The 67,397-nt window shown below is 36.1% G+C and overlaps 5 protein-coding genes across 10 annotated transcripts; 3 read left to right on the forward strand and 2 right to left on the reverse strand.

Moving 5' to 3' along the window:
* Positions 1-1,139: 1,139 nt before the first annotated feature.
* LOC132178659 (cyclin-D2-1-like) lies at positions 1,140-3,160 on the forward strand. 2 transcript variants are annotated; one of them, XR_009439850.1, is made up of 6 exons: positions 1,140-1,576; positions 1,674-1,760; positions 1,855-2,170; positions 2,284-2,414; positions 2,588-2,892; positions 2,972-3,160. XR_009439850.1 is itself a non-coding variant. In XM_059591141.1 (5 exons), the coding sequence occupies exons 1-5, from the start codon at positions 1,304-1,306 to the stop codon at positions 2,828-2,830; spliced, it is 1,050 nt and encodes a 349-aa protein (XP_059447124.1). In that variant the 5' UTR covers positions 1,140-1,303; the 3' UTR covers positions 2,831-3,160. The 2 variants fall into 2 exon arrangements, 1 of the variants encoding a protein (XP_059447124.1); XM_059591141.1 differs by having other exon boundaries at positions 2,588-3,160.
* A 19,860-nt stretch (positions 3,161-23,020) lies between these two features.
* On the forward strand, positions 23,021-26,348 carry LOC132178660 (mediator of RNA polymerase II transcription subunit 20a-like). 5 transcript variants are annotated; one of them, XM_059591143.1, is made up of 7 exons: positions 23,023-23,323; positions 23,800-23,871; positions 24,100-24,253; positions 24,353-24,495; positions 24,626-24,804; positions 24,917-25,006; positions 25,877-26,348. In XM_059591143.1, the coding sequence occupies exons 3-7, from the start codon at positions 24,240-24,242 to the stop codon at positions 26,117-26,119; spliced, it is 669 nt and encodes a 222-aa protein (XP_059447126.1). In that variant the 5' UTR covers positions 23,023-23,323; positions 23,800-23,871; positions 24,100-24,239; the 3' UTR covers positions 26,120-26,348. The 5 variants fall into 5 exon arrangements, with proteins under 5 accessions (XP_059447128.1, XP_059447126.1, XP_059447125.1 ...); XM_059591145.1 differs by lacking the exon at positions 23,800-23,871 and having other exon boundaries at positions 23,021-23,323; positions 24,926-25,006; XM_059591142.1 differs by lacking the exon at positions 23,800-23,871.
* A 7,812-nt stretch (positions 26,349-34,160) lies between these two features.
* On the forward strand, positions 34,161-35,899 carry LOC132179218 (protein SOB FIVE-LIKE 5-like). The gene is made up of 4 exons (XM_059591887.1): positions 34,161-34,927; positions 35,013-35,096; positions 35,197-35,270; positions 35,459-35,899. Exons 1-4 carry the CDS (start codon positions 34,523-34,525, stop codon positions 35,490-35,492), a joined length of 597 nt encoding a protein of 198 aa, XP_059447870.1. The 5' UTR covers positions 34,161-34,522; the 3' UTR covers positions 35,493-35,899.
* A 5,605-nt stretch (positions 35,900-41,504) lies between these two features.
* LOC132179575 (uncharacterized) lies at positions 41,505-42,444 on the reverse strand. The gene is made up of 3 exons (XM_059592316.1): positions 42,118-42,444; positions 41,951-41,997; positions 41,505-41,820 (listed from the first exon to the last, which is right to left on the reverse strand). Exons 1-3 carry the CDS (start codon positions 42,338-42,340, stop codon positions 41,689-41,691), a joined length of 402 nt encoding a protein of 133 aa, XP_059448299.1. The 5' UTR covers positions 42,341-42,444; the 3' UTR covers positions 41,505-41,688.
* A 2,796-nt stretch (positions 42,445-45,240) lies between these two features.
* On the reverse strand, positions 45,241-60,516 carry LOC132177567 (magnesium transporter MRS2-3-like). Its single transcript, XM_059589940.1, has 6 exons — positions 60,053-60,516; positions 55,804-56,046; positions 55,107-55,235; positions 54,860-55,026; positions 54,603-54,771; positions 45,241-45,554 (listed from the first exon to the last, which is right to left on the reverse strand). The coding sequence occupies exons 1-6, from the start codon at positions 60,488-60,490 to the stop codon at positions 45,270-45,272; spliced, it is 1,431 nt and encodes a 476-aa protein (XP_059445923.1). The 5' UTR covers positions 60,491-60,516; the 3' UTR covers positions 45,241-45,269.
* Between the last annotated feature and the right edge of the window lie 6,881 nt (positions 60,517-67,397).

Here is a 67,397-nt window from a genome sequence, read left to right on the forward strand (position 1 = left end):
TCTGCCACATTTGTTGAAACTCAGCCTTAACGGGCTGGGGATGTTACATGTTGAGTCCCTGCATATAAATTCGTTCAAATTTGTGGTAAAAGTTGACAATTTTGGAATTCTAGGTTTTTGGAATTCTTTTTCTTTGGTGGGAAAAAAAGCAAAATCTTCCATCAATATTACATTCTACATATTAACACCCATAAATAATTGACCACTATTCAATTTATTAAGCTGCCAACAAGATTCCTACTCTTAAATGCATATCCCCCATGAGGGAATTTTTTTTTTCAAAAACATTTATATTTAACTAAAATACTAAAATAATATGACAGTATTCATCTGTTATTAAATTAGTTTCAATTTTTTTTTTTGACATGTTCACACAAAAGTGCACAAGAGTGGGGAGAAGAATTTGAACTAGTTATCTCTGCTTCATTAGACGTAGTCCCAATCGATTGAATTACCTCTTAAAAATAAATCAATCTCAGTTTAATTTAATAAAATGAGAGTAAAATAAGACGTAGCATTACTGTTTCATGTAAACCAGCGAGAAATATACCACTATTACAAACTTATTTTTTTTCCTTACTAATTATTTAAAAGAAAAAAGAAAAAGATGACCACCTCGAATGGACATTAAAAGCTCACAGCTGCACAAGCATATAATACCTCTGTTCCACGCGACATCTCCTCGTTTGTCAATACCACCACCAATAGATTATCACCTTTCATATAAACAGAGGATTTTGTGAGGGGAAGATTTATTTTATCATTTATATTATATTTTTATATATTGTTATACGGTAAAGTATATAGTTAAATGCAATAAAATAAAATGTAAACCGGGAAATGAATTATTACCATTTTAAAGATTTATGTATAAAAAAACTTAATTATATAATTTTTAAAAAATAACAATAAGAAATTATATATATAAACTATGAGCTCATTTGGGTGAGTAATTATTTTATATATATATATATTTTTTACTGTATTTAAAATTATGAGCCATATTTACTTAGCAGTTAAAACGACACAAAGAGAAGACAGTTAAAACGACACAAAGAACAAAGTAAAATGATCCAAAAATTAAAAAAAAAAAAATAATAATAGTAATAATAAAATAAAAAGAGAAAATTTTTGAGGGTGAGAGAGAGAGGCAATAAAGACTATGCTATACCCAAACACAAGCGAGCCATGAGCAAACCCACCATCACTCCAACCAGTGAGAGCCGTCTCCGTCACACCGCCGTAACCAATGCCGTCGCCTCAGTCAACTCTCCGCTAGTCTCTTACTCTCTCCGTGGTGGAAATGTCTCTTTCACCGGACTACTCCGCTGCCGGTGCTAGCCTATATTGCGGCGAAGACGCCGGCGAAGTGGCCTCCTGGGTAGCCGACACGTGGATCTCCCACTATCCTCCGACGTCGCTCTCCGCCGATTCTCCGCCGTACGATGAGTCCACCGTTTCCTTGCTCATCGACTCGGAGCCCCACCACGCGCCCCACCCGGACTACCTCAGACGCTGCCGTGACCGCTCGATCGACATCACCGCTCGCCAAGACTCCATCAACTGGATCTTAAAGGTACGCACTTTATCACCCACATACCAAAATACGTACATGTATACGTATACGTATTTTCGTTTTGATTTTTCCGGATTGGTTTTTGTACGTGTGACAGGTGCACGCGTACTATCGCTTCAGACCAGTAACGGCGTTGCTCTCGGTGAACTACTTGGACCGTTTTCTCTCCTCGCATTCTCTGCTGGTATGATAATTTTCCAGGAAAAAAGTTTCAGATTTTCCGAGAAAATATCTAAAAGTGTCAGCTTTGCTCGTTTTTGTTCTCTTTTCCTTTTCAGCTACCAAATGGGTGGCCGTTTCAGCTGCTATCGGTGGCGTGCTTGTCTTTGGCGGCGAAAATGGAGGAGCCCCAGGTCCCACTGCTTCTGGACCTCCAAGTATCCGACCCGGAATTCGTGTTCGCCCCGAGTACAGTCCAGCGAATGGAGCTCTCGGTCATGACCATTCTCAATTGGAGATTACGCTCCGTCACGCCCTTCGATTTCCTCGATTATTTCATCTCCAAGCTCCCATCTTCTTCTTCTACTCCTTCACCGGAGCTCTTCAACCGGGTCTTCTACGCTTCTTCGGATCTCATTCTCAGCACCACCCGTGGTAATCCAAACCCGAACCCGCACCCAAGTCCATTTTCTATTGGTATTCTTTTTTCGTTCAAAACATATTTTATAATATTGCTAATAGTTTAAATTTTATTGATTATATTTCAGCGATCGATTTCTTGGGTTTCGCGCCATCGACAGTAGCGGCAGCGGCCGTGCTTTGTGCCACTGCTGAAGGTTCTGATTCGCCGGTGGTCGATAGCAAAATGCCAGTGGTTTTCCACGAGAGAGTAAACAAAGTATTTTTCTGTGGTCTGAGTATAGTTTTATTATTTTACTTGGGTCGTTTTGTGAATAAATGTTTGTTTTTTTCTTGTGAGAAATTCGAAGAGTGAGCATAGAAAGCTGTGTAATTTTTTTTTTTGGGGGCTTTTTTTTTTTTTTTTTACGCCTTTTTTGTTTTTTGGTACAGGAAATGGTGAGAAGCTGTCTCCAACTAATGCAGGAGTATCTGATCGACACGTGTCCCGCCGCCGTCCATAAAGACCAGAGAATCGAGCCGGCGCCGCCTCCCAGCCCCATAGGCGTGCTCGACGCCGCTGCCTGTGGGAGCTGCGACACGCGTTCCGAGAACCCCGGCTCCACTGGCTTAGCCGAAGCCGAGCCGCCCTTCAAGCGGCTACGATCCTCTGCCCCGGATGTACAGCAGCGGTAGATAAGTCCCCCTATCCAGCCGTATTTCTCTCTCTTTTCACTCCTTTTGTCAGAGAAAGAGAGGTCTCTTTTTTTTTTTTTTTTTTTTTTTAATTTAATCGTCATTAAAGTTCTCTTTTTTTTTTGTCGTTTCTATTATAAGAGATGGACGGTCAGGATTGCAGGGAGGTTGTTTTAGCCAGGGAAGAGGGATTTTTCTAAATTTTTATTTCATATTTATTTATCGATCATATATTATAAAAATACATGAATTGAGGAGGAAGTCCAGGCTGGGGGCATTTTGCTACTTTGTTATGGGCATTTTGGTCAATGAAAAAAAGATGTACGCACACTCTTGTCTCTATTGTGACGGTCTAATGAATCAATGATGTCTCAATTATTCCCAATCCGCTTTTATTCAATCATCTCTCTGCATGCAAGAAACTAGAGGGGTCCGAACTGTTTATCAGTGTTTATTATCAATCTCAAGCTGTCCAAAAATACCCTTGTATTTGTAAATAATTTGTAGTTGATGTGTGCGGGTAATTTCGGGATAGGAATTGGTTAGTGCTTGATTTTTTATTAATGGCCCAGTGGGTCTGTGCCACGTGCCCGACAGGAAGTACAGTGTGAGTGGGTTGCAGTACATGTAGTCTCAAATCCGTAGATGTCGAACGAGGATCTAAAATCTATTTAAACAACACATTTGTTTGTCTTTTTATTACAGTTTGTATCAGATGGAATTGATAGTAAATTAAAAAAATAAAAATAATAAAAATACAAAATGGGATCGTGAAATAATATTTGTTTAGAAGGAGCTAATTATAAAATTGGACAAATTACTATTTTTCATTTTCCCTAGGTTGTCCTTGGGAGTTCATGAAATTACACCGATGAAGTAGAGTAATATGTTGGGAGGGAGGGACCCACGTGTCGATTAGACAATGCGTATTGGGGAGTGAGAAGTCTGAGGAGCGTGACGTGGGGATGACGGGTAGATGCCACGTAAGACTTAAGAGGAAGTGAAAAGGCAAGAGAGATGGGATTTGGAGGGAAAGGATGTGAGTGGAGGGGGTGATGGGAGACAGAGAGGTAGAATCAATCGGGGCCGTCCAGCTGTAAAGAGGCCGAGCAGTGGTACTAGTTGGACTGAGGCAAAGATTTGATTTGATGGGTGTGGGTGGGGTGCCACTAGACGTCACATCACCTTGGAGCTTGTACGGGAATAAGAAACCAAAAATATCTCTGCCTTAGAACCCCTTGCTTGATAATTTTGTAGTTCAGTCTTCTTGTGGCCGTTGGATCACTTCACATGATGCCACCCTTTTTTAGCCTTGCTCCTAGAAAGGCTAGAAGAATCACCTAAACAAAAAGAGCTATATTGCCTTGTAGAAGTGTCCAAATTCATTTTCATTTGTCATGGTGGATTAATAAGGAGCTAGGGTTGGGAGTTTGATAACTCAGGGTTGAGAAAGGAATTTTCGCTTACTGCTGTGTCCATAGGTGGGGGAGTCAATAGTTTTATCGACTTTTTCCGACAAATAGCATTACTATAATTAATCATCACCGCCAAGATGGTGACTTGGTGGTAACGGAGATTGGTAACGGAGATGGGCAATACGTGGAATGGGTTAACGGTTAATGATTGAAGACTAAGAGAATGTGATGTCTTGAGGAGGGTTGTTTAAATTGTTTCCAAGTGGAAGTGTGAAATGGTGAAAGTGATTTAGGGTTGAGAATGCGATGCATTATATATGCATCTAAAATAGCGTTGTTTCGTTTCTTGGTCGATAAAAACGACACCGTTTAATTAAGCAATCAATAAAAAAAAAAAATACAATGTTGGGTCGAGGCGGAACCTCGAATTCTCAAAAACTATTATATCTACTGACCCGACGTAGTTAGAAATAAAACTTTTGAACTGCCATGCAATTTTTGATAGAATGTGAATAGATAGGCATAGATTACTGTTTTTGCATGTGAAATAGATGCTACTAATCCCATAATTGGAAAGATTTGGTAAAACATATTGTAATAGTGCTTTTATTGTTTGGACTTTATGGTGCATATGCTCCATGGTGTACTTCATCCTTCGAAAATACGATGATTTTTTTATTAATGTGCATGAAAGCAAACACCTTTTTTGAAAATCGACTGAACACACCCTAAACTTGGCCTTGGCACTTATTGAGCGTCATTTTCTCATTGTTTTACCTTTTATTTTTTTGTTCCTTTTGATGAGCCATTCACCATTCACCATTCTTCAGGTGCTCTCTCCTATGCACCTTTTCATCTGTCTAGTTACATCAGGATTTTTCTCTTTTTTCTCCTTTACTAATCTTACCTACCCAAACCCTTTGATATGGTGGTTTTTTCTTGGATAGGGTTGCACAATGGTGAATTGGATTATCATCTACTACAATTTTAAATTATAGAATTTAGATCGTTTTTAGCATCGAAACGCTTAAAAAATCATCCTATATAAAAAAATGTGGCATGTTACTGTAGAAAATTAAGTATATTTTAATCTAGTTTTTGTTCTCAATGTTGTAAAAAAATTTTGAACCAAAAATTATTTTTTAATTTTCTAAAGAATAAACGTCTCTGCAAAAGTGAATAAAAAGTATTTTGGGAGGATTTTATTTTTATTTTTATTTTTTATTTTTATGTCCGCACAAGAAGGGAGAATTCGAACTAGTGACCTCCGCTTTATTAGGCGTGGTTCCAGCCGATTGAGCTACTTCTTGGAGATAGGAAATTTTTTTTTTTCTTCTAATCTTGATAAATTGTCATCTTTTTTGATATGTGACATTTTCGAAGTATTTCGATGCCTAAAAACAACCTAAATTTCATAATTTGAGATTTTATATATATTTTTTAAAAATTGTAGGGGATTCTAATCCTAGTTAGTTGGCTGGATTGCTAGCAATTTGAGTAGTTATTGTGAGAAAAATTATGTGGAATCTATGAAATCTCGAATCTTCTCTAGTTCAAATAAACTGAAAATGAGCTAGTTCCTTAATTTTTATTTTAAAATAATTTTGCCCTTAAAAATTAAGGAACCAACTACTCTTCAGTTCAAATAAACAGAAGATAATTCGATTATGTAATTTACCTGTTAGAATAGATGACCAAACAGTTTAAAATTTATTTGAATAACTGGATTCCACGTAAATTCTCTCACTATAACTGCTCGAATTGCTGGAGACCCTCCTTTTTTCCTCTCTTTTGTTTGTGAGCCAATGCATGCAAATTTTCTTCATATACGCCCCGAGGAGCTTTGTATTATTGTAGCACTTATGGCTTCAAGCAGGGTAAAATGGGGCCACAAAGATGTGGCTGCCATTTTGTACAAGATTGGTCAAGGTCGGGCCCCATTTCCAGGCTGTGTATATATATATATATATATATATATATATATATATGAGAAGAACTACGTTTTCATCAAATTTCCTGCACAGCCTGCACTGCAGGAACAGAGTATACAATACATAAACTAGTATTATCATTATTTTTTTTAAAGAAAAACTTCACACTAAATCCTTGAACTACGGTTTGTTTTGAGAAGATTCTTATAAAATTTAAAAACTCTCAATTTACACCATTAAATTTTCAATTTCAATCAATTTACTCCATCCATAAGATTTCAAACGTTTTTATTCCTTGACTTTTTTTTACAAAATTCTAAATTTACTCTTAATTTTTTTTGTTTAAAAAAAAGAAGAGAAAATCGAAGGGTAATTGAGTCTTTTTAGGCATTTTCATTAGAAGTTAACGGCTAAAACTAATGAAGGGGGTAAATTGATTGAATTGAAAGTTTATGAGGTGTAAATTGAGAGTTTTTGAATTTTGTGGGTCTTCTCAAAATGCGCAGTAATTTATGAGTTTAAAGTGAATTTTTTATTTTTTTATTATATATATATATTCCTGAGCTAATTCATTTATTTGTTGTAAGCATTTTCTTTTTCATGGTACCAGTTTAAATAAATGGCCGAACAATCTAAAATTTATTTGAACCGACGAGTCTTGGTTGCATAGTATGTACATGTGAAGAGTGAGGAGAGACGAGAAATGGACCCCTCCATTGGAGGAAGGGGACAGGTTCACAAACAGCCTTTTAGCGATGGTACTAAAAGTCCCCCACGGGTTTTATAGAGTGAGAAAAAGGGTGGTCTGACCGTCTAGCTAGGACAGGACTCTAATAGAAAGAAGCCAATGCATGAGACAAACCAGCATTAACAACCTTTACGAGCACCACCAACCCACCTCTCTCTCTCAAAGTACTTCCCCTGCATCTGCATGTATTATGCCCAATCCCCATCTGTTTGTCCTTTGATCCACTGCATATATACCCATCAACGTGGCTTCCAGGTTTTCTTTCAAGTTTGTTTCGGTCAATTTAGTTTTTCTCCCTTTGCCAGTTTTGCTTGTGTCCATTGCTTTGGTCTTTTAAGGAAGAAAATTAACCACATGCAACATTTTGACCCTTTTGTTTTGTTCTTTTTTTCTTTGTTCTCCAGTGCCTAGAGAATCGCTCTTGGAGTGGTATTGTTAATCTCAGATACGATTGTTATGAGCTTCAGTCATTTTGATCTCGTTATTAGAGTCATCAATACATCACCAAATCCCATATGATAGATTGTGCATTATAGTATTGACATGGTAGTCAATTGGAGGGCCCGGCTACCCGTGGATTCGAGAAAAAATCTATTAACGAGCGTAGAGCATGCATTTATTTCAAATTCTCATTAATGATTAGCATACCAATTGACCAAGGAAAGTTGGAGGAGAGCTCTTGTAGGGCTTAGATTCCGATGAGTCTTGGGAGGGCTCTGCTACTAGTGGGTTCGGAAAAAATCTACTAATGAGATCAGAACATGAAGTCATTTCAAATTCTCATGGTTTGATTAACACACCAATTGACCAAAGAAAGTTGGGGAGAGCTATTGTAAGGCTTAGATTATGATGGGTCTTGGGAGGCCCAGTTGACCTCCAACATTACGAAGGAATGCAGGTCATTGATGGCATGACGTCATATAAGTCTAACTAGCCACCAGGATTCGAGTGCACTTAAGGGATGCTAGCTTAGCTAACCGAATGCCCACTCTATTCTACCCCTCCTAATAGGCTGTGTTGAAGTTCAATAATGTCGTTTTGCTTACTTGGACGGCTTTAAAAACATGTCTTGCATGGTACGATTTCGAATGCCATAAAAGGATTTGGCTTCTCTCACTGGACACCAATTGATTTTAAGATGAGATGGTCAAAGACCCGATCCAATAGATTGAGAAAGAAAATCTCCACGTTAGGTAACAAAACTCTTGGCGAAAGTCTCTCAAACCATAAGAGGGTGTCAGTCAATATAAAGAACCTAAGTGAACTTTACATGTATGCAATCTAATCCTTAACTACGCTTTGCCAAAATACTCATAACCCACTAACTTGAACATCGGAGTGGCTCCACCAAATCTCACTGGTGAACCATTCTAACTTTTCTTTAACTTGATCGGATACTGTGGAAGAGTCTCAGCTTGGTTTCAAGGGAGTGAAATTTAGGTAGTTTAGAAGAGTGAATGCAGAGACAGATAGTATTGGATTGGTTTATGGGATTGAAGTTTAGGTAACTGATTACCACCTCTTTGTCTCTCTGTGCCAAAATAAGTAAGGTTTTTGTAGCATTTGAAGCCTGGCAAGAGGTAAAGAATACCTATCCCAATTAGAAAAACGCCAAGTAGGAACAAAAATAGACAAAAGAAGTTGGACAAATTGTAATTAACGGGACTAGAAAACGATGGATCCCACTAAGACTAGAAAAACCAATAACAAAAAAAAGAAGCAAATAAATTAGATTTTCTACACTTAACACTTAAAGTAGAAAAATCCAAAAGTCCAACCACAAAAGATCTTTAGCTTTCATTCGTACTTGACATTTGATTTATATCAGCATCTTAATTAAATCTCTCTCTCTCTCTCATTATTTCTACAGTATATATGCATGCTTGACTCAAACAACATCCTAAAAAACCAAAATGACCTCTATCATCATCTTTATGTAATCTTGTAAATTCTCATGCAGAACTTTTTTGTTTTTTTATTATTATTTTTTTCATTTTCTTTGTCTAAAAAATGGCAAAACAAAGAAAAACACTAGTAGATGCAATTATAAGAGTACAGCTATAATAACAGCTTCAAATAGTATGATATTGTCCGTTTTAGATTGTTCATGTGATTTTATTTTTGAATTTACCTCAAAAAATCTTGTGCTATTTAAAAAGAGCATTATCTGCATATTTCTTTTTCACGCCCAAACAATGTGAGACGCCACAACACTATTTTTGGGTAAATTGCAAATATCTATCCTACCTTTACCGGTTGAAATTTTGAGGTTTTCTTGTTTTCTAATTTTTTTTTTTAAAAAAAAAGAAAAAAAGAAAAGAAAAAAAAAAGACACAGGGTCCGCCACGTTTGTAGGATATATAGTGAAAATGGGTCGACTCAATTGGTTGAGAACATTTATTTTTGATTCGTCACAACAGTTGGGGCAGTTAGGAGTCGTGTAAGAAAATAATACTCTTCACACCATTATTCAGAAATAATTTTTTTAAAAAAAGCCATCTGCAAACTTTAATTCATATATATCTCGGATCAGTCATTTTGATCTCCTTATTAGAGTCATCAATACATCACAAAATCCCATATGATAGATTGTGCATTATAGTACTGCTGTGGTTTAGGAAAAATCTACTAACGAGCGTAGAGTTTGCACTCATTTCAAATTTTCATGATTTGATTAACACACTAATGACTAATTGACCAAGAAAAGTTAGGGGAGAGCTATTGTAGGGCTTAAATTCCGATGAGTCTTTGGGAGGGCCCAGCTAACCTCCAACAATACGAAAGATTGTAGGCCATATTGATGTCATATAAGTCCAACTAGTCACGAGGATTTGAGTGTACTTAAGGAATGCTAGCTTAGCTAATGCACGCCCACTCCATGCTACCCCTCCTAATAGATTGAGGGAGGTAATCTCCACATTAGGTAACCAAATTCTTGGTGAAAGTCTTCAAACCATAAGAGGGTGTCGGTCTATATAAAAAACCTGAGTGAAACCCCACATGTATGTAATTTAATCCTTAGCTATGCTTTTGCCAAAATTTTTTTTTTTAAAATTTTTATGCCCAAATTTTCTACTAGCTCATGTAAAACAAACCCAAATTTCATATCTTTGACACTTTTAGCCCTATAAAACTCAGTCTAGCTCAAATTTCAGCCCAAAAATCAGAGTAAACTGAAGGAAATATAGAAGGTGTTTACACTACTTTTTACCTACTAGGCTACAACATTTTTTTTTTTTTTTTGCTTGTTCAGTTGGCTGCTATTACGCCATGATTCTGTTCTGTAATGCTTGTGATGAAAGTTCTCGTGTCTGGGCAGTGAGTTGTCTTCCGCATGCTGCAACTTTATTATATTTTATTATTTTATTTCTGTCCATACTAAAATAAATTCTTAGATTCGTCACTGGCCAAAACACTCATATGCCATATACCTACTAACTTGAACGTCGGAGTGGCTCCGCCAAATCTCACGGGTGAACCGTTCTCTAACCTTCCTTTAACTTGATCGGGTACTGTGGAAGAGCCTCAGCTTGGTTTCAAGGGAGTGAAATCTAGGTAGCTTAGAAGAGTGAATGCATAGACACAATCTTGGATTGGTTCATGGGATTGAAGTTTAGGTAACTGATTACCACCTCTTTGTCCCTCTGTGTCAAAATAAGTAGGGTTTTTGTAGCATTTGAAGCCCGGCAGGAAATAAAGAATACCTATCCCAATTAAAAAAACGCCAAGTAGGAACAAAAATAGACAAAAGAAGTTGGACAAATTGTATCAAAATTAACGGGACTAGAAAAACTATGGATCCCACAAAGACTAGAAATTAAAACCAATAACAAAATAAATTAGATTTTCTACACTTACACTTAAAGTAGAAAAATCCAAAAGTCCAACCACAAAAGATCTTTAGCTTTCATTCCTACTAGACATCTTGACATTTGATTTATATCAGCATCTAATTAAATCTCTCTCTCTCTCTCTCTCATTATTTCTACAGTATATATGCATGCTTGACTCTGACAACATCCTGAAAAATCAAAATGACCTCTATCATCATCTTTATGTAATTTTGTAAATTCTCATGCATTATTTATTATTTATTATTATTATTTTTTCGTCTAAAACAGGCTAAACAAAGAAAAACAGTAGTAAATGCAATTATAAGAATACACATGTAACAGCCAGCTCCAAGTGATATGATATTATTTATTTTAAATTATCTATATAATTTTAATTTTGAATTTACCTTAAAAAGTCTTGTACCATTTAAACAGAACATTCCATTTTTTACACCCAAATAATGTGAGACGCTACAACATAATTTTTGGACAAATTGCAAATATCTACACTAAAAAAAGTAAAAAAAACAGGGTCCGCCACGTATAGTGAAAATGGATCGACTCAACCATTTGAGAACATTTATATGATTCGTCACAACAGTTGGGGCAGTTAGCGGTGATGAAAGAAATAATACTCTTTCACTATTATTCAGAAATAATTTTTTTTTAAAAAGCCATCTGCAAACTTTAATTCATATATATCTCGGACCAATGGATATGGGAGTGCCACACGTCGCTCATCTGTGGCTCTAACATTCATTTGGTAGTTAAGATTTGACTCAACAAAGTCTTTTTTGAATACTAGGATGTCTATTCTCATTAATTGCTTTAGTTATTAATTTGGTGAGTTGTTTTTGCCTAGTGGGTTGCTTAGTTGGGGGCACCTTCGGCCATTTGGTGGTTATAGCCCATGTTGTGCGATATGGGTCGGTTGTTTATTCTTAGTTAAACTTACTCGACTAGTTGTCTTAGGTTATGATACTCAAGTGGTCTTTAGAGAGTCTTTGTGGTTATTTTCGTTTAGACACTTTTTGAACAGTTTTCAGCAGGCAGGTCAAATAGAGTATCAAGAGTTGGTCGTCCTCTTTCTAAATTTTGACTAGAACTCACTACAAAAAATTGTATTTTTTCTGACGAACTTTTTTTGATGTGTCAAGTAGTCTGACACGTCAGAAAACGTTCATGACGAAGCTTTTTTGACGTGTTTCACGCGTGAACATTATAAGTGTCAAAAATAAAAAATTTCTGACGTGTCAAGTTTCAACCCATCAGAAATTTCTGACGTGTTAAATTGTGACATGCCAGAAATTATTTTCTGACGTTTCAAATTTGACACGTCAGAATTTTTTGACGTGTGAGAACTTCTGACGCGCGTCAGAAAATTAAAAAATTAATTTTTTTTCTGGAATTTTTTTTTTGAATTAAAAATTTATTAATTTAAATTATTATTTTTTTTTTGGGAATTCCTCTACACGGCAGCTCCCTCACGCTGCGGTGCAGATCTGTGTTTCTCAACACAGATCAAAAAATAGCTATGTTGAGAAACACAGCTATTTTCTGCAGCCGTGCGCTGCACCATGGTGCAGCGATCGCACCATCTCTGCACCATCTTCTTCCTCGATCTTCTTCTTCTCTTCTTCTTCTTTTTTTTTTTTTTTTCTTCTTCTTCTTCTCTTCTCCCTTTCTTTTCTTCTGTAGCTTCTCTTCTCAATTTCTTTGTCTTCTGCAGCTTCTCTTCTTCTTCTCTTCTCCCTTTCTTTTTCTTCTTCTCTTCTTTTTTTTTTTTTTTTCTTCTTCTTCTTCTCTTCTCCCTTTCTTTTCTTCTGTAGCTTCTCTTCTCAATTTCTTTGTCTTATGCAGCTTCTCTTCTCCCTTTCTTTTTCTTCCTCTCTTCTCCTTTTCTTTTTGTTCTCCTTCTTCTGCCTAATTTCTTCAATATGCCGTGGGAAATTAGGAGGGAAGAATAAATGAATGAGGAGGGAGAGAGAGTGTGGGAAAAATAAATGAGGAGGGAAGAATAAAAAGAGGAAAAAAGTGGAGGGAAAATAAGAAGAGAGAAAATTTTCAAAATTTCGGACTTTTTTTTTTTTTTTTTTTCCTGACGCACTAATTTGGTGCGTCAAAATTTTTTAACGCACCAATTTTGGAGTGTCAGAAAATTCTGACGCGCCAATTTGGGGCGTCAAAAATTTCTGACGCGCCACTTTGGTGCGTCAGAAAATTCTGACGTATCATACTAGTGCGTCAGATTTTCTGACACTCCAAAATTGGTGCGTTAAAAAATTCTGACGCACCACTTTGGTGCGTCAGAAAATTCTGACGTATCATACTAGTGCGTCAGAAATTTTTGACGCCTCAATTTGGCGCGTCAGAATTTTCTGACGTGCTAAAAATAGCACGTTAGAAAATAGTAGTTTTTTTGTAGTGACTAGAACTGGTTGGTTACATAGAGCTCACCAATTCTTTGTCTACTACCAAACACCAGAACAACATAAGTTGCAAATTGCATTTTTTTTTTTTAACATGGAAGACAAGGATTTGTCCTAGTACCAATGGTTGTTAGACTTGGGCACTATTGGTAATTGGGAGGAATTTACCTTCGCCCAAGGTAAGATTTGCTTCTTCAGCCTATGAATAAGTAAACGAGAATCGAAGCGGTTTTAGGTTTGTTTCCCTAAGTGTGCATTCAATTGAAATCGTTGTAGTGTCTGATCTTTGCCCTTCAATATAATCATATATTCCAAGATTAAATTTAAGCTATTGGATTACTTACAAAATATCAATCTCATTAAGAATTAAAACATTACATTATTTCCTCTCCTCCTTGAAGTGCTTTACAACTTTATCCCCATATTCTCAAATCAATGGTTGCGATTAGTATAAAAATTATAAATCAAAATCGGACGGTGGAGATTTGCTTAAGGAGGAATTGATTTGGCGGATTGGGAATGGTTCAACTGCTCGGATATGGAAGGATATATGGCTCCCTAATGCATATCGCGTTTGTTCTCCTATTTCGGTCCTTAGTTCGGAAGCCACTGTATGTGAAAGAGCTTTTTGATGAGGATTTGCATGTGTGGAATGTTCACTTGCTGGAAAGGATCTTTTCTATGGAAGAGGTGCAATTGATACAAACAATCCCCATTAGTCCCACTAAATCAAGCTGATACCATGATCTGGAGGGGAACCCCGAATGGGATTTTTTCTGTTGAAAGCGCTTATCACATTGAAAAGGAGATTACAGGTTGGGCCGCTGCCGAGAATTCCTCAGTTTGTAAAAGTGATGAGGTTTGGAAAAAAGTGTGGGCTTTGCCAGTCTCGAATGCTGAGAAAAATTTTCTCTGGAGAGCATGCCAGAATATTCTTCCCACACGTGAGAATCTGCTCAAAAGGAAAATCATTAAAAACCCAGTGTGCCTGCTTTGTGGCTTCATGGTGGAGACCGGTTTTCATACATTATGGCAGTGTCCTACAGCAATGGACGTATGGGGCATGGGTTCTGTAAAACTTCAGAAGTGCCATTTTACTGGCCCGAGGTTCATGCAGGTTGTAGAAGGAATGCTTCATAAATGTGACCAAGAGGAGATGGCCCTTTTTGCTGGGTTGGCCAGGCGTATATGGATGAGAAGGAACGGAGTCTTGCATGGTGGAACTGTCTCTCATCCAAAAGTTCTTCTACAATTGGCTTTATAGAGATTTATGTTTTTGATGTATTTATTGCCTACCAAATACGTAGTGCAGTTGCTGTATTTATAAACTCATAGGATATACAATTTGTTTAGATATCTACATCTAATTCAAATATATAATCTAATCTTAGTGTTCTATTGCTACAAGAGGATTATGATAAGATTTTTTGATTATCTTGATCTGTAGCTTTATCTTCATTTGAAATTCTAACTGCATGCTTATCTTCATGTGATCCAATACGCCCTCTCAAGCTCAACGTGGATGGTTGAACATTAAGCTTGGTTTTGAGAAGAGTGAACCGTAGAGTTGCAAGATGCTAGGTGAGAATGTCTGCTATTTGGTCTTTGCTGGATAAGAACTGGACTTCCAACTGTTTTGTTGCGACTCTATCCCTAACAAAATGATAATCAATCGCTATGTGCTTCGTTCTAGCATGAAATATAGGATTGGATGTGAGATATGTGGCACCAATGTTATCACAATGGAGGATAGGAGCATGTGAAAGGGGTATTCTAAGTTCACCAAAGAGAGACTGCAACCAAATTAGTTCAGTGGCTGTGTTTGCAGCCTTGTACTCGGATTCAGTGCTTGAACGAGATACAGTGGGCTGTTTCTTGGAGCTCCATGTCAATAAGTTTCTGCCAAGGAAGATGCAATACCCTGAGGTTGAGCGTCTGTCGTCTGGACATCCTGCCCAGTCAGAGTCGGAGAATGCAACAAAGGCTGATTTAGATTTCTTGTGAATATAAAGACCATGGTCAAAAGAGCCCTTTAGGTACCGTAGTATTCTTTTTACAGCAGACTAGTGAACATCTCTAGGATTCTGCATGAACTAGGAGACTTTATTTACAGCAAAGCCCTGGCCGTGTCAAAGAGAGGTACTGGAGGGATCCTACAGTGGTCCTGTATAGAGATGGATCAGTCATGGTGGTGCCCATGAATTTGCTCAATACTGCAAACGGCGACATTGGAGAGCCAATTGGTTTGGCTTGTGACACATTGATTTTGTTGAGCAAGTCACTGATGTAACCTTGTTGAGATAGTCGAAGACCTCCATGTTCCCATGTAGCTTCAACACCTAAAAAGAAATGAAAAGGCCCAAAATCTTTTAGAGCAAATTCAAAGTTAAGATCCTGTATTAGCTAAGATATAGCACCACGGTTAGGACTAGTAATTATAATGTCATCAACGTAGATTAAGACATAAATAACTAGTGTAGAGTTGCGAAGCATAAACAGAGATGAATCTGACTTCGACCCGTGAAATCCCAGCTCATGTAACCTTGTGCTTAGACGAGAGAACCAGGCTGGAGGTGCCTGTTTAAGGCCATATAAAGCTTTGCGTAACTTGCAAATAGCATTGGGAAATTTTGGATGAGCAAACCTAGGTGGCTGTGACATGTAAACATCTTCTTGAAGAACCCCATGTAAAAATGTATTGCTTACATCAATTTGATGTATAGGCCAGCCAGCAGTCACGACAATGGTTAACACTGTGCGTATGGTTATTGGTTTGACAATCGGGCTATACGTTTCATCAAAGTCTATTCCAGGTTGTTGATGAAACCCCTTGGCAACTAACCTGGCTTTGTATCGCTCAATACTACCATCAGCTTTCCGTTTTATGCGAAACAACCATTTGCACCCAACAATGTTCATAGAGGGAGAAGCGGGAACAAGTGTCCAGGTTCCATTTTGAAGAAGGGCATCAAACTCCTTATTCATGGTTGTTCTCCATTCAGGATATTTTACTGCACTTGAGAAGCAGGTGGGCTCAACTTCAGACTTAGAGAGGGATGCAGTTAAGGCCGTTGGGGCTGGATACTGCACAGTTGCATCAAAAAATAATTTGGGCTTGTAAATCTGATTTTGTGAGCGTGTGGTCATTGGGTGAACACGTGGCTGAGCCACCGGCAGTGATGGAGAGTCCGAGGAAGCAACAGATGGGGGAGATGGAAGTGGGGAGGGTATATCTTGATTGGAGTTGACGACAGGCTCAGACATGGCAGATGTGGAATCTGCAGAAATGCTACTTGAAGGTATAGGAGGAATGATAACAGTTGGAGAAGGAGCTGATTTTGATGGAGTGAAAGTGGCAAAAGGGAAGGAGGATTCGTTAAATATGATATGTCGAGCAATGTAAACACGTCTAGATTTAACGTTGAGACACTTATAACCATGATGATTTTTGTTGTATCCAATAAACACACATGACTGAGATCGAAAGGAGAACTTGTTGCTGTTATAAGGGTTAAGAAATTGCCAACACTTACAGCCAAATATTTTCAAAAATTGATAGTCAGGAGGACTTTGAAAGAGGATATCAAATGGTGTTTTGTTTTTGGTGACAGGGGATGGGAGACGATTTATGAAGTAGCAGGATGTTTGAAATGCATCATCCCATAGAGAAATACGTGCCGATGCATGAGCCAATAGAGCTAGGCCCGTGTCAACGATATGGCGATGCTTACGTTCTACGGATCCCATTTGATGATGAGTGTGAGGACAACTAAAACGATAGGAAACTCCAATGGAGGTGAGTTTGTTGTGAAGTGGGAGAAATTCTCCACCATTGTCACTTTGAACCGATGCAATGTTATATGAGAAAAAATTTTCAACCATAGTTTTGAACCTTAGAAATACATGAGTAACATCAAATTTCATATTGATAGGAAAAAGCCAAGTGTATTTGCTGTAGTCTTCCACAATGTAGAGATAATATCGATTATTATTGATTGAAGGCATTGGAGAAGGACCCATACATCAAGGAATAATAATTGTAATGGACGACTAGACCTAGACAACGAATTTGAAAAATACAGACAATGACTTTTGCCCATTTGACAGGAGGAGCACACAGCTGTGGCTTTGGAGGAGTAAACGGGCAGCTTATTTTAAGCAAGAACTTGATGAACAATGGATAAAGCAGGATGATCCAGACGGTTGTGCCATTGATCTACCGAGGCTCTCTCACCAACGAATGCAGCAAGTTCAGACGTAGGAGAGGAGTGTTTGGAAGGCCAAGGGTACAACCCTTCTTTACTCGGGCCGCGAAGTAGTAGACGGCGGGTGGGGATATCCTTAACACAGAAAAAACGAGGATGAAACTCAAGAAACACATTGTTATCAGTTGTAAATTGATTGACAGAGATGAAATTTTTCTGTATAGCAGGAACATGTAATAATGAAGGTAAATAAAAAGTATTATGAAGAGATTTAAGAGATGCAAGGCCAGTATGGTGAATACGCAAACCTTGGCCATTACCAACTCGGATCTGTTCACTGCCAAGGTACTCATCTGCTCTTATGTTGAGATTGTGCAAGTCATTTGTGATGTGGCTTGTGGAACCAGTATTGGGATACCATTGATGATCAGATGGCTATTGTGTAGATGCCATAAAAGCACCAAGTTGGGATGTGTCACATTGGTACGCATGATCAAATCGGTGCCAACATGTGGCAGCTGAGTGTCCTGGACATTGACACACCTGGCAGATGAGGCGCTGAGATCCATTTTGATTAGATCCTGATGACTAAGATGAGTGTCCGCCACGGCCATGCCCCCTGCCTCTGCTGCGATTTGAGTTTCGCGAAAAATAGCCCCCGGTTGAATTTGTTGAGCCTCGGCCAGATCTGTAAGAGCTAGATTGATTGCGCTGAGCAACATTTGCTGTTTAAATAGACAAATCAACTGTAGTATGGTGCTGTTCCAAATGCAGTTCATGGGATAGTAAGTGCCCATAGAGATTACCTAGAGAGATGGAGTCATTCTGAGTGGTGAGGGATGTTACAAGTGGATCATATTCCACGCTCAATCCAGTAAGGATGTATGCAACAAGATCTTCATTTTTAATGGGGTGACCGGTAGCAAACATAGATTGAGAGAGGCTTTGAGCCCACTGAAAATAATTAGCTATTATGGAAGAACCTTTCTTGAGGTTTGCTAACTGGATTCGAGTCTGAAGCAGACGTGTAACAATCTCATCTCATATAGCGGAAAACTGTAATTATCAATACAAAAAAATACTGTTAAAATACTTTTCTTTATACAAAAATACCCAAAGCTATGTCGTACAAGGCATTTATACAAATCTATCCGACAGTCTAAACTCTAGACAAAACTTAACCAACTTGGAATCTCTGTACATCTCAATATGAATCTCTAATCACAACTGCATAATTACCTTGATTTTCCATTCCTGCAAGCACTACAAAAACTGTGAAGTAGTGAGTCAATTGATTTCCGACAATATAAATCATTGTTGAATCATATATATAGCAAAATGCTAGACAAGTTATAAAACCACAAAAATCCGTATTATTGGATATCAATATCATACTCAGTAAGTAAGAATACTTACAGTGGATTACATGAATGGATCATCAAAGGTAATTACTTGAAACCCGTTCTGCTGCAGTTGGTCCATACCCATAACAATCCCTTCACTGACTTTCTCTCTCTCTCTCTCTCTCGCTTAAACTCTCTTTCTTCCTCTTCAGCTCTCTGTCTTAAATTTCCCATCTCACTCTCGGTTTCTCTTGTGTTCTTTCTTTCTTGTAGCGCTTGGTCTCGCCCTTTCTCTCTCTGTTCTGAGTAAACACTCTTAGAAAGAAGAAAGACCGAGTAAAAAGCGGAAGAAGGAAGAATATATGCAAGAGATGGGAGAGGAGATGAGTGGTGAAAATTGTGAAGGAGAAGAGTTCTATTTATAGGAGAAAATCAAACACTATTCTACCTTCAATTTACAATTATACCCTCATTTTACTATTTCACCAACCCTATACTATTCCACCAACCCTATACTATTCCACCAACCCTATACTATTTCACCAACCCTATACTATTCTACCAACCCTATACTATTTCACCAACCCTATACTATTCTACCTTCTTATTCTACCATCCTTATACCTACCATTTACTATCCTATTATATCACCAATTATTACAATCATACTCCAAATTATACCAATCAATCATCAATTATCATATCTCTTAAATCTCCCAATAAAATAATCAATATAAAATCAACATCATGATATAATAACCTCAAATCAATATTCATTCCAATAATATTCATAAGATCTAATAAGTTCCTCAAGAATAAATATTATTACCTAATATCATCAATAAATATCTCAACCTCAAAGTAAATGTCATTACCTAATATGAATATTAATATAATCATAGCATCAATTTAATATCTCTAAAATAAGACTTTAAAAATCTCTGGAGTGCTACAAGACGTGCTTGAGATTGTGAGGCAAAATGCTGCTCCAGAGTTTTCCATACTGCCCGAGCATTGTCAAGACCAATTACATGGGCAAGAGTCTCTTTGGTGAGAGAGGAGATAAGGATGGATAGAACCACCTTGTCTTTTTGATACCATGAGGCATAGGCAGGATTTGCCTTCATGATACCTGTGGTGGAATTAGGGCTGGAAAACGGGTTGGCGGGTCGACCCGTGATGACCCGCGACCCGTTTAGGGTATACCCAGACACGACCCGTTTAATTAACGAGTCAACCCACCAAAATCAGACACGACCCGTGAATTTCACGGGTCACCCGACACGACCCGTTTAATTTTTTTTTTCTTTTCAAACTCTACTTTCTCTCTCGGCTCCGTCTCTCTCTGGTCCGAAGGAGATTTCTTCAAACGTTTGAAACCCATTTTTGAATGAAGGAGATTTCTAGAGTGAGTAAATCTGTGAGAGGGAGAAAGAGAGAAGGTGGGAGGTTGGAGCCTGGGATTGGGAGCAAGAAGAAAGAGGAGAAAAAGAAAGGAAAAAGAAATGAAGGAGATTGCGATGGTGAGGTGAGGTTGTCGGTAGAGGAAGAAAAGAGAGAAGGTGGGAGCCTGGGACTGGGACTGGAAGCAAGAAGAAAGAGGAGAAAAAGAAATGATGGAGAATAGGAGATGGCCGATGGGGGTGGGCGAGGTTCTCGGCAAAGGAAGAAAAGAGAGGAAAAAAAACAAAGGAAAAAGAAATGGAGCAAGTAGTGGGAAATGGGAAACAATACAACCAGTACTCAAGTGATGAGATTAACAAAAGAAAAAGTGAAAAACTACTGGAAGAAGACAGCATTTCACGTGATGATTCCTCGTGAAAAACAATATTCCACCAGCTGGCATCCACATGCCTTAAAATTATTATTTTTTTAAAAAAAAGAAGAAGAACAAGAAGAAGAAGGTTAAATGGGTCACCCGCGACACGACCCGTCAAACACTAAATAAACGGGTCGACCCGTTTATGACCCAAAACCGATAATTTTGTGTCGTGTTCGTGTCGGATTGTCGGGTCGTGTCAAAATTGCCAGCCCTAGGTGGAATCAAGTAATTCTTTGGCAGGGCATTCGAGTGAGCCATCAACATGACCAAAGAGTTCATGGGCTTAAAGGGTGGGAACTATCTGTGCTTTCCAGAATGGATGATTGTCACGAGTGAGTTTGATGTGGGAGGAGGGAAGAAGGTTGGAAGGAATTGCGGAATAGGAGCTAGAAGTAGAGATTGTAGATGAACGACGTTAGTTGATTTAAAGCTCTGATACCATATAGAGATTTATGTTTTTGATGTATTTACAGCCTACCAAATACGTAGTGCAATTGTTGTATTTATAAACTCATAGGATATACAATTTGTTTAGATATCTACATCTAATTCAAATATGTAATCTAATCTTAGTGTTCTATTGCTACAAGAGGATTATGATAAGATTGTTTGATTATCTTGATCTGTAGCTTTATCTTCTTCTAAGACTTTATCTTCATTTGAAATTCTAATTGTATGCTTATCTTCATGTGATCCAATAGGCTTCACGGGCTAGGGAGGGTTTTAAAGAAGCCCAGAGCAAAAGGGAGGAGGATATGCATAGCAGAGATACCGGCGGTTTGAATCATTGGGTGGCTCCGAAGCTGGGTCAAAGCCAATTGGGATGCTTCTTTGGATAGAGCGGCTGGGCGGCTGGGCTTCGGAGTGGTGATTCGGGACTCTCAAGGGAGTCTGATAGCGGCAAGAAGCAAGTCTAGTCTGGGGAGTTTCTCACCGGTGGCAGTTGAGTCCATGGCGGCTCTACTGGCAATGGAGCAGTGTCAAGACATGGGACTTTCACACGTTCATCTTGAAGGGGATGCAAAGATCATTATTGATGTAGTTAATTGTGAGGACACGGATTGGAGTCGGTTGGGACACCTTGTTGAGGATATAAAGATAGAGCTTCAGGTGTTTACTCAATGGAAGATGATCAGTTTTGTGAAAAGGGAAGGGAACCATGTAGCACACCTGCTTTCCAAATATATGCTGTAAAACATGTAGGTGGTGTTTGTTAAACAACACCCCACCACACTACATTGTTCATGAAAAAAAAAATATAAAAGAAAATAATGATTGATATGGGAAAATGAAAAAGTGGTATTAAAATGTGAAAAATTTTGTTTTGTAGTGATTTTTTTTATTTGAATAATAATAAAAAGTAAATGATGTGATATAAAAAGTGAGTGATTTAATATAAAAGTAAGAATGTTTTTTTTTTTTGAAAAAATGAAGTGAATAATGTGGTGGGATGTGGGGGAATGTGAGGGAGGTTTAGCAAACACCCCCGTAGAGGATAAAGTCTGGCATGAGCCAGCCGATTGTATCCGTGATACTCTGTTGCTTGAGCAATTTGCTCTAGCAACGTGATTCTGTAGTGAAAAGTCTACTACCTTCAAAAAAAAAAAAAAAAAAAAACTATTATAGATATTACACATTCACACTAACAATATTAAAGATTCATGATAAGTGTTTTCACTGTTCAGTTATAGAAGCTGTTTTATTTTGTATTCATTCATATTAATAATATCATTTTTGTTTTTTTTGGTTTTTTCTTAAGTTATCATCAACTTATCAACAATAACACCTCGTGCTATCAATTCCAAATTCCAAATAACAATATCAATACTTAATTTGTGACTATAGGACATTACATGCATTATTAATTTGTTATTATCAATTTTAAATTTCTAATTCTAATCATTTCATTTGGGATTATTCTAATCACATTGTCCTTGTATATGATATAAATTATATGAATCGATATGATAATAAGAGTAATATGATTAAGTATCATGATTTTCATTAAATCATATGATTAATAATTCAAATTGTTTATTCAAGTTTCAACTATCATTAATTGTTAGGTCATTTAAGATATAACCATATGATTAACTTTTATCATTCAATTATATATTATATTATATAGATACTTATAATCATAGATATAATTATATATTGTATACCAATTAGTTATTGTTATTTATTTTTTTTTTGTTTTTGGGAAATACTTAATAATTAATATACATTGACTATTGTTAATTTGTTACTTAATAAATAATGAGTAATATACTATATAAGTTATTTTTATTAAATTAATATGTATATATAATAAATTTATACCAGTCGCACTAACAGTGAATTGAGCCTTTCACGAGCAAGTCGAGTTATATATATATTGTTTAATGATTGGGTCTAATTTGTGTCTACAAAAAGGCCCATTTAATAATCGACACTCGCTACACCCGAGTTTATCAGCTGTGCAAAGAGGGGGGGCGGGGGGGGGCGGGGAGCCTTCCGTGCGAAACAGAGAACAAGAGGAATAGGGGGACCGCGAGAAAGAGAGAAAGAAGAGAAAGAGGAGAGGAGAAGAGAAAGAGAGGGGTTGTTTTCCCCTTGCCCAGACCAGACCCGAGAAAGAGATTGAGAGAGAGACCCGAGAGTTGAGAGAGAGCTGAGATTGGGGGAAGAGAGGGGCGTACCGTGGTGGCTGGGTCACCGGCGACGTGCAGCAGTGGCTCTTCCGGCGACGTGGCAGCAAACCCGCGACCCAGAATCGTCACGTTAGGTAATCTCTAGCATTTCCTTAGTTAAATTTTAAGGATTTCCTTTTGTGTTAGCTGAATTGCTAGGAGTTGTTGTGGCCAAATGGGGAGTGTTTCTGAGATGATTTTCCACTAGAATCGAAGAGTAATTTGGGGTGTTTTCTTTAGGAAAACCGAGTGTGTATTTTGTAAGGACTATTGTTTTGTTGACAAAGTTCTATGGGTTTGATATTGGGTGATTGTGGTTGATAAAGCTAGGAATCGGTTTGGGTCTTTTGTTAGATGATTTTAATCCCTTTTTTAAGGTTAACATTTGGGTTGTTGATTAGTTTAATTTTCTTATTTGATCCTGAGGCTTGTATACATAGGAAAGAATAGGAATTGATTTCTCGAGCGGTTATTTTTGTTCTACTTTGCTTTGATTTATGAAGGTAATATTAATTTCTTTTTCTTTAATCATGTTGAAAAAAAAAAAAAAAATTGAAAACACCGACAAAAGTGGTTCTGGGAATATCCTTACAGTTTCCAATTTGCTTTCACGGAGCGAGCGGTTTTGGGAAAGGTTCTATTGGTAAGAAACTTTTCATTATGATTATTTAGAAATTCAGAAATCTTATATTTTTAATCTTTATTTGAGTTTCTATAATCATTCCCAACTTTCGGTTTCTTTAATTTAACTCATTTCTCTTTTTTGAATAAAATTTCGGTATCTGGTTCTACTTATTTTTATGTTCATGTTCTGGCCATACTCCCAGTGCTAAATTTTTTTCCCGACTTACTTCTTGTCATTCATATTTAGGAAAATGTTTTCTATGGGGAGCAAATTGAGCAATGAATTGAGAAAAACCTAGGCTGCGACGTGACAGGAACCTGGTCTTGTTCTTCCTCGAGTTCTCTGAGGAATCTCTCTGTGTCAATCAGAGTCTCCACTAGACGAAGATGACACTCAAATGGTAAAAAGAACAAAACGAAAAAAAAATGTTTTTCTTTCAAGCTCAAGAAAATTTTCTTTTTGAAAGAAAAAAAAATTGAAAATCGAATTTTTTCTATAGGGTTTTGCACTGGCAGCCAAATGCAGGAAGCACTGTGAACAGTCAAATCCTGAGCGAAGTCTCGCAGTGCGTCGAGAGCATCAATGGCGTCAAAGAAGGCCGCTGGAGAGCCACCCTCACCTTCTACAAACCCCACACCCGAGGTCATTTTTCATTCTTACTCCCTCAAAACACTTTTTTTTTTTTTTTTTTTTAATCTTTCGAATTTGTCATTTTGTGGAATTTGTATACATGATTTGTGTGAAAATTTGTACAACAATTGACTTTTACCAGAACAGTCAATGGCGGTCGATTTCCCGCGCGATTTTCTAGGGATTTCACTGCCGGAGCAGCCGAACAAGTACTACTTCATAATCCGAGGGCAGCGCATTGTGCTCGAGGCGGACTCGTCGATTCAGACTCTCATGGAGAAGCTTCAGTCTTACAAGACCCGTGTCGCGCTTCATTTCGATGTTAAGAGATTTCCAATTTGTTTTTTTGTTTTGTGTTTTTTTGTGTGCGTGTGTGTGTGTGTTTGATGGCTTATTGGGTTATATGGGTTATATGTTTGTGATTGATGTTTAGGGCTTTCAGTACCAACTGGGTGACTTTCAGCTGAGAGTGGGAAAAGTTGTTCCTACTCACTCCGAGAATTTGAGAGGGATAGTAATGGAGGTATTGAATCAATTTTGTGTTACATTTCCAACTTGGGTAAATTTTGAATTTTGTTTTATCTCAGGGAAGTTTGGTGGGGTGTATTTGATTAAGATGCATTAGGGGTTTTGAGTGATGAAATTTCTTTTATGTTTTGGAAATTTATGGAGTTTGTTGCTGCGGAAAGTGCATTTTGACTTGATTTCAATGCTTATGTAAAGAGAGATTTAGGGTTAGGACATCTAGATATCGCATTTCAGGCTCTATCGGCACATAGAAAGGAAATGTGAGGCTGTGTCAAGTAGTGTTTGTTAGCAATGAGTTGGTGAGATTTGATTTAGTAACCTTTGCTTGAGAATGTTTTAGAGATTTGGGGTACAAGCTGATGTTGAACCATGAATATGTGGGGTTGACGTTTTGTGACCACTATGAAGTGTGTGGTATGATGGCTTACCAATTCACTTCTGCTGAATGATTGGTCTCTGAATCTTTCAAATGGATCTTTGCTTAAATAATTCCATTTCCAGACTTCCCTGAAAAAAACAGGAGCTTGAAGTGATTGTTCATTGCCTTGAGGAAAAGTTTTTACTGATTTTTTTTTTTTTTTTGGGCTCTTTTACAAACTCCTACATCATCCAAGATTATAGATGTTGCAAGCATTTTTGGATTTTTGTTCCATGTAGATATGAAAGTTCTGTGTGTGTGTTGGTCTGCTGTAAAGTACCCATTATGGTCTTGCAATTCTAAATATTTGTTGACTGTTGTTTTGTGGTGCGCTATAGATGCCTTTGTCCAGCTAAAATAAATTAATAGTGGAACTTAAGGAGTTTTTGTGTGCGTATGTTGGTGAACTGTAATCTATTCTTATTATATTCGATTCTTCTTTTGCAGGTAGAGTATCTTCCAATTTCCTCTGTGGAGAAAGCGAGGCAAATCATGGAAGAGTTCCTGGATATATGGCAAGAAGCTGTATCAAAAAGATCATTACCAGGACATTTTATGCATATGGAACCAAATTTTGCAGAGTATGGCCTTGCAGATCACTATACTTCCCAACACACTGCTGTTCAATATGCTACAGTAATGGCTCAACTCATTGCAACAGTGCAAGCAGTGCAATCAGTGAGAAATTAGCAAAGGGTGAAAGATTTGTGTCATGTATCTGATATGTATAACTGCCTCCTTTTCATTTTTCCTTCTGCATTTTAAGTTTAAATCCAGTATCTGAAGCTTTAATTGATGCACCACTTAGAATCCTACTTGTTTTGCGACTAGATTTTAGACACCTTATCATTATTTTTACTTCTGTAAAGATATGCAATACAACAGAGACGAGTAAAATGCATGACTATAAGTTACTTTAGATGGAATGCTTCAAGACACGGGCTCCTACCTTCTTGAGGATTGGGATTTCTTACAATTTCCTGCTTGAAGTTCAAGGGCAGGGAAAATTGTAGGGCCCTTGGAAGAGGGGCTCATCCTTAGACAAGGATTTGGATAATTTCATGGTTAATATTTAAAGTTGGTGTATCTAACAGTGTGATATGTTAACATTGACATCATGCACACTATTAGATCTACAAGTTTTAAATGCTGACTATGAAATAGATATTATCAATTTCGTCTGAAATAGAAACATTGAAAAGGATCCTATTCAGCCCCCCACACAACCGGATTGATTGTAGCAAATTTATATCCCTCACAACCCTTGCCTGATTCCAGGGAGGAAGGGGAATCTAGCAACTAGGGATCCCAATATCCACCTCTTAGATGCTTTGATAACATCATTTAGCTTTCCCTTAAAGGTTACAATCATTAACACAGAAAAGGGTTGATCCAAAGATTAATTTGCAGTGTTAGATTAGCAAAGTGAGATAAAAGTAAAATAAAAGTGTGGTGTATAACATCTCTCCTGAAAATAAAGTTGATACCAAGTGTATGCATGACAAGACATGTTGGAACACTATCAAATTTAAAAGTTTATACTAACGGGTTTAGATCAAATTATGTTATATTAATTATTTAGGCAGTTTTCCAACTTGGGATTTAACTCTTTCTCATTCCTACAAGTATTCTAACAAATCGCCTTACAAGAAAAAAAAAGGATGCATGCATGCTACTTTCGACATAAAATATGTTGGACCTGTGGACTTGATCTTGGGTCCATCAACGAACTTGAGAACACCTGCATGATATTACACTGGATCCACACAGGATCCCCTCCTTTGCCTCATTAATAATCGTCCCCATGATTCTTGGCATGAGCGAAACACATGATAAGGATTGTAGGATGTTGGGAAAGATATGCAAATCTGGAGGGCACGACCAATGGGATGTTCTCGGTAAGGAGTGCCTACCACTTGGTGATGGAGAAGGAAAATACTAGTAAGTTGGGATGCTCTAGAAACCTAGAAGCCAGTGACATCTGGGCAGTTATATGGAAATTGAAAATTTCAAATGCTGAGAAGAATTTCATATGGAGGGCCACAAAAGATGACTTGTTTAGGCGGAAGGTGGTGGAGGATCCTTTATGCCCTTTATGTGGGATGGAAGAGGAAACAATTCAACATATACTTTGGGGATGCCCCTCGACTCAAGATGTGTGGGGAGCTAGTGTTTTCGACAAAGCCTCCTATGGGGGAAGGGATTTCATCAGTGTTGCAGAAAAAATTCTCACCAAATGCGGTCTGAAAAATTTTTATTTGTTTGTGAGGTTGGCCGTAAAGATTTGGTTTCAGAGAGATGAGGTCATCCATGGAAGCAGTTTTGTACACTCAAATGTACTTATCAAGGAGATAGAAACAACAATGGAAGAGTTTAAGCAAGCTAGAATGACAAGCCCCAGTGATAACAAGACAGAGGGTGAACGTGTCATAGAATAAAGTGGAAAGCTCCCCTAGAGGGATGGTACAAAATCAACTGGGATGCTGCCATTGACAAACCCAATGGTCGTGTTGGAATTGGGGTGGTGATATGTGATTTTGGAGGAAATTTTATTGCAGCTAGATCCTTGACACAGCTGAAAAGTTTCGAACCTTTTGTAGGGGGAGATGTTAGCTTCATATTATGCAGCAAGGTTCTGTGCAGAACAAAACGTACATGCCACTATCTTGGAAGGGGATGCCTTACCGGTGGTGAATACCGTGAATTCAGTGGACCAACAATGGAGTCGATTTGGACATCTTGTGGTAGATACGAAGAGTATTCTACGTACTTGGCCTGAATGAAAGTGCTGCCATGTCTATAGAGAAGCCAACCAAGCTGCTCATAATTTAGCTCGTTTGACTGTTCAAAATGTCATTGATAGTTATTGGATGTGTAATATTCCCGACTGCATCCCCGTGATGTAATTTTGATGGAACAATTTGCTCCATCTTTGAATCATTAATACAAAGTTACAACTTTTTTCTTCTTAAAAAAAAAAAAAAAGGATGTTGGGAATATTTACAACAAAAAAATCTCCAATGAAAACGCAACACGTGGTTGACAATTATAACATAATCTACAATATTAAAGAGTAGCATACATCACATGCTAAGTTTTTCTTTCCTTGTAGATAATTTCAATCATTATCTTTGACATGCGGTCAACTATTCTAACAAAATTTATTTCAAGCAGCTTATTCATATCTAACAATGATCATACATATAAAAAAAAAAAGAAGTTACTATATAAAATATGAGTATATGGACAATATTTTCTTTTAAATTGGGTTAAGAGAAATTTCTTCAATGAAGATATCTGTTAATCCACGTACCTTTTCTTAAATAATGTAATATTCTCATGTATATTTTTAATTCGATCAATAAAGCATATGTAAATATTCGGACACACAAGTTTGGCCGCTTTGAAGTCCTCTGTGTATCTCTACTATTCGCTGCTCTGCTTCTCAGAAAAAAAGACACAATCTCCGTACCGGTAAGCTCCCGCTACCTTTCTACGCTCTCTTTAATGTTGTTCTTGTTCTGTTCTTGTGTTTCTTTTGATTCATGGTTGGCCAACAATATCGGATAGATATTGTATCAGAGTTGAACCTCCACGTCCTGTGGCTCGTTTGATGTTTTCCTTCTGGAGTGTATTGGATTACATATTTGCATTTGCACCTGGTTTTGGGTGGAATGCTGGGTATTCATCAGCTATTGAAATCAACCTTTGATTGAATATAGATATAGTGGCGTCTAGAAGGAAAAAGAAACAAAATTATTGCATTTTTATTATGTGCGTCTAATGTCTATGTGCATCGTTAAAACGGTTATTGACTCTCTGATGATTTTGAACATATATGGGATGTTTGATTGACGTGGACTTGTAGGCGCCCGATGATTTATGAATGGGTTGTCCTTCTACAAGACGATTCGTAGTAAAAGAAATCTTAGATGAACTGGTTTTGGCGGAATACCAAAACCTTTCCATAAAAACTATATTTATAAGATATTGAATTATTTGTGTGCCGAACCAGAATCTTTCTCTTGAAAATTGACTTAGGCATCGGAATTTTCCCAGTATAGATGCCAGCGGATTTTTTGAGGCTTTTATTATTTTGTAGCAATTTGGAGCACACAATGTCCTCCGAAGGACGCGCAGTTATTGTCAATTTTAAATTTCTAATTCTAATCACTTTATTTGGGATTATTCTAATCACATTGTCATTGTATATGATATCTAATTATATGAATCGATATGATTATATGAATAATATGATTAAGTATCATGATTTTTATTAAATCATGTGATTAATAATTCAAATTGTTGATTCAAGTTTCAACTATCATTAATTGTTAGGCCATTTAAGATATAACCATATGATTAACTTTTATTATTCAATTATATATTATATTATATAATATAGATACTTATAATCGTAGATATAATTACATATTATATACCAATTAATTATTGTTATTAAATATATATTAACTTAATACATAATAAGTAATATACTATATAAGTTATTTTTATTATATATATATACAAGAGTCGAGCTAATAAGTGAGTTGAGCCCTTATACGAGTATGTTCACGAACTTTAAACGAGCGTGTTGAGTTTTATACGGGTATATATTGTTTAATAATCAAGTCTGGTATCATGTTCGTGAATGGCTCATTTAATAATTGAGTAGCGTACGAGCTGAGCTTTATTGAGGCGAGCCCGGGCGAGCTCACGGGTAGCTTTGTTCGCTTACGGCATACCTATGATGACCCAATTGGAGCTTTCCACTAAGATGAATTGGGTCCAATTGGGTCACAACACTGTGCCATGGGCTTTCAGAATCTCCAGGATATCTCCCACATTCACTAGCAATGAGTCCTGAGTCTAGCGCCCCAGCCTTCCATTTTTTGAACAAGTTGGGCCTGATTTGCAGCCTAATCTGGGCTGCGCAGGCCAGGCCTAATTAATGAATTTCTCAAAAAAATATTTTTTTAGTTTACTTTATTTATTTATTTATTATTTTTATAATAAAGGAAAAACTTCACAAACCCCCCTAACGTACACACGATTTGAAAGTATCCCCGAAGTTCAAAAACTCTCAATTAAAGGTATCAAACTTTTAATTTCTTTCAATTACCTTTTTCTATTAGAATTTTCCGTTAAATCTTGTCAAAAATTTCAAAATACTCATATTTTTATTATAAAAAAATAAAAAAAATGTAAAGATTCTAGCATTTATTTATTTTTTATGAAAAACATCTTAGCAATATTTTTGTAATTGTTTTTAATAAAAAATGGGTATTTTGAGCATTTTGACAAAAATTAACTGAAAATCTTAACAAAAGCGGGTAATTAATAGTTCGGTACTCATAATTGAGAGTTTTTAAACTTTTAGAGATAGAGTTAAAACAAGAGAAAGTTCATGTGAGTTTTTTAAAGTTTCCTTAATAAAAAAAGAAAAAAAAAAAATCAGCAATTGTCAAATTATGGCCCCCATATGAGCTGGATGGGGCATGGGAACCTTAATGCTTCAGTGGATTTAGAGAGAAAGAAACAATTTTGATAGGGTTTGATGATGATAGAGAGAGAGTCCCAATTTGGATGGGCCTTGATGGTAACACTCTTTGCCCTATTTGACCTGTTTGGATGGCCATTAATAATGAGTTATCCGAGGGGGAATTTCACATGGGTATTATTAATTTATTGGTGGATCTTGGAAGGGGTTTTAGAGCAATTTTTTGAGACCTATCAGATTAAATACATGTGAAGATGATTAATGATTTATTGGTAGATAAGCTTCGTTTGCCTACTTCCTCCTCCTTTTCTTGACTTCACATGCCTAACAAACTTTTTTAACTTTTATTTTTATTCAATCGAAAAATCAAGATCTTCAATCTTTTGCCATTTGTGCACCTATATGGCATAGGTCTGCATATAATTATTATTTATATAATACACATGAAGAAAAAAAAGAAAATTAAAACTTATATTAAAGAAGAAAATTAAATTTTATTAAAAAAAAAAAATTTACTCACAATTATAATAAATGTTGCATTATATTGAATCTATTTTTCATATATAAAATTTGGTTGATATTAAAATATTTTCTATTTACGGGTTAATTGTAATCAAATCTTGGAGATTTGGTTATCATACTTGTATTTATTCACTACGCTATAAATATGGACATTTGTATTGTAGACAAATAAGTTAATGAGAGCACAATCTAGGGCTATTCTGAATTGTGAATGTTGGTGTGCAATATTGAACTATCCGTAAATTTTTTTGTGTTATTTTTTTTTTCTCTTGCTTCTGCTATTATTTTTCTATTCTAGTTTTGCTCCACAAACTTTAACAAGGTATTAGAGTTTCATCATATATTCTAACAATTTCTTTTTAAATAGTTAAAATAGATAATGCGGCTGAAAATGCTATTAGTTTATCTCTATTATATGATTAATTTTTTTTTTTTTTTTTTTGACATGATATGATTAAAAGTTACAATATTTTGATAGAACAACTTATTATTATGTAAATTTGTAAGTTAAGTATCACATGGTATGATCAAATGCAATGAATGTTGATTAGGAGGAGGTCATTTATGAAAAAAAGATATCCGATTGTGGTACAATATCCCTCAATGAGTGCCAAATGTCCAAATAATTCTATTATAAATTTCTTCTCCCTTCATATATGTATATCATGAAGACTGAGGGTGAAGCAAGGTTCCATTTTGCATAAAATTAAAAACAAACTTAAAGATACAAGAGAAGTCATTTAGGGGGATTAAATTTCAACCCAATTTACTAAATTGATATTTATTTACAATGCATATGAGAAGAAAAATGTTAGGCGTTCTTCTAGTGTTCTCTTAGTGTCATTTCAACTGTGATGTGACTTTTAAAATTACTAATAGATTAAAAGTCAATAATGATAATCTCAAATTTAACGATGATTTTAAAAGTCACATTACAGTTGGGAGAACATCAAAAGAATACCTAGTATTTCCCATATGAGAATAACATGAGAGGGAAAAAAAAAAAGAAAAGAAGAAAAAAAAAAGTAAAATGAAAACCCAAAGGAAGGATTTTACATTGGTAGTAGTACCAAAGGAGGAAGAGCAAGTGACAATTAAAAAAAGTAAAAAAAAAAAAAAGAAAAAAAAAAGTGGAGAAATTGAAGTTGAAGTGCGTGTGCACGTGCATACATGTGTGTGAATATGTGTGGGATGGCGCATATACATACATATGCACACGTGCCCACATGGTTGTGTGAGTTCTCAGAGGCTGTTGAGAGTAATTTTGTTGCAGAGGGAGTCTCTCTGTCTCTGAGGTTATGAATGTGATGGCATGTGGATTCATAAAAGCCCCATTCAACTGCAACACTTACACTTCTCCTCTTCCCAAGAAAATTTCTACAGTCTCCCCCACTCATGCTGTCGTGCCCTAAAAAACTTCTTTTTAAGGCCTCTTTCCTTTGGGAAAGCGGAGTGTGTGTGTGAGATAGATCCTCCAATCAGATGACATGCATGCAAATGCAATGGCAATACCATTTAAATTATGTCACCTTTTGTTGTGCATTCTCATTAACACACCACCCTACCTACGGTTTTGTGTTTCCTTATAAATGCCTTTAAATGCAATTCAATAATATCAAATCAGTATAATGACAAGGATCTTGAAGTCGTTAATTTTATGGTCAAAATTTAATGTTATTATATTTAATGGTGTAAATAATATCATGTTATTTAAAAATTTTGAATGACGTGCTTTGTATTCCATAGAAAATGAAAATACACGATAGAATGTGCTTTTACCTTCAAAGCAACATTATAACTTCTAATATATTTTTAAACAATTTCATAGTTCCTGCTTGTTGGTACAGTTGACCGCATGCCAGATGCTCCTTCAATGAGACTTGCAATGGAACAGACAACAAGTAGGGATGACTTGTTGAGGATTTTGGCGAGGGACACTTTGATGTCTAAGTCAATATGCGATTTTTCGAAGAAGAGAAAGTAGTGCACGAAGGAGTCGAAAAAGGCTTGGAAAACATACGTGCTACTATGATTGCCTATTTATAGAGGTACACGTATAACCACCCGGGACACGTGGCATCATAGGATTGGGAAGCATCATGTCGGTACATATTTTCTTCCATGGACACAGGCGGTGGTCGGCAAATAGTCCCTTTTGCAGGTGAGCATTAGAGTGGGACCCTGTTGTTGGTTGTTATGGTGATGCGACGAGGGCTTGAATTCTCTGTAGGGCACTTGCCGGGAGCGCTGAAGAGACCGTTGGCCCTCGGGTTGCAATTCAAGAGATGTCTGGGTATCCTTTGTTCGGTCGTGAGGGCTGAGCATCCAATCGAGCTTGAGGGCCAAATGGGCCTTCGGTAAATTAACCCACCAATTACCCGCCAATTTTCATGCTGGGTGAGTGATTCGATCCAATTTGAATCGATTCATCACCCTTGCTTGTTTTTTTGGTCTCTCTGCAGGTCTCATAGGACTAAGCAACCAGCTTGCAAATATGAACCGTACTCTTAACACCAATAAACCCTATCTGGGAGGACCACGTGTACTTGGTACAATATATTGTAGATGCCGAATTAATAAGTCCAGCTAGAAACAACCATATTAATCAAATGAGAGGGTGTTATTTGTGTGTGTGCATGTATGTGCGTGTGTTGTGTGAGGGAAGATAGAGAAAGGCATTACTGCTGAAGGGGATAGGTGTCCGTTATATAGCGTGGAAGGGGAAATGGGACGTGTACCCTGTTTTGTTAAAAGAGTACACAGTGCCTCGCTGTCTAGCATGTGAAGAAGTTGTGGCTTTCCCTTCTCTCTCTCTCTCTCTCTCTCTCTTACATGCATCCACTATTTGATTCATTCGCATACGGAGCCGAACAGGGGAGAAACAGGACAAAACTAGTCTAGGATTTCAATCTGATTCTCTTTGTTTTTTTCCACCCCCTCCACTCTTCTATTTTACCTCATTACTTGCTCAAACTCCTTGTAGAGTGACATAATATCTCTTTTTTCTTGGTAAAAGAGGCGCTTGTAGTTGTAGAGGGAAATTCCCTTTTTGTTTTGCAAAGCAGAGGAAAATGGATGTGTTGGCTTCAGAATGCAGCAGCGGCTGTGACTCCGGTTGGACTTTGTACTTGGAACAATCTTTTCTTTCTCAAAATAGTGGGTTTATTAATGGGAAAAGTGGTTTTTGTGATGACTATAAAGATAAAAGAGCTATAGAAGAAGAAGAAGAAGAAGAAGAAGAAGAAGAGGACTTGTCAATGGTTTCTGATGCATCTTCTGGCCCTCCTCATCTCCCTGAAGACGAAGGTTACTTCAATGATGATAATGGGTGCTTTTATCCTGCATCCAAGGCAGCCACAGTGGCCAGGAATGTTGGGAAAAGGCAGAAAATCAAAGAACACCGACACCGTGAAGATCAAGAACCGACTGCTTTTCTTGATGACACTGCTAGTTCCCCTGTTATCAATTTATCCGGGGTAAGTTCACATGCATCAAAGTATAGTTTCTTCTTCTTCATGCGATTAAATTTTCTCTAATGGTTTCTTGACTATTTTCCTGCAGAACAATTTCAGTCTGATCAATAATCAACCTTCAATGGACAGTGTCGTGGATTTTTCTCAAGGTTTCTCAGCAACTCATTTCGAGGTACTTGGCCTAATCAAGCTTCTTGGGTTTGATTAAAAGTTTTTCTACTCCTTTGTAACTTCTGTAGCAAAGCTCGTTAACTATTGGTGAATTCTTGCAGGGGACAACAGCTTTCCAAGACCACTATGGTTTCTTGAAGTCCTCCCTATCTGCAAACCAACTTCAGAACAACCAGTTGAGTAATGGTTATTCATATATTTCTTAATTTAAATTCTAATAAAGTTGAGTAATGGTTATTTGTATAATTCTATTGAAAAAACATGTGCGCTAACGGATGCATAGCAATGATATTAATTGGGTTGGAAGAAAACCATGCTAATGATTCTTTGTGATTACTTAAACTGAGTTTCCTTTCTTTACAGGTGGTTTGGAGGGAAGAGGTTGGGGATGAGATGAGGTGATTTCCCTGGTTCTGCTGCTGATGTGTTTGTTACTAAAAAGGTTGCTCTGAATGAAATGGTGGGATGGTTGTCAAAGTAAAAGGAACTGGATCTAAAAAGAGATCTTGTTCCTGTTCTTTTCTTTTCTTTCCTTTCCTTTAACCTGCAATGCAGTGGGAAACAATATGAGAGAGGAGAAGTTGGAAATAAAGTTCTTGTTTGCAAATTAATTCCTTGTCAATGAATAGTGGATACGAATCAGTTTTGTCTTTTAGGCCGTCCCTATGCTACCTTGCCAGCTCTTGTTTTTCATGGAGCCCCATGCACTCTTTATATCAGCACTTGCATCTTTAAACTGTATTAGCTATCCATATTTCAAACAATAATGACAGCAAGAGTTGGAGATGATTGCCTGTGGCTATAGTTGCAATCCATTAGGGGAAAATTTTAAATTCTGCTTCCAAAACTTGCAGGAAAATCTGTCTATAAATGTAAGGAAGCTTATGATGGATAACAATCTTCCACCATATCCCAGTCGTTTTCAAGAGTAATGCCAGAAACCACACTCTCATCTCGCTTCCATCTCACTGTCCATCAATCCTTGATTTTTTATTTTTTATTTTAGTAAGGGTTGATCTACAAGTTAATGGGCAATGCCACGTTGATCGAGGGGGATGGAGTATGGTTTCTAGCCTTTCTCATTAACAAATTAAAATAAAGAGAGAGAGAGAGAGAGAGAGAGCTACCGAAGACTATAATGCACTTCTAGTAATCAATTTTTGAAACTGTTAGATGCTTTTGATATTTTTTAAGCCATAAATCTTACTTTTCAACAAAGCAGGACAAAATGACCTAACTTCTCATATGTACAATAAAATACGATCCAAATACAAGCTAAATTATCATGCTTTTGATTAGGTAAGATTTCTTCAAAACTAAGAGGCAGAATCAAATCTTAGAATAGGGGTTAGGCACTAATAAGGACAAGAAACTCATGTCTCTGAGAGTGCAGACAAGGTTCCATGAATCTATCCTGATAGTTTTATTTTCCCATAATAACACAAAATTTAGGCATAATATGCACATGAAAATGAGACAGGAAGCTGAAAAGTGCAAAGGGTGATGGGCAGACAGTATAGAATACAGAGATGAGGAGGAAATGCCAAACTTAATGTGGGAATATTTCATATGCATCTCCATAACCCTTTTTACAAGTCCAGGAGATCCTGCCTGCGATCTTCCTGACCTAATGGAACATGCCCCTCTTTGTTTAATATGTCATCTTTATCTCATTTTGGAAGGATCTTGTTTTCTTTTTTTAATATCTTTGCTCCTTTCAAGCCTGTCTGCTTTGAAGCTGTCATTGAAGTTGATGTCATGCACAATTATGTGTCTTTCCTTGATTTCTTTATTCCTCAAAACCATTCCCAGCAGCTTCCTATTCAAATAAAAAAAGTTGGGTTTCTGCTAAAAAGGTTGGAAAAGATAAAAGAAAAGATATCACCTGGAAATTTTAGGATGTCAAAATTCTAAGCTTTGCCCACATGTTCTTTTTTTTTTTTTTTTTTTTTTTACATATTTAATCAGGTTCAGTAACGGGAGTCTCCATGTAGTCAACAAAATGCAAGAGAAAAGAAAGAGAAAAAAAAGAGAAGAATGTGGAAGCAATGGTAAAGACAAAGTAGTATAAACAAATAAATAAAAGAAAATGGTCAGTGTTTGCCTCACTGCATTCCACCAGCATATTGGATAAGAATCGAAGAGGCATGGGAGAAACTTCTTCTGCCCTTCCAACCACCGCCAAAACAAAAGCTTCAATTTCCTCTACATATGGAGGGGAAGGGAGGGGCTTTGTTGTTTCCTACATCTTCTTTCTATCTCCAATACCGTTTTAATTTGGAGTGTTCCCGTTTCGTGAGACAGCAGTCTTCACATCCCTTATCATCTCTGCCATGGAAATGAATATGTTATGAATCAGCAAGCATGATTAAACAAGGTCCACTGTATTTACCAACACTCTTGCAGCATGCTGACTTTCACTACCAATACATTATACAGAGGGAATCTACTTTTAGCAAAGGGCCCTCATGTGATTTGAAAATGTAGAAAACGCAATCCCAAACAATTTATTTTCTGTGATTTGGTTTAAAATCACACTTTTTGTTTATGAAATCGCAAGGTCGAACATACCCTAAACCTATGATGTATCTCGTGCCATGACCCTCATGTGTGAACTCAACACGTCGAATATTTAATTGAAACGGAAAATGATGGAAACAAAGTTCAAACTCTTTTGATATCGTGTTAAATCGCCACTTATCTTACAAACTTAAGCTTAAAAAAAAAGGGTTAATTTCATTATTTAATTGTGTAGAACATGTATTCTAATTCTTTCTGCTAAAAGATGAGCACCCTAGAGTACAAGGAGCTAGTACAAGGAGCTAGGAAAATATGTGGACACTAAAACTTCACATGGCTATCTATTGTCAAGAATGTGCAGTAACAATTTACAGGGTTCTAGAAAAGGATTTGATGAATCGATCTCACAACTATAGATGTGACACCCTATACAGTCAGTTTTACACTGAGAAGATGAATTATTTTCAAACAAAATATAAGCTTCAATCGCAACTTGATGAGTCCATTTATAATAACGACACATTTAATATCTGAAGATTCCTTTTATGGGTCAATTCGTAGTTTGGGATTTAGGGATACATACAAAAGTTTCTTTTATATTTCAATCTAGTTAAGCACAAGTTGGATTTTCAAGAATGGTTGTAGTGACTATCCAAAGCACAAGCAAAAGATGGAGTGCAACAGATCTACACAGGCAGACCCTATGCAAAACAAAAGGCACACATTGGAGATCGGCTGGCTCTACACAGAGACATTAGTCATAGAGCTCTTGTTTATGATTTGATGGTGGTCAGGATCCTGAGGTCATGTGAAGAGTGAGAATCCTTTCTAAACCCACATGCCACCAATCAAGGAATTTAAAGGAACATACCGTGTTGACTTTGGAGTACTCAACTTTCTGCTTAAGCTATGCATGTGAAATGAGCCTTACAATTTTTGACGGAATCGCGAACCCTACGCGAAAAAATTGCCGAGTTAGAGTTGAAGGGTTAGATCCATGTATAGGGTTTGGTTAGAGTTGAACTATATAATCTTATACCTTGAATCCTTGATACAACCCGAACCCGACACGCAACATTATAATTAATAATTTTTGATATAACCCACGAACCCAACATAAAATTAGTGAGTTAGAGTTGGATTTGGTCCGTTTGATTTAATAAGTCAGGTTATGGTACTTGACCTATATAATTTTATATTCATACATCGACACGATCGAAACCTGAATACACAACACGAATTGTCACCCCCAATATGAACCACTAGAATGAGAACTATATAGACAAAGCATACAAAGGAGACAACGCCATCCTAAGGACAGTTATGAATTAGTCAAATAAATGACTCAGCCCATCAAAGAAACTGATACCACCAAAAAAAAGGCGGTTTCGAACTAGCAGGGAACAGTATCAACACAGAGCCTGTTATCTTTGAAGAACCTTCAATCTTCTTTCTCTCTTTCAATTTGTTTGTGAGTTGGGGTAGGATTGAAGGATAGCCTATTTTGGTATTTTGTCAGGAGCCCATCATTGTTCACGACTCAAAATCATGGTACCCTATGAAGAGCCAACTCAATTTTTATTTTTTCTGTCTGTTTGTTTGTGGGTGGCTACAAGGGATCAGCCACCAACTTGGTTTTCTTTTTTCTTGTCTTTATATGACTAGAAATATATATATTTTTTCAGTCTTTGAGGAGATCCTGAGGCATTAAATAAGTTTTAATGTTAGTGTTTATCCTTCTTAACATTGGAAAGTCCATCCTCCACGCCATCTTTCACACCACTAGGAATTAACAAAATATCCTTTATTGTCCTTGCAACTTCTTAGAATAATAGCAAGAAATTTTTATTTTATATCCAATTGCAAAAAGCATTACCACTCTCTTACTTGACATTTGAATATTCATATATAGAGATTAACCTTATTGCACGAGATCTTCGTCTCCGCATTCAACTATCCATTATAGATCCTTTTTGAAAACACGTTAAATTTGGAACCATTGCGAGAGAGAGAGAGAATACATTTTTGATGGGCTGCTTTTCGTTTCTGCTAGGGGCTTTGATGGGCTTGTCCAAAGAGGTCTTATCCATGATTCGTTAAAAGTAAGAGGGTCCAAGTAATGATGGGCTTTAGTTTAAATGATGTCTTTCCATATAAATATAAAAAATAGGATTATATATATTTCTCAATATGCTTTTCGTTTTTATCAAATTGCTCCCTAAATTTTTTAAAAGTGATAGAAATGGTCATTGTGCTTTTACTGTTTACTATTTTTCTCTTTTCGTTTAAAAAAGTTGATGGATTTTATGCTAAGTGTTTAAAGTTTAAACAACCATGTTCATTCTTGCCACATCAATGTATCGGATAATTAAGTTGACAATGAATCGTGATATTGGGTTGACAATGGGCTAAAAATTGGGCCAACTGTTTGTTGAGCTAGACCAACTAAAGGCTGACTATGGGCCAAAATTGAGCAGTTGTGGGCCAAATGAAATTGTTATTGGGGTTCTATCGAGTCAAAAAAACACGTCGGTTAACCTTTATTTTTTTATAAACGACCTGTCATTTAGAACACGAATAGGGGGCTTGATGCTGAATCTGTGAATCATGTTGTTTGAAGTTAATGGATTTGCTGAAGAAGTGGAGGTAAGTGGGTTGGATGAGGTCCCTAAGGGTACCTCAATCGGTTGTGGACCTCACCTCATGAAATTGAGGTCACTAGTTCGAATCTCCCATCCCCTTCCCATGTATAGACATGTCAAAAAATAAAATAAAATAAAATAAAGTGGTTGGATGAGGTGAAGTGCTTCATGCCTATGGAAATTGAGAAGGGGTGTAACTTCAGTTATAAGCAAGAGAGAAAGATTGAAAGGAATGGACCCAAAAAACAAACCAAAAAAAAAAGTATAAAAATCAAATGTATTGTTAGATTTTGAGATTTTTTTTTTTTTTTTTTTTTTGACATATCCACATAAGAGGGGGGAGAGCAGATTCAAACTAGTGACCTTCGCTTCATGAGACGTGGTCTCCAGCTAATTAAGCTACTCACTGAGGACTATTTTGAGAGAACCTAAACCTTTTATATTTGTTAAAGAAATCTAGACCTTTTCAAACATAAGGTTTGATATTAAATTTTGCTGATTTTTTTTATTAATTTATCACTCACTCCTATAATAAATAAGAGAATTACAAAGATATAGAATGTGAGATGAACTCCTACCTCTCTCCGAAAATAAACCCCTAATACAAATAAACTACTCGAAGATAACTCCTACTAAAACAAAGATAACTAAAATGACACTGACTCTACGACTTGGAGATAAAACAAAGATAACTACTACAATACTAACTCCAAAATAGATAATTACTGCATGCTATATCCCTAACAATTTATTATCATAACATTAATATTGGGGTGTTTGGGTGGATACAAATTGGTTGTCTTGTTGTAGTATGGGTTCATGGTTGGTGCATTTTTCAGTGGCTCGGCCTTAGAAATCTACCTCCACTACTAGAAAATTGCCCTTAGAGCTACATTTTGTTGTTATTGTCTTGATGCCTTTAAAATACAAATAACCCATTTTTATAGGAAAAATGTGGTGGGTATATTGAATTCAAACAATGTAGGGATTTGATTACTATCAACATACTATGGTGAATACATTGATAAAGAAAATATGAAACCGAATATGACAATACTATATTCTAACAAATGCATGTGATTCTGACAGGTATTTTAAAAAATAGATGTGAGAATCACATGCTTTATTAACATATATTAATTTAATAAACTGAATTTGAAAGAAAACTTTGTTCCCAAAGCTATTTCTCACCTCACGATAAACGAACGAGAAAGTTTGATTATCAGAGAAGGAATTCATTCATGATATGTGTAAATTAATTGTCCTAATTAGTTAAAATGAGCTTTAAACAACAAATGATTACTCATTCAGCTGGGTACTGTATACCCAAATAATATCACTTGGATTTTCATGTCAACAATGACCATATATATCAAGAATACCATTTTAAGCAGCTTCTATAGTTTCCAGAAGTAATTCGAATAGACTTTTTCATTTGTTTTTTTGAAGCCAATCAAGAATACCCTTTTCTGATTCTGAAAGCTGCTCTTTCTTCTCCTTCAAAGATCCTTCCACGAACTCAAAGTAATCCTTGTAATTCCGCTTGTAATAACTTTCCAGCCTCTGCAAAAAAGAAAGAAAGAAAGAAGAGAATGCCCCATTAACTAGAATGGTTCAATTTTGCTTGAAAAAGGAAATCTTGTTCTTCCATGACAACATTAAAAGCACAGCAGTTTCAACAGGAAATGTTTACCTCCTTGTCATTTTTGGCCTTGTTTTGCTCTGACTTCTTCAGATACTCTGAAAAGATTATCAATTGCTAAACAATCCAAACTAAAGGGTACTGGAAATGAAAAGAAATAAGCACTAGAGAAGGTGATGGGGAGAGATTAATTAAACAGATAAAATATGTCATAGTACTTTGAAGAAGCTCAGTCCCGGAGACAGTGACTTGGGGAGCAGCAGCCACCGTGGATAAGAGGAGGAGGCCTCTCCTTCCTAAATCTGAGGTGGTGGTGGTGGTGGTGGTTGCAGCAGTTGGTCTTTTCCTTTCTCTTCTATGGACTGCCTGCACGTTTGAAGAAGCAAACCTGTTGACTGTAACAGTCAGTGCCATCAATATGCTTTGGCCTATTGAACTCATTTAGAGAGCTACCATTACAACTCTTTCTCTCTCTCTGTCTCTTTTGATACGAGGACAACCACCAGTTCTGCTGAGTTTTGTGGATGAAGATAAGGTTTCCCTTCGTCAGTCCAACTTTCTTTAACTTCACTAGTATGCCTCAAATTACTGAACAATATCTTCACAATAATGCATATCATGTAAAAAGAATTTTACAGTCTATTTTCACCGATGGTTGTGACAACCCAAGTCACACTGCTACATTAATTATGTAAATAAAACGCAATGTCGGGTAGTCTATTCAAATGCTTAGAGCATGTTTAGAGTTGTGTTTGAGAAATAAAGTTTTTAAGTTAAAAAGTGCATTTTGGCCATTTTTGAGCTTTTTGGGCTCTTCAAAGTGTTTTCAATTTTGTTTACCAAACGAGTACTTTTTTTCTTCAAATGGACTTTTTGAGTGTTAAACATATTTTTAGGCCCTTAATGGAAGCAGAGTGAGCCTAAGGTACTACAGCGTTTACTAAAGAATAATGCTAAAAACCACATTTTTATCTTACAATTTTTTCACAATACTGACATGATAGTCCTAATCAACCCTTATATATTATGCTTCTTTTAATCCTGGTGAATTTGGGTTACAATTATTTAACATATATGTCCGTAACATATGGGCCATGAGAGATGATTTTCTAAAATCAATTAAAGAACTTCTTTAGTGATTATGATTTTTTAAGCTGAGTAATTTTTGGGAGCCATTACCTATCCAAATATTTAAAAATGGGAAGGGGTAGTGTTGAGTTCTAGAAGGTGGTTTTAAATAATTAGGAAAAATATGATTTAGGATTTACTGATCATAATTAAACCATTTACTTGCATGATTAAGTAATTTTATGTCATCTGCATTATTCAATACAGAAAAATGCTATATACTATACTTTTGTCTTACATTATTAATGTGGCATTCTTAATTAGTCCTTGAATCAGCTATTATTTTAAAAAAATTAATCTAATCGTCACATCAACAAAGTAAAATAAAAATGGGATAAAACTATGGTTTATAGCATTGTGGGGAATAACAATATGGTCAGATATATGATTGTCTAAACCTTCCTATTAATTTTATCCTGAAAAAAAGAAGGCATACACAACGTTATCGACCAGCACTAGAAGATCTTACGAAACTTTATTTTTGCTCCTCCATGTTATTTTATTGGTGTTTGATTTGATTTTTGTACATTTCTTCTTTTGTTTTGTTATGTTGTATTCTTTTTACTCATCTATATATATATATTAAAAAAAAAAAGGCAAGTATTTCAGATAGGGGCGGACCCACATATACCATTCGTCCCCCCAAAAGTTTTAAAATTCTTCTTAAAATATGTCATTTTTTAAAAATTGTCCCTCCAAAATGCTATATTTGTCCCCCCATAATTTTTCTTTTCACATTTTCCCTCCTCTTGCAACATAGAAAACTGGAAATACCCCCATCCAATTAGTTTCTTCCCGTTGGCTTCTGACCAAACTCCAAACCTAATTTGAGACTTGAAACTACTTTTTTGTGGGACTTTGAGCTCTGCACTCTGCATAGCATTATGTCAACTTGTCAAGGCATCAAGTCATTACGCTCAAGAAATTGCATTTCTTTGTTGGGTCCAATACACTTGGATTTGCTATTTCAGGTGATTTATTTTTTGTTCAAAACTGAACCTACCATAATCAAGTTGACACCAAGCTCACAACTGATTTTTGAGGGATCCAATCCAATGATATAGTTCAAGTCCCACAAAATTTCTATTTTTTTTTTTTTTTGAAAAAAAAAAAAATGTAAAATCAGTTGATGTGGTTTACTTGAATTGCAATTAACTCTATGTGGTATCAAAACGAATTTAAAGGTCATTAAGATATCCAAAAAATAATAATTTAGTTCCTACAGTCAAATTTCGTTGACTGACTTAATAGATTCTGATAGCGTAAAATATTAGAATCAATAAAATTGTGATACTTGTCCTATTTAAGTCAATGTCACACTAACAGAATATGTTAAATTAGTAGACGGAATTTGATTGTAGAGACTAAATTATTTTTTTGACATACCTCAGGGACCTTTGAGTTCATTTTAGTACCACAAGAAGCTAATTGTAAGTTAGAAAAATCACAATGACTAATTTTACTTTTTTTTTTTTGCTTGAGACCAAGTCATAAATTTAATAAGGAAACGTCTAATCAGCTACAATATTTGCTAGATACTATAGTTGGTGCATAGTATAGAATATAGTTGATTGCCGAGTGAATTGTAAATGTGAGTTTTTGTATTCGGATGTATAGAAAAACAAAGTATAGGAGTGTGCTTATTTTTCTACAAATTGCAGATAGAATGTTTTAGAGTAGAGTGGTCAGCTTGGCTTGGGTAACTGAAAGTCTGAGACCACATGGCACATTGGGCATAAAAATCACTATTGAATCAAAATTCAAGTATGATTCATCTAAAATTTAATAGTGATTTTAAAAATCACATCAACTTTAAGATGATAAAAATAGGATAAAAAGATGGTCCATAACATTACTCGTGTATTTATTGGCTTGCCATATTGGACCGTACTTTTTTCATGTTTGCCTCCTACTAATTGTCAAAGAAAATGGAGACAAGATTTTTAAGCATTTTCTATTTTGTTTTTTGTTCTTTTATATATTTGGTCAAATATTTTGTAACTTTTGAGTACCCCACTCTGCATATATAGGGAACACACTCGGCATATATAAAGACAGATTATATATTTCTATGTGATCATGTATTTATTTAAGTTTATCCCCCAAGTTGAAAATCCTGCTTTCCGCCCCTGATTTCAGATGTTGACTTTGTTTACTGCAAACAAAGCATGTCAATGATACAATGCCAAGGGGTGCATAGACATGCAGAAAAACAAAAGGAGCAGTACCAATCAATGGGCTACTATAGGAATCTCTTGCGTTTATACCAGGCAATAGCAAACACATATAAGAAAATCATCCCAGCGGTGCCACCCCCAACAATCCACAAGAAGTTTTTCATGCCTGTCATTTGATCATTGAACAGCTCGATACGGATGTGCATACCCAAAACGTCAGCCACTACTGTAAAGCAACACAACACAAGGGTTGCTGTTGTTAACATCACCCCCATTTGCAGCAGCTGGTTCTGTTTGTCATCCATCATTAGGTTGATGTAGTCTTTGCTGTCGTCTACGTACTCCCTCAGCTTCCAAGAGAACCACAAAAAACTATCATCACATACATGTTCTAACAATGGCGAAGTCAATAGGATGCAGCTTGAAATAAAAGGAAACCATGTATAGAGATTGATTTTTAAAGTGGAGTTCAATGTTATAGTCCTAACCCATTTTATGCTTATTAAGAATATAATACATATTTTCAAAATTTTAATGAATACCTAAGGGTGGACAACATTAGTTCATTTTCTTTGCAAATGCCCAAGTGAGATCTATCTACAACAACACTACATCTTAAAACCATCTAAGGTGGTAGTTCAATGATCACAAGAAAATCCTCAAAGTGGTAAGGTACCTACTAAGGTATGGGTTCAAATCCCGCAATGAAAATCTTCATGGCTGATTAGTGTAAACTACCATGGGTCCCAGTGATCCCAGTGATGTCCTGATGGGACTGAGTCAAGCTATGGTTCAATTGGATTTCAGGAAGTGCCTGCAATTCCTAGTGAGCCAATGCTACTATGATCACACCTAAGTAGAGTAGCCACTTTAGTCGCCTCCGCCTATCTTTTATGAATAATAATAAAAAAAAAAACAAAAACTACATGTTAAAAAGGGAAGCCACCCATCTTGTGAATGCATCGACAATTAAAGTTTGCTTGTCCTAACATTTTTGCTATGCAGTCTGAACGCTAAACCACAAATATCAATCTCTTTTTTTTTGGGGGGGAGTGTTTCTTATTAAAAAAACCAATAACAATAATCAAAAGTTGCGTTCTAAGCCACCCTAAGTATGTTTACATAGTACTTAGAATTCTCCTTCTCTTTTCCTCTGGGCAACAGCAAAGAAGAAGCAATTAGAGATGAGGGAAGATCTAGATCCTTTCTCTGGTAGCAGTGCTCAGTGTCTTTTCTGTGGTCTTTTCGGGTCTTCGTTTCTAGCGGGTGTATTTTAGATCTAGTTCTTTCAAACTTAGATCTGATCGTCTTCATTAGCCAAGGTGTGTATTCTTGGGGATGTTTATAATGTTGTGCTCCTCCGCTGCTGCTCGTAGGAAATTTTTTTTTTGAGTTTTTTTACTTTGATTTTTTGATTCTTTTTGTCCTGGCCTTTGGGTTGAGGATGTGATCTTTGTCCTGGCCTTTGGGTCAAGAATGTGAACTGTCTCCTAACCTTTGGGCCAAGGAGGAGTAGATCAGTGTGAGGGTTTATCTCTCACGGCCGAATTTTTAGTTTTTTAGTATTTTTTTTTTTTGATTTTTGTTTTTTTTTTTTGTATTTGGGCTACCCATGTCCTAGATCTAGTCTACTCAGAGCAGATCTGTTCCTTAACTGTAGTTGTATATGGGGTAGCGGAAGCTTGAAGTCATAGATATGTACTTAATTGTAAGAATTTGTGATTGTATTTATAAATTTGTAACTTCATAGCATTTGACTAGGATTTTTCAGAACTTTATGCTCCGTGTTGTAATAGATTTATGCTCTTGATCTTTTATCAATGAAACCTACAGGTTTCCGTTTTAAAAAAAAAAAAGTCGAAACCCTACTACCACATTAAAAGAAAGTTGGTTCTGTCAAATTGATGTGATGGCATTAGGACATGATACTAGACTAGCATGGCATCGCTTGATTTTATCGTGTCTTCATTAGGAAAATCACAGCCCGTCAGGATGCCTTGGTGACGGCCTTGGTGAGGGGCTCTCGGATCTCCTTCCTGAAGCATTTCCAACGAGCCCACAAGACGTGTTTGGACCGCGTCTAGACACCCACATCTAATTCAAAATTCTTCAAGAAATCAAATGCAGTCCGCCCTACATCATCCTCCCTAGGTTGGAGAGAATTCGCCTTTGAATTCACATCCTCATCCTATAAATCTTCTGTGAATGGAACAAGGTGCTTGACATTGAATACATCATACGTCTTGATATGGCTTGGTAGTTTCAACTGGTATGCATTTGAGTTCATCTCTCAATGATTTCCATTGGTATAGGACCAGCCAATTTGTTATATTCTACAACTTGCAACCAATATTTTGTCAAAATAGCCTAAATGAAATCTATAACGCCCGAGTAAAATTAATTTATTGGTAATTAACTTCATAGTTCATCTCACATCCATATTTTTCAAGGAATACTCAGGGATCTCACACTCTCTGAAGAGAGCCTGTAGTGGAAGACTTTTTTACTTATAAATAGAGATAACTGCTAATTAAATCATCATAACATAGATAGTAGGCCCTCCAAAAATACGGTCAAAGACCAATCATCAAAATGAAAGATTACAAAACCAAATCTAGAAGTCATAAATAACATCAAGTTTCAAAGCATAGTCTTAAGGAGATAAAGCATGCACATGTAAATAATCTCAATCAGATTGTGGCTGGGTTTCTCCTCCACCGCTCCACATATTGTCCAACCAATCGGGATCTAGGTCCTAAATAATGATATTACGCATACTCTCCAAAAGGACATGACGCCTCTTAGGAACTTCCATCTAGATAACTATCTATAAAATAACACATGTTTTATAGGTGGAAAAGATACAAGTGTAAGTCCACGACTTAGTGAGTATAAATACACACAATGTACATGTTATTACATGGTGAAGTTAAATATTTATAAATCACATGTAACAATGCAAATTTACACTTTATCATTTGAAAATGGCATCACGGATGCAATATAAGTATAATATATATTGTAATAAGATAATCATGCTATAGTTCAACTCCATATGGTCTATCCAAGTCTTTTACTCTTTCTTGGTAGGGTTGGAGCTATCCCAAAAGACTCGTCATACAATACCGGTACCCCGAATTTGTTTGTATCAAGTGTTAATGTTTCTCAATGAAATAGCTTCACCCAACACAAAAATTAGCATCACTTCTCTCAAGATGCAAGATGTGGCCGTAGAGGCTGAGGCCATGGCTTCCCCAATACTGGTTGTGGCTATTTCTCCAACTCCAACCAGCCACCCAACTTTTCCAACTCCACTTTAAAGTTGGTCATACTACAGCAAAATGTTATCATCGCTTTGATCATTCCTACCAAGGTGACCCTGTCAAATCTGCTACTCAACAAGTGCCATCTAATTTCAATTGGTACCATGATACCGGTTCAACTCATCATCTTACAAATGATTTGTGCAACTTAAACATGTGTGCTAAGGAGTATCGTGGAACAGATCAAATATGGGTTCGACGATCAAATATGAGTTGACAATGGCCTAGGTTTGAATATTCTTCACACTGGCTTAGCTCGTTTACCCGCTACTTGTAATACCTTGATAAAAACAACAATTTTTAAATAGATTAATGACTCACTACAAAAACAATTAATGATTTTGTAAAACACAGTTTTAAAACAAAAAGACTGAAGCCTTGTATGTAACTCAACTCCTGAAGCTTTTTGAGGCAAAACTTAGGCCCCAACCCTTTCTGACCGAACGTACGCCAAGGGATCACCCGTACGTACGCACCTGGCTTTAGTGAGAACGTACGGAGGGGACCACCCGAACGTACGTTGACCAGTCTTTAACCCAGTGGGCAATACCCCAGAACGTACACCTGAACCATTTTATCCAACATATAATAGTACCCGAATGTTCGCCCAATAGTACCCGAACGTTCTCTGACACCTTGAAAAGCATTTTTAACCCATTATCCACTTTTCCAGACAATATCGCGCCCCAAGCCCCTATATAAGACCCTCATTCGACCCTCGGCCTCCCCTGCACCCATGAAACCCTAAAACCTAGTGTAAAGAATGATTTTGTGAAAGATGGAGGAGATTGGAGGAGTTGGCTATCTTCTAAAGGTAACCCCTTGCCTTTTTCCATAACTTTCATGATTGTTCTTACTGTTTTCCTAATGCTATAAAGTTTTAAAGATACTATGACAAGCTCTTGTACCCAATTTCTTACAAAATCAAAAAACGCTTTCAAAAGAATTTAAACCCCGTAAGTGTAAAACACCTTAGAAGCATATGATTATGTTTGTAGCTTCTGGCCAAGAGTTTCTACTCTTTGGCCGAACGTTCGCCCAGAGAACGGAAGTACGCTAGAGACCCAAATATGTGAGTTTAGGGTTTTGACGACCCCTTTCGCTAGGAATGAACTTATTATGTCACTTAGAGAGTTCTCTAGTACCGCTTATGACGATGTGTCACATTTCGTTATAGTAGGGAATTGTGATGTTGGAGGACTCGGTCGAGTGTGTGAGGTAAGAGCATTCTCAGCAGCTTCCTCTTCATTTTCCCTAAATGTAAGGATCAAAACTACTTTTTACTTCCCTATCTAAATGTACTCCATAATAGCTTCTTTTAAATTTTTCTAGTACGATTAAAATATTATTTTTATTTCTACTTTAAAAAAAAATTATTATTATCATTATTTCTCTCTCTCTCTCTCATCATCTCATCTTCTGCAAGTGACCAAGTCTTCTCCCACACCTCTCTGGTCTTCTTCTTCTCCGATTTCTCTCTCTCCCACACGTCTTCTCTCTGTCTTCTCTGATCTCTCGATGTTTCTCCAACTAGTGTGCTTGTAAACATATCTACATCATAAAACTCAGACTCAAAGGAGATGGTACAGTCTAATCTTTTTCTCTCCACTAGATAGACCTTTCTTAATTTAAGGAACCAAAAGGGGATGGTAAGAATTTGATTTGCAGTTCTGATTTGCCTCTTCCAAGGTCCCCCATGGTGATCTTCGAGTCATCCTCACCAAGAGAGCATCAACACTCTCTTCTCACTCCGGTCTTGGACCTTAAATTAAGCCTCTGATTTTGAATATTTTTTTGGGTTCTTCTATGATGTGGAACAAGAAATGGGTATGTGGTTTGGTTGCAGAGTGCCATGGGACCTTGGACGAAGAAGAAGAGGAAGAACAAATGAAGAAGAAAGAAGAACAGGAGAAGAGAATATGAGTTGCGTGAAAAGATGTGAGAGGAGAGAGAATTGAGTTTTTTTTTATATTTTAATAAATATAAGGATTGCTACAGTGGAACCCAATATATTGGGTTCTACTGTAGCGATCCTTATGTTTGTGGCAGATTTAGGGACTCTACTGTGGGTGTTTGTTTGTGAATTTTTTGACATTTTTCCTAAATGTAGGAAACAGATAGGGGAGCTGTTGGGAATGCTCTAAGTAAACACTTACGAACACTTTCCTTAAATCTTGGGATATGTCAGCTGATTGACCATGCATATGATATGAGCATGTGTACTTCTTGTAATAACTTGGTAACTACTTTAATAACTTGTTGATAAGATACATTGTATGACATAGTACACCGGTATGTGTGCTAAATATAATGGCTATTGGCTTACTATAAACTTAATTCTATGGTCAAACGTGTGTGTTGTTAGATGAGCCTTGGATTCAATGGTTGTTTCGTGACCAGCGCAGCCTTAACGGACGATCACTGCAGGACGTACATCATTAGTAGCGTGGGCCACCCGAGATCGGACTTGGTTGGGCTGCTAGTGTTATGAAAGGTAGAGTATAATGGTCGGGGCACCGGCATTGTATTACAGGTGCCTCAGGATAGGGTCATCCCTGCTGAGAATGGGTAATATCTCGGGTAGACCATATATGATAGTTATGACATATAAAACATTAGTTTTTTTGAATTAAAACACTTAGACAATTGCTACCGGGAGTACACCACCTTTTATCCACCAAACAATTTTTTTTTAAGGTGTATTAACGAAGATAACACCTCCTTTCAACGTTTACCAAAACTGCACGTTTATTTCTACTTAATAATAATGAGCTCATGTCATACCTAATTGTGAGGTTTACTTACTAAGTCCTTAGACTTTTGCAGCTATTACCCTTATAGGAATCTTGTTCTTAGAACTCCACATTGTTATGGTTGCCATCTCAGACCTTATTTTAAGATCTTCATGCTGTCTTCAAGTTTGCCTTACTTTACCGTTAGTTGCTCCATGTCTTTGAATTGAGGATTTTACTTGTACCTGTAATGATTATAGACTTCTCAAATTTATTTCACATTCCTATGCATTAACTATGATAATGCTTAGAGGGGCAATTCTCCATTTAGCCACCAGTTAATTAAACTTAGGTAATTGCTGGTAACCCTGCCAGGTTGGTCAATGCTAATTGTGGGGGCGTTACACTACTAACCATAATTTTTCTTTGCAAAATCTCCTTCATGTAACTCAAATTCAAAAGAATCTGATTTTAGTTAACCAATTTACACATGATAACCAAGTTTTTTTTCGGATTTCACCCCTATTTTTTCTATGTCAAAAATCTTCACCCGAGGAAGCTCCTCCTCCAAGGCTCAAGTAAGGGGGGTCTTTACCCTTGGCCCCCTTCCTCTTCTCTATCTGTTGGTTCTCATGCTGCTTTTGTGGGTGAGTGTGTGTCTCTTGATCAATGGCAACATCGCCTTAGTCATTGAGCTCCTCTTGTGGTGCATCGCATTTTGTCCAGACACAACCTACTTGTTTTGTCATCTAAAATTCAGTAAGTTTGTCCCACCTATCAGCAAGCAAACTTCATCGATTGCATTTTGGCTATACTATTTATGTTTCCAAAGATCCCTTGGATCTTCTTTTCCTTGATGTATAGGATCCTTCCCCAACCTTATCATCTAAAAATAAAAGATATTTCCTTTCGATTGTTGATGATCATAGCAAATATCTGTGGATGTTTCCCTTAATCTTACAAATCAAAAGAGTTCACTATTTTCCATAAATTCAAACTCCTTGTTGAGAATTTCTTCTCACGCACTATCAAGGTGGTGTAAACCGATGGTGGGGGTGGATTTTTCCGATTGCAAAAACTTCTTGCATCGTGTGGCATCCCCTATCGTCAAACATGCCTTTACACTCATCATCAAAATGGGAATGTTGAGAGGCGCCTTCGTCAGATCATTGATACCTGCGTTGCCTTACTCTCTCATTCCCACATTCCTTTCCGGTATTGGGATGATGCTTTTGATACAACTTGCTATTTCATAAATCAACTCCTTGCTATTGCCACACATCCCAAAACCCCCTTCGAGCTTCAGTTTAAAAAGCCACTAGATTATGGGTTGTTAAAGCCATTTGGTTGTGAGTGCTAGCCCTACCTTACGCCATATACCTCACAATAGCTACAAGTGCCTTGAAATTTCCTCTGGTGGTATCTACATCCAACCTGTGTTTCCCCCTGCCGTTCCTACTTCTAATCCACCTTCCAGTTGGCTTCCTTCCACTATATGCTTTCCATCTTGTGTCTCCGTTAGTGCCAGCATCTCTTCCCAACGCACTAGATGTCATGCCTCCCTTTTCTCCAATTGCTCCTCACCCCTTTTCTCCTCCTACAGAGCCTTTCCCCAATGCACCGGATGCCACGACTTCGTCATCTCTAGCCTATTGCTCATTGTTGGGAAAGAGGAAGGGTCACACCGGTCCCACTTAAAACCCAGTCTCCTTAGACAGAACCTTGTTAGTGTATTTTGATTAGTACTATAAACACGTACAAACACACAAAAAACAACAAGACAAGAATTTATACATGGTTCGGCCAATAATGCCTATGTCCACAGAGCACGAAAGATATTGACTATCTCACTTGAATGAACTACGAAATGTGGATCAACTGATCTCACACACACAGTGTATCTCTCACACTCCTGAAAAATACACTTTGTGTTTTTGCTCACTCTTAGAAAAACACTACTCTGCATTTTTCTTGCTCTTCTTGAGAGCTCTCTCACTCTCTTCACTTGCTCGTCTCTTTCTTTGAGAAGTTGTGTTGTTGAAGGCTTGAAATATATGGCTATTTATAGTCATATGAGGTCCAACATCCTCCTACCCTCATTAAACGAGCCAACATTCTTCTACCTTATCTTGGATTTTGGAGAAACTTATAGTTTGGTTACTAAACCAACTACTATTCGAGTCATTTTATCTCTTGCGGTTTCATATGGATAGCCCATCAACCAAATTGATGCAAGTAATGCCATTTTACATGGATTCCTCACTGAGACTCTGCACATGGCACAACCCTTGGTTTTGTCCATTCTCAAAAACCCAAGGTTGATCCGACTTTGGTTGATCCGATTTTGTACCGAAGCACAGCAGGGGCGTTGCAATACCTTGCAAATACCCATTCAGATAATGCCTTTTCCCACATCCACCAATTCTTGGTGTGATAATATTGGCACAACAATATTGACAATATACTCCAACAAAATATCAAAAATTCGCAATGTAACCTATCTGTTAATAATTTTCAGTTTCTCTTAAAAAATTATTGAAAATACCTAATTGTCCTTATATTTTTGAAAGAAAGAAAGAAAGAAAGAAAAAAAAAAAAAAAAAACCAAAAAAACCAAAAAACAAGAAGAACAAAAAAATAAAAAAAAAATAAAAATAAAAATAAAAAATTGGGGTTGGGCAAACCACCCCCCATCCGGCTAGATGCAGGTGGTTTGCCACTCCTAATCTGGCTCGAAGGGGTGGCTTGCACCCCCATTTCGAAAATGGCCAAAGGGGTGGCTGTCCAATATTTTGTTATTAATTATTATTATTAATTTTTTGGATTTTGATTTATTTAATTGTAGGCATTTTTGGAATTCTCCCAAAAGACATAGGATAATTTTGAAAATTTAAAACCAAAAAGCGCACATGTGGTGCATGTGAGCCATTTTCCGTCAAATTTGATGGAAACATCTAACAGAGTGACTATATTGCAAATTATTGATATTTTGTTGGGGTACATTGCCAATTTTTAAATATTGAAGGCCAAATTAAAAATTTGGTGAAACTTTAGAGGAGTAAAATGTATATATATTTTGTTTTCCATATTTAAATGGTATAAAGAAAGGATAGGAAGCCAATGTGTGGTGTAATTGAATAAGGAAGCAAAAAGTAGTTTGGTTTCTAAATTTGGATTGAACTTTAAAAAGCCCATTGTGAATCTAAGGCTCAAAAGGACATATATAATGAGTAATGAGGACATCAACTTCTTCAGATGAGAGCTTTTCTTTTAGGAATTATGTCTTAAAAAAAATGGAAGCTTAAAAGAAAAGTGATGTGGGAAAATTATTGGGCTTGCATACCGTGGATAGTTTCTTTAGTGTACCGTTAACTTGCACAAAGTATGGCTCCAAGAGCATTTCAAGCTCCTTTACATCGAGGTTGTTGTCCACGGCAGTCCGAATAGTGCTCGCACCTTCATAGCTAGTGGAACACCCATTAGCTTCCAATGATGAGATTTCAGCAGGCATCCTAAATAAAATACAACGTTAAATCCTAGATGGTAAAGGTAAAACATCATAAGATAAAAATGATAGTGATATATGGTATGTCAACGTGCCTGTCAACAATGTCTGAATGAGAACCTTCATCAACTATGTCATCTGTCTGATTCATGCAGGAAGCACAAGCATTTTCTAGGTGTTTCTGAACCAACGTCTTTTCAGTTAGATACATCTTAGCCATATCTTCATCGTCATCAAGTAAGCGTTCTACTTCATCCCTTACCTAAAGAAAGCGATGAGCATGACCACAATTAAAAGCAAATATGCTTCTAACTAATAATCAACAACCTTAAACCATTCAACCTTTTGAACACGTCCAGTTATTTCAGCCAAATGGCTTTTAATTTGGCCAAATCTTCCTAAAGTGAGACTACTTATCATTGCATTCAGCTTATCTAACGCTAAATTAGCCTCTTGCTCCAATGCCCTTGCCTGGTTAATTTGGAGACAGATAACAAAAGAAAAAACAAAGAGCACATAAAAGTAAATTAGACAACATAAATATAAGGGGTAACTTCACTTTAGACCCATGAATTCTCACGCGATTTGACAAAGCATCCAAACTTCAAAACTTTTTAATTTGGACCTATGAATTTTCAATTGCAATAAATTTGAACCCCTCTGTCAAATTTTAAACGTTAAAAGTGAGACAATAATGTTTATACCCCTGAATTTTTAATAAAATTTCAAATTTACCCTTAATTCCAAATTAAATAAAAAATAAAGTTAAAAAAAAAAAAAAAATCAGGGATATTTTCGACTTTTTAGGTATTGCTGTTAGAAGTTAACGGCTAAATTTGACGGAAAAGTTCAAATTGATTGCAATTAAAAATTCAAGGGTCCAAATTGAGAGGTTTTAAAGCTTGAAGGGAAGCTTGTTAAATCGCGTGGTAATTCGAGGGTCTAAAGTAAAGTTACCCTTAAATATAGATATAAATATATAAAGGCCAACCGTTAGAAAAGCTATCAAAGTACTGTACAAGTAGAAACATTAACTTACATCGCTTTCTAAGCAACTGCAAGCAACCTCAAGGCATGCCTCTAATGCAACAAATTCAAATGGAAGAACCTTTGACCTATCTTGACTCTCAACATCAACGTGTCCTTTCACCTTAGGTGACTCATCTTGATGATCCTTGAACTTCGAAAATTCTTCGGAGAATGTTTGAGAACTACAAGCCCTTGATTGCAGTTGTTCCACTTCATACAAACTCTTCCCCTTTGAACCATCATCGTTTTCCCCCTATAAAACCATCAAAGAAAGCACATAAAGAAATAACAAATTAGTACAAAGAAAGGAAAAATAAGGTCCGCTCTTCAAATTCCTTAAAGATTTCTTAGCTTAGCAATCAAGTTAATTGTGTAACACATTAGATTGCCATAGAAAACAAAAAAAACTACTTTGATCGTTGCATTACTATTTACAAGTACAACCGAACGTAGTGTACAAATTTTAATCCCAAGATTAACCATAAAAATTTGAAACCAAAAAAAAAAAAAAAAAAAAAAAAACAAAGAAAGAAAAGCTAACGTGGTTCAAAAAAAAAAACAAAACAAAGAGTTTCATGTAGCTCCTCTAACGTGGTTGAAAGTAAAGCTATCACGATCTAGTGAAGGGGCTAATCACATAAGGTCTATTAGTTTAAAAGATTTGTAAATGTTACAATTCTTAAGAGTCACTTATAAAGATTAGTATTAGGTAAATCAATGAAAGAATTAGTACCCATGGTACATCATGGTACATCATCACAATCCACCCGAAAAACTCATCTTAAAAATGAAAACCCCAAATGCAATGTGGGAATTAACTTTCTGTATTATCATAATTTCTTTCACTTAAATCCTTGATATTATGGTTAGGGCCACATCACATGTAGCGATCAAGTGTCGCATGATATTCCTAGATTTCTCTAATACCATTTGTCACAATTCAGAGAAAATGCTAACTATATTTGCGCTATTACTTCAAAATAAGTTCAATTTTACAATTAGGGTAGTAAATTAACAAGTCTGTTTGACAACCTGCTCGATTCCCGCTCCTATAAATTCGACTTGAAATTGGTTCGTTTAATAAATAAGTCAACTGTGAACACAAAATTGGGTTTGGTTATTAAACGAGTTATACTCGCAATAAAACGACTCGACTTGTATAAGCTCGTATAAACTCATGTAACTTTATTTTTATAGTATTGTTTTAATTTTGTTATTAGAACATATCAAGTAAAGAGGAATTATCTTCCTTAATATAATAGATATAGTTTGAATTATTGTTATTGTGAGTCTTCGTATAGATATATGTGTGTTTGTGTGAATGTGTGAATATGTGTGTGCGCGCATAATGAATTTATATACATACTATAAAAAAAAACATATAAACTCGAGATTGGATTATTTAAGATTCAAGTTAATTCATTTAATTAATTCAAATGATAAAATCTTAACAATAATTAATTAACTAATAATTAGTATGGATTTACAAAAAAAAAAAAAAGAGTCATGATAATCACTTTATATAAGGAATGAATAAGTTAATTTAGCGGCTCGTGAATAAGCTTGAACTCATTTGAAAAATAAATAAGCCAAGCTTGAACAAATTATCTACCTCGGTAATAAGCTTGAGTTCGAAATAAAATTAAATGAACAAAGCGTGAACAACCGGTAGTTAGCGGTTAATAACCATAATAACTGCTAACCGCCTTGAAAATTAAAAAAAAGATTAACAAATTAACAAGCAAAAACAAACAAAACAAAACTAGTCTTTTCTATGGTAATACGAAAATACCCTACTACATACGACATTGTTTAATATATAAACAAAAACAATGTCGTTTAATGTATTTATATATAATTTTATATATATAGGCAGTTAGTAGTTATTGTTTTTTCCTAACCGCCTTAAAAAGCTGTTAGCGGTTAGCGAACGATTACTAACCGCCCGCATTTTTACCCCGACACATTTAGAGAGTGAAAATAGAGTTTTGGAGTAGATGAACCAAACATTGAGAAGGAGAAGTTTGTTTGATGCAAAGTACAATGTTGTAAAATTTAATTTTGATGGTACAAAATATCTTGTTGATACTAAATAATATTAATCCGAAATTAATAATGAACGAAAAAAAAAAAAAGATTTCACAATTCTATAGAATTATGCAAGATATTTATTAACGAAAAAAAAAAGATTTCACAATTCTATAGAATTATACAAGATATTTATTTAATATTTTGGCTTTAATTATAAAAGCATTATTAGCAGTTTCACCAAAATCATTTTTTAGTTATTTTGGTGAGACAATTTGGTAAAAAGGCCCTAAACCTTGCCCTGCAGCCTCACCAAATATATAAAAAATTATTAAAGCTTTTTTTTTTTTTTAACTCTCCTCTTCTTTTCCTTTTCTCACCCATGCCACTCTCATCCATGTTCTTTGCCTTTTCTCACCCATTTTGCTTAACGCCATTTTTGAAGAGCGTAATTTTCTCTCCATGAAAGCGGCTTTGTTTGGCAAAGCATTTGTTTTTATTTTGTGACTGTTCATCACATTTTCTCAAAAAAATCAACATTTTAACTTTTTTCACTTTTTATATTACATCATTCACTTTTTACTATTATTCAAATAAAAAAAAATTACTACAAAACAAAACTTTTTCACTTATTTTTTTACTTTTTATATAAAAAATTCTTACTTTTTTTTTCAAGTCTCGTCGTCACTATTCGTTGAATTCCACGTCGTCAAAAATTTCAAAAATATTACCGTTATGAAAAATACAAATTCTTAAAAATATTACCGATGGAATAAGACAAATATTTAAAAATATAATAGTTAGAAAAATTAAAAAATATAAAAATTAGAAAAAAAATAAATAATATTTGAAAAATAATATTTAAATGAAATAATAAAAATATGGTGCTTTAAAAAAATTAGTACTTAAATTCTTAATATATATACTTCTTTTGGTGAGATTGCTAATAATGATCTAGGAATTGTATCCATTAGCAATTCAACGGTTATGAAAACTCTTTAATGAGCAAATTTTTTTTTTTTAAAATTTTTTATTTTAATAATAGTTAACGACCGAATTGGCTAAAAATAAATAAAAATTTGTAACGCACACTACAAAACTGACCCTCTGACTAGTCTTTCACGTCAGCCTGACTTTTCTCAACGTCCTAGTTGAGTATAGGGACCATTTTTTTATTTTCTTAAATTAATATAATTTTTAAAATTATTATTAAATTTTAAATAAATTATATTTAAATTTTAATTTAATAATAATTTTAAAAGTCACGAGGATCAAAATATGGTCTCTAAGATTATTGTTAATTTTGTTTTGTTTTTTCAACCGATTTGGCAGAGCCACGTATCCTCCACATCAAGTTGACATCTGTTTGTGGAAGTAGTTGTAAGCGCAGCATTTTTCAAAACGGAAAAACATAAAGAATTTTGTTGGAATCGGATCCTCCCCATTTCAGATATGGAAGACCGGTTCACGGCTGAGATTGCTTTAAAAGAATCCAATGGTAAAAAGTGCCACGTCATTTAGAAAAAAAAAAAAGAAAAAAAGAAAAAAAAAAAGTCAACTTTAACGTCTGGCATCTAAAGAAAAGGTCAAATTCCCGCTCTTACCGAAAGAGGTTAAGGATTATTAATAAATCTAATAGTTTGATTTGTAAAATAAAATGAGAAAAATATTAACCATAGAATTTCTGTTTTTCTATCCTGGCAATCGATGCCGGCTCCACCACAACCACCATTTTCAGGCGACTCGTCATAACTCACTCATTAGTCATAACTAATCTTATATCAGTTATTATTGTATTTCGTGTTCTTTCAATTTCATAGCGAGATAATTGGAAAACGTAAGACTTCTAATTAAATCCTTGTTCAACCGATTGATGGGCTGTTATTTTATGGGCAGCATCAGACGATTTATAAGAGCCGGCGGCGTCATCGTCGACGGTATACGGTGGTTAGAGGTACTTGGCGGTGTGAGTTAGCTGTGGCCCAAGAGTGAGAGAGCTTGGGCGTGAAATTTGGATGGAACGAGAGGTAGCGTCGCGTCAGCTTTCCAGCCTCTTGGGTGTGATGGATAACCTGATAATGGTGGTTGTGGTGGAGGAGGCGTCGCCAGGGAAGGGGGGGCGGGGGGAAGGTATCGAAACTAACACACAACGACATTACGTCACTTAAAAAAAAAACCATTACGTCACGCAATAAGAGCGAAAAAAGGACGAGAATTTAAAGGCCCCGAACCTGCGCGGTGGTGGCGTTGTAGTGACGCATAAGCCGCCGCTGGAGCTCTTCAACAAAAGGAGTGACAGATGGCTCCCGAAAGTTGAGCAACAGCACCTCCTGGGCGGTGATGATGGCCTTGATGTGCTCCAGGTTGATCACGATGGCTCGCTCTCGACCAAGCATAGTCGACGGGTACGAGAGATGCGGGTCCAGGATCCGAAGGTACCGCACTGGTAGGCCCGTGCGCCGCATGATGGCGTGCTTGCCGGCCTCGATCACCTGTGCCTGCCCCGTCACGTCCACCAGCAACCAGGCCCGCACGTCCGTGCCCTTCTTCCGGTAGCCTCCGCCGGTCGGAAGGGGCGAGGCCATCCGGGCCGGGTCATGCTCTTCCTCGAACTGGGGGAGACCCGACTTGGATGGATGCGATAAATGACCAGCCTGTCCGTTGCTCATGGCTCTCCCCCAACTCTCAGTTGCTACTACGCTATACGAGCGTGACAGAAGCCGCGTTTGTTCCCCACCAGATATCTTCTATATCTATATCTATCTATATATTAAAAAGCCGCAATGGATCCGAAACAGTGTTTTTTCTTTGATTGTATGAGAGTTACGGTTCTACCTTTCCTCTTTCTTCATTATAGATAAAACAGGCAGGATTATTTGGGTCTTTCGGCATTTCCTTAAATTGTAAAATTATTATTTTCTCCTGTTTACCCTGGGTGGCTAAGAATTTGCGGGCTACTTTTGTCTTTTAATCTTCAATTTTGCACAAGCGAGAGTTGATTTTTCATTTATCTTTCCCGGCCGTAAATGACAACTTTGTCCTTAATCTATTTGAAGAGGAATAAATGATTTTATTACGTATGTTTTTGTCTTTTCTCATATGCAACAATTTTCTTCTTTAGAATATTCAATATTGCGACCATTTTTTCTTCGATTTTGTTTCAAAGATCTACCAACTCTATCACGGACTAGATGGATTTTTGGCACAAAATTCGGTCTCTCCCTCCTCTCTCTATCTCTTTCAATCTCTTTTCCACATAGAGCAATGGATTCCAAACAATGTGACTATTAAAATTAATGTGACTATTAAATCTCTCAAAAATTAATGTGACTATTAAAATCACTGTTTATATATATATATATATATATATATATATATATATAATACTAAAATACGAAAGAGAAATAAAAAAAAGAGTAGAAGTGAAGAGAGACGTATGAGCTACATCTTGTATTTTCAATGTATCAAACAATGCCCTACTTATACATCTTGTATTTTCAATGTATCAAACAAGGCCCTTAGTAAGGCCTTCAGGTTTACTTCTATATTGAGTAGTGACCAGAAACCCTAAAGTAGACCTAAACTAATTAAGGAAGAGAATAAACCTTACAAGAAAATATAATAACGGAGAATAAAAATATTCTAACATAAAGAAAAATAACTATTAAGAAAAATATTAATAAACCTAATTTAAAAAATATAAAATATTTCAACATCCCCCTGTAAACTTGAGTTTGGAAAAGAGAAGAAATTAAAGGCATCCGAAGTCAATGGTTGGATCAAGGTAATACCGGCGAGAAAGGTTGAAAGTGGCGACTGGAAAGATACCGGAGAACGGAGACAAGCCGCTAAAAGAATCTGATGAAGGGCCAAGCCACAACTAACAATAAGGTCGGAGAACGGAAATTAGCCATTAAAAATCCTGTGAATGACCAAACCAAATTGTGCCAAGATTCGTCGACATGAACGATGAGAAATGCTGAAAGCCACGGCCGGAGAAATACTAGAGAAGAAATAGACAACAGAAAGATAATTGTAAAGAAGAAATTTGTATTTATAATGTCTATTTGAACATGGTATTAGAGCCACGTTTTTGTTTTTATGGCTTTCAATAAAAGTTTTATGACTTTTTTCTGGTGTCTTATGGCATTCTCTTTTGATGATCTCCCAATTTGGTTATGATCCATGACTCTGATGAAATATATATATAAAGCAGAAGGCATTGAAGAACAAGGAGAACAAAGCCCAGCTTCGTCCTCCTCTTCGACAAACCAAGTACAGCCCATTTACCAGGATGCCCAAGACCCCTATGATCTTGGTGAAGATTGAGACTTAGAGAAGTCCAAATACAGCAATCACTGTTCCAAAATAATGCAAACACTGTTTCCAAATACAGCACTGTTCATGTCACTATTTTGGCGGCCATACTGTTCACGTACTGTTCATGTCGGCAGCTACTATTCATAGCACTATTTAGCACTGTTCATAGCACTATTCACCCGACAAATCACTGTTCATCTACAGTGTTCAGCTTTTAAATTTTTATTTAAAGCCCCTACAGCTCTTGTAAACGCAGATCGGATTCTTCTGAACTTTAAACTACTCTTTTCTCTTCTCCCTCTCCAATCATTAGTAAAATCTCACAATATGTATGTTAGAGTTTCATCTATGTATTACAGAATGTTTCATTCAATGAAAGCTTCTTCAAGCTAATTTTACAGCATCATATTTTCGTAAGTCTTTATTTTCATATATCTTATTTTCATTATGTATATTCTTGAATATATGTTTCCAATTGAAGTAGATTCAACATTTCATATTCATATTTATGTTTATATCTTTGTGTATCATTCTAGATATTTTGTTCATATTCAGCCTACAATCTTATCTGCAGTCTCTGTTTAAATTTATCATTATATCTTCAATCCTTATCATTATGTCTTCAGTCCTTCCGCTTATGTCAACTCATTCTGCGAGTCCCCTCTTGTTAAAAGTCCCAAAGATAAAACTTTACTTATACAGACACACTCTTGTGATGCAAATGTTAGAGTACCAAAATCAGTAGTTTGGTCTGAAGTAGAACTTCCATCAGAATGTTATTAAAAAATGAAAACATTCCAACAAAAACAGAAAATACAACATTTGATCTAAATTGTTTACAACAATACTTACATGGTACTGTTAGGTTAAGTTTTGATAGACCAAGACTCAGCAAACCACCATTCATGATAAAATAAACAGCTTTCCAAGTTACACTAACAAGCCATAGAAATCCACAAGATACAAGCCGTAGAAATTCTGCCTCTTCCTCCGTTAATATCGAACCTTTAAGAAGAGATAAAAATTTAAAGTTAAAAAGTATAAAAGTAGAATCTGTAATAAGCTCCCTATGTTATATAGTTAATCAAGAAAATTTTGAAGAAGAATGACCAAATTCCCCAACACAAACAGATATAGAAGAACCTTCTTTACATCCACAATTAATGACTATATGTAAACCATTTACTTTAGACCTCCAACCTTTAATAAAAAACTATAATTCTACCAAGAATACAGAAAAAAAGAAAAAAAATATAAGTTAAAATATACGAAAGAACAAAAAATAAAAATATTTGCAGAATGGGAAAAATTTATGAATAAACATAAGTTACATATAAAATTCTTTGACTTTATAAAAATTTATGAAAATAAAAAATTAAACATGTTAACCCAGTGGGAAAAAGAAGATAAAACAATAATAGAAGCAAGTCACCATCCAAAAGAATCCGATCTGCGTTTACAAGAGCTGAAGGGGCTTTAAATAAAAATTTAAAAGCGGAACACAGTAGATGAACAGTGATTTGTTGGGTGAATAGTGCTATGAACAGTGCTGAATAGTGCTATGAACAGTAGCTGCCGACATGAACAGTTCGTGAACAGTAATGACCGCCAAAACAGTGACATGAACAAGGCTGTATTTGGGAACAATGTTTGCTGTATTTTGGAACAGTGATTGCTGTATTTGGGCTTCTCTAAGTCTCAATCTTCACCAAGATCATAGAGGTCTTGGGCATCCTGGTAAATGGGCTGTACTTGGTTTGTCGAAGAGGAGGATCAAGCTGGGCTTTGTTCTCCTTGTTCTTCAATGCCTTCTGCTTTAAGGAGAAGGCTTCTGCAAAAGTCCTTGAGGTCTTCTTTACATTGGACCTGGGCCATGGCTGTTGCAATTTCTATCTGTAGATGTGATTTGCTTGCCAAGAATTGGCTTTGAGTGGTGAATGAAGGAAATTCTCTCTGTATTGATGAAAGGATTTTTTGAATATTGTATTTGTCCCACCAGCGGACATATTTGTTTCTTCTGCAAATTTTTTGATCAATGACATAATCCCATTGGAAAAGCCATGGGATTTTATATTTCTTTGCCATATGGAGCAAGGAAGGAAATTGACTTTCTGCTTCATTAACTTTGTAAGCTGTAGAGAACTGCTGTAATGCATCTGCAAGTTCTGGGGGTAAAATCTCGGGAATCATCCCATGACTTTGCCACCGTCTGTTGAACCAAATAGGGAGCTGACTGCTGAAATTGTTATCAAAACACAGATACCAGGAATGATTATTATTATTGTTTTGATAAAGAACTACTTTTGACCATGCTTCAATGTAATCATAGTAGCTGTATTGAACTTGGTGACCCTGCAAGACTCTGAGATTAGCTGGGTGACCCCATTCTTTTGCTGAAATGATTTTTGTGATATACATTTTATCAAAGATTATTCTCTTGTGTTCTGGATCATATTTGTCAGGGATAGAATCTTTGGTAATTGATGTTGTTTAGAGTAAAATGTCTATGTAGAAATTGATGGATTTAGATGGGTGAAATGGAATGAAATTTCATTTAGGAGGGAAATAATTCTTTACAAGATCCAAAGGATTCTTGAGATGACGCTGGTCATGTTCTACAAAAAACAGGTTTTCTATATAGGTTTTTTCGACAAACTGAGATCTATTGGTATGGGTAATTGGCTGGTTGGTATAGAATTTTTGCGCCTGTATGAGTTTGGAAGAGTTCTGTTGGGTAGGGATAACGGTTGCTGTAGGACATTCTACCAATTGGTAAGGGTCCGAATGACTTGGGGATGATAAAGTGGGTGAAAAAGTAGGTCTTGGGGAACCAAGAACCTGAAACTTGTTTAACATTTTAATGGGTGAACATGTGTCATAAGGGTTTACATTTCTTGGGCTCAGGACTATATGGTGACTTGGTTGTGACTTGATGGAAGGTGTTTTATTTTTGTTTTTATTGGATTGTGGCTTTTCAGCCATCTTTTCCCTGCAAAAATCCACGAGTGAGGAAATCAGGTATAGAATTTTGGTCTCCTTTGATGTATTCAATATCAAAATCAAAGATGCTTAAAATTGATTGCCATCTGGCAAAAATCTGTTTACTTGCTATATTTTGAACATCTTTTTCTAAAACATGTTTTGCACTTTTGCAATCTACTTGAATTAAAAATTTTTGGTTTAACAAATCACTTTGAAACTTTGAGATGCATAATACTATAGATAAAAGCTCTTTTTAATAGTACTATAATTACTTTGTGCTGAATTCCAAATTCCTGAATGGAAACAAACAATTTGTTTAGGAGAATCTGGAGAGATTTTTTGTTTGAGAATACCCCCATATCCAATGTTGGAGGCGTCAGTTTCTACAATTTTGAAAGCTTTTACATCAGGAATGCCAAGACATGGCAAAGTGTTGACATATTTTTTGACTTCTTGGACAATTGAAGTATGAAGATCTGTCCAAGGTGGAGGATTACTTTTTAGACGATCATACAATGGTTTACAATGTTTTCTAAGATTTTGATAAAATTCAGCAACATAATTTAAAGATCCTAGGAACCTTTGAAGGTGATTTTTATCAAGGATGCAAATTGAATGGCCCGGTCAATGGGTTTAACCATTCCTTGACTGATGTTGAATCCTAGAAATCTGATTTTTGTTTGAAAGAAATTGATTTTTTGTAGCTAAAACAACTAAACCACTAACTTTGATGATACTGAGAAACGAATGAAGATGTTTCCAGTGTTCATCAATTGACTTTGAAAATATGAGGACATCATCTATATAAACAATTGAGAAATGTGCTATAGGGTCAAAGATTTCATTCATGATGTTTTGAAATTCACTTGGGGCATTTCTTAACCCAAAGGGCATGACATTCCATTCATAGTGGCCAAATGGTGTAACAAATGCTATTTTATATCTATCTTGTTCATGGATTTGGATCTGCCAAAATCCACTCTTCATATCAAATTTTGAAAAAACATTGGCTTGACCTATTCTGTTTATTAGGTCCTTTTTGTTTGGAATTGGATATCTTATCTACTGTAAGACTTTATTAAGAGGTTTGTAGTTTATTACTAATCTTGGAGCTCCTCTTTCTAATTCTGCATTTTTCTATACATAAAAGGCTGAACAGGACCAAGGGGACTTGCCTTTTTTAATTATTCCCTTGTTAAGCAATTCTTTAATTTCAATTTTACAAAGTTCCATTAAATCTTGATTCATTTGGATGGGTCTAGCTTTAGTAGGAATATTTCTTTCCCTGAAATCTTTTACATAAGGGAGTTTTACAATATGCTTTTTCCTATGCTAAAAGGCATTGGGGAGATCAGAACAAACTTCATTTTGTAGTTTCTCTTTGAATCTTTCAATTTTCTGTAAAAGAATGTCACTTGATAATTGTTCTTCTATTCTTTTATGTTTAATTTCTTCTTTTAGGGAGTTCAAATGCTTGCTCTTATTCTGTAAAATGTTAATTGTTTTGGAAATTGAAATTTCTTTTAATATATTGAGATCTTTAATATGTGGCCTTTTGAAGAACTTAAATTTTACTCTCTCCTAGGACTTCTGTGGTAATTCCTTTGTGATCTGCAGTAAAATGATACAAAAGACATAAAAAGGGATTTCTTAATGTGACTTTTGAACCATGCATGTTTTTTATTAAGACGAATGAAGTTTTGAAACAAACATCATCTTGACAGACATGTGCTTTAGGCAACTTGTAATCTATCTACATTTCACTGCCATTAGCTGATGATAAATGTTCTGTAGTTTTTAAATAGTATTTAATAGGTATCATACCTTCCTGAATACAGTTTAAATCTGTACCTGAATCTATCAAAGCTATAACTTCAAATTCGAATTCACCATTAATAATTATTGTTACTCTAGAGTGCCATTTTTGGAAAATGATTTTATCAATTATGTTTAAGTATTTTTCATTTGTAGTATCTTTGAAGATTAAACTTTTGGTTGAGGATTTTGTAGATTTTTCGTCTTCTGATTCTTGTTCAGTCTCAGATTGACTCTGTTCAGAAAATTTTTTATTAATCTTTAAAATCATTACTTCTTGTTCCAATTCTTTGTTTTTGGCGTTCAAGTCTTTTATTTCTATTTTGATTTGATTGACTTCATGCTGTAAGTCTTGGAGGATTACTTCCCTTTATTTTGATTTAAATCTGTTGAGGATTTTATTAATACTAATTTGTAGTTCTGTAATTTTTGTTGGTCAATTTTTTGTTTCATTTTTTA

This window comes from Corylus avellana, chromosome ca4 (genome assembly GCF_901000735.1).
Source record: "Corylus avellana chromosome ca4, CavTom2PMs-1.0".
Classification (NCBI taxonomy): Eukaryota; Viridiplantae; Streptophyta; class Magnoliopsida; order Fagales; family Betulaceae; genus Corylus; species Corylus avellana.

Bases quoted from the DNA above. Each gene is read 5' to 3' on its own strand.
- LOC132178659 (XM_059591141.1), top strand. From the start codon at position 1,304: ATGTCTCTTTCACCGGACTACTCCGCTGCCGGTGCTAGCCTATATTGC. The intron at 2,171-2,283 runs GTAATCCAAACC...ATTATATTTCAG, and splicing joins CATTCTCAGCACCACCCGTG to CGATCGATTTCTTGGGTTTC. The intron at 2,415-2,587 runs GTATTTTTCTGT...TTTTTGGTACAG, and splicing joins TCCACGAGAGAGTAAACAAA to GAAATGGTGAGAAGCTGTCT.
- LOC132178660 (XM_059591143.1), top strand. The intron at 24,805-24,916 runs GTTAAGAGATTT...ATTGATGTTTAG, and splicing joins GTGTCGCGCTTCATTTCGAT to GGCTTTCAGTACCAACTGGG. The intron at 25,007-25,876 runs GTATTGAATCAA...CTTCTTTTGCAG, and splicing joins TGAGAGGGATAGTAATGGAG to GTAGAGTATCTTCCAATTTC.
- LOC132179218 (XM_059591887.1), top strand. From the start codon at position 34,523: ATGGATGTGTTGGCTTCAGAATGCAGCAGCGGCTGTGACTCCGGTTGG. The intron at 34,928-35,012 runs GTAAGTTCACAT...ATTTTCCTGCAG, and splicing joins CTGTTATCAATTTATCCGGG to AACAATTTCAGTCTGATCAA. The intron at 35,097-35,196 runs GTACTTGGCCTA...GAATTCTTGCAG, and splicing joins TCTCAGCAACTCATTTCGAG to GGGACAACAGCTTTCCAAGA.
- LOC132179575 (XM_059592316.1), bottom strand. From the start codon at position 42,340: ATGAGTTCAATAGGCCAAAGCATATTGATGGCACTGACTGTTACAGTC. The intron at 41,998-42,117 runs GTACTATGACAT...TAATCTTTTCAG, and splicing joins CGGGACTGAGCTTCTTCAAA to AGTATCTGAAGAAGTCAGAG. The intron at 41,821-41,950 runs GTAAACATTTCC...TCTTTTTTGCAG, and splicing joins AGGCCAAAAATGACAAGGAG to AGGCTGGAAAGTTATTACAA.
- LOC132177567 (XM_059589940.1), bottom strand. From the start codon at position 60,490: ATGAGCAACGGACAGGCTGGTCATTTATCGCATCCATCCAAGTCGGGT. The intron at 56,047-60,052 runs GTTCGGGGCCTT...ATGGTTTTATAG, and splicing joins ACAACGCCACCACCGCGCAG to GGGGAAAACGATGATGGTTC. The intron at 55,236-55,803 runs GTAAGTTAATGT...CAAATTAACCAG, and splicing joins GCAGTTGCTTAGAAAGCGAT to GCAAGGGCATTGGAGCAAGA.